We start from the raw sequence: 62,409 nt of genomic DNA, 5'->3' as shown, positions 1-62,409 counted from the left end.
GACACTCAATGAAAGCTCATGTGCCAGTTCATTTTCTCTGTCAGCTTGACGGGTTTAGCATGCTCAGAGATGGCGCACCTCCAGCATGTCTGTGCTTCCGCAGACAGTTAGCTGACGAAGAAACACCTGCCCTGAATGACGGCAGCTGGACTGAATGAGAAGGGAAAACTCAGGATCATCATTTTTCTGCTAGCTGTGGACTCCGTGAGACCCCGCGTCTGTGCCTTCCTGCGCAATGGATGGCACCCCCACACTATAAGCCGCAGTAAGCTCTTCTTTCGTAAGTTGCTTGTTCCAGCTATTTGGTCTCAGTGATTGACAAAAAGTATCATCCCGTCCAGAAAACGTGACAAAGGGTTTTTGATACTTGGTCAATACTCACTCATATTGTACAAATAGAAATTTCCGCAAATTCCATTCAGACTCTAAACTTATTACAGAAAGTGAAGAAAATCTTCCTTATACTCTTTTTTTGGGGAGGAGAGTTGTTGAGACCTGGCTTCCCTACATATCCTTGGCTGGCCTAAAACTCACTGTATAGACCAGGCTAGTCTCCCAACTCATAAGATCTGCCTGCCTCTGCCTCTTGGGTGCTGAGATTAAAGGCAAGTGACACCATGCCAATCTTATATTACTTACTCCCTTGATGTCCGCACATCCTATGCTGTTGCACAAGGTGTGTTGAGTTTAGTTAGGACAGTAAGGCTTTCTGTTTTCCTTGGCTTTGACTTACAGCTTTTAGGTTAACGTTATGGGTATAAAGAAGAGGTAGGTTCCGAGAAGGAAACAGATACGTCGGAGAAACAGATGTACCATAGCTCAAAACAAAAGGGAAGATACTACATACAGAAACATGTTTAATTAAAACTAAAAATGGGCACTCGTGCTGCCGAAACCCGGGATCGAACCAGGGACCTTTAGATCTTCAGTCTAACGCTCTCCCAACTGAGCTATTTCGGCCACACCCTGCTTGTAGTACATGGTAGGTTCTAATAACTTTGTCATTTAGGTCCTCGTTATGACAAAGAACTGACAAGAGAACATAAAATTAAGAATTTTGATGTTTGAACATCTTTCGGTATTATAAAGAGAAAAGCAAGAAGACAGTTTAGATTGCTCTTTTAAACTTGTCTCAGCGTGGGGAGTGGTGGTGGACGTCTTTAAACCTAGCTTTGGTGAGGCAGAGGCAGGAGGATCTCTTTACTAGCCTTCATAGAGTTCCAGTTCAGGGCTGAGACAATATCTCAAAATAGAAATGTGACTTTGTTAAGTGCTACAGTGTATTTTGGGTCAATTCACACATTTAGGCAGGAGTAGTTAGTTTTCGAGCCTTTTGAATTTTGTTGACTGGGCTTGTAGTTAGTTCGGTCAGCAGTAGCACAGTAACTAATTCAGTTCACATATCCTCCGAAGAGGGTACTTTTCAACTTCCCTGGTGGTCTAGTGGTTAGGATTCGGCGCTCTCACCGCCGCGGCCCGGGTTCGATTCCCGGTCAGGGAAAAAAGCTTTTGTCCGATTTACTTTGGGTATTAGAACTGCAAATTTTCAAATTATGTTACCATTTAAAAAATTTACTAATAATTATTTTATCTCTTGAAGACGGATATAATGAGACGGACCAAGAGCTCTTGCTAGAGGACGTAGTTTTGGTTGTCAGCACCGACGGGATAGCCCACAATTGCCGATTACTCCATTTCCTAAGGCATCCGATGCTCTGCTTCATGGGCACCAGACATCCACGTGGCACAGTGACGTACGCAAAGGCGAAACACTCACTCATGTATTAAAATATAAACAAAGAAATCCTATTAAATTTATTTGCAGTGTTTGTGCCTGAGTATACCACGTGCCCGCAGAGGCTGGAGTTAGGGGCAATCGTGAACTGCCTTGTTGCGGGTTGAGCCTGGAACTCAATCCTGTGGAAGAGCAGCAAGTGCTCCTTATTGTCGGGCCCTTTCCCCTCCTCTCGCCCCCCAACTCTCTTTGGGCTTTAACATTCAACAACTCACGCCGTAGGGTGATTCAGCGAGAGCTGGCTGGGGTTCGCACAGCCCTTTTAAAGATGCTTGTGAAGCAGTTAATTGGGAGCTCTCGGTGCTTCCCATTGGCTGGGAAGTTTCGGGGTGAAAAGGGGAGGGGCTTAAAATTTCTCGGTTCTACTGGCACAAGAGAACTGTTTACAGTGTTTTAAATTAGTTTGTGTTAAGAGAAGGCACATTGAATTCTCAGTGCGTCGATTTAACTAGGATTCTAAGATACTATAAGACATCATAAGGGACCTGAATTAACCCCAAGCACGAGAAAACCTGACGGAGAAGTTGCCCCGTGAAGGACATCAACCCCCTAAAGGAGAGATCCATTCGTGGCTGTGAGGCTACACCGCCGAGCCGGCTGTCCATTTCATGGGGATCAGCTTGCTTCCCTCGGTGATATTGTCTACAGCTTCCCTTCAGAAGAAGAAAGAGAACAGCGAGAGCCTGGTCTGAGCTGTTCTGAGAACTATGCATACCCCCAAACCTTCTTTCATATGTATAGCACATAATTCACAAAGTTCCCTTTTGCCCTTTGATTATGGACGTGGAATCATCCAACGCAGCTATCTGTTTTCCAGTGTGGCCTCCTTGATTAAATGCCACTTTTTTTTTGGTGACATTTGTAACAGAATTTGTGCTCTTCACAAATCCTCTCTGGCATGTGAGACAGGGCGGTTGATTCTTGTTTGTTGTCAGGACTCTAGGGGCCAGAACTTAGTTAAAAAGTACAGTAATAATTTAATAAAAAATACAGAATGTAAAAAAAGTACAGTAACATTCTTGTAACTGCATAATCAATATTTGCTATTGTCGTTCAACTTGACACACTTACTGGGTTAGGACCAGGTAAAAGGCAGTCCAGGCGGTGGCGTGGCTTCTTCCAAAGTGACCAGGCATTAGTTCACTGATCATTAGTCCTTGATGTTCAGTTGTTTACATAATCTTATTCTCTAAAATTCTTTCTTCATTTTTCTACTTGTAGTCTACTTTACCAAAAATAAATAAATAAAATGCAAACCCTAGAGAGAAAATCAGTTCCTGGATGGATGTTTTTACAGACAAGAAGCAGTTGAGACAGCATTGAGACAAATAACACCAGAAGGGGGCGCCCCTGCTCCAGCTCGGTCCCTCAAAGTTTACTTTCAAACCTTGCAACCATGTCCTTAGAATCCTTACAGAGCACTAATTGTGGCGAGATCACCCTTGATAGGAAGAAAAGAGACTGACAGGTAGAGAACTCAGAGTCAGTCACACAACAGGTGAAACCACAAGGCTTTGGATTAACGGACGGGCAAAAGGAGTGGGGACCGTGTTGGTTTGGCTTTCTTAGGAATACCCCCTTCCTTTCCTGCCCTCCCTCCCTCCCTCCCTCCCTCCCTCCCTCCCTCCCTCCCTCCCTCCCTCCCTCCTTTTCTTTCACTTATTTTTCTGTTTTTACATCCCTACCTCAGTTTTCCCTCCCTCCTCTCTCCCCAGTCCCTCCCACCTCCCTGCCCCTTGCACTCCTCTGTCTCTCTTTAGAAAACGGCAGGCCTTTCATGGATATCAACCAGCCACAGTATACCAAGGTGCAGCAAAACTAGGCATCTCCTCTCCTATTAAGCTGGATGAAGCAACCTGGAAGGAGGAAAGGGTCCCAAGAGCAGGCAACAGAATCAGAGACAACCCCCTCCCCCCACTGTTAGGAGTCCCACAGGAGGACCAAGCTACACAGCTGTAAGGCAGAGGGCCTAGGTCAGTCCCATGCAGGCTCCCTGGTTGTCAGCTCAGTCTCTGTGAGCCCCTATGAGCCCAGCCTGGTTGACACTGTGTGTTTTCCTGTGGTGTCCTTGACACCGCTGCCTCCCACAATCCCCCTCACTCTCTCTTCCGCAGGAGGAATCCTTCCTTCCTTCCTTCCTTCCTTCCTTCCTTCCTCCCTCCCTCCCTCCCTCCCTCTCTCCCTCCCTCCCTTCCTTCCCTCCCTTCTTCCCCCCTTTCTCTTTCTTAGTCATTATCTTCATTTCCCCAGGAAATAACAGCTACCAAGTGCTGAGAGGGAGCCCGGTGGTCAGATGCTACCGAGTCAGCCAGTCTGCTCCTACAGAAGGCCTCACGAAGACAAAGCAAACGGAAGATGAACTTGAAGGAACTTTCTTTACCGAATTCTTTTTTCCTGTTATGACTCACCTTTTCATTTTATATATATTCCCTGACTGAGTGCCTTAGACTCCTTTCACTGACTCAAGCCTTTCTGGATCAGGAGCAACACCTCGCTGCTCCCGGTCACCTCCCTGACCCAGAAACGCGGGGTTGGGGGGCTGAGGGGAAGGTAGAACTTTACTAACACAGATTATGTCGTAATAGCAACTGCTCTTTAACGCGTTTGAATCCTGGCCTGTCAAAGTGAGCGGCCTTTGGCTTTTCGCCTGGGGACAGCTTGGTGGGAAGTCCTCGGTGTGCGGTCTCTCCGGTCTCTCCGTGACACAGACTGCAGCGGAGTGGGCTGGGGTGGGACATGAGGACTTTTATCTCACAGATTACAGGCTCACAGGTCAGTGAGGTGTCTTCATGCCTCCCTCCCCTTCCTGGGTGATTAGAGGAATGGAGGCTTTTGGTGTTCTCCAGCGCACTGGTCAAATCGGGGAGGGGATAGCACCGAGGGGGCCCTCAAGGGCCCAAAGTTGCACATGGGGGAAAACACAAGAGGAAACACTCATGTAGGAGTGTCCAGGCCATCCAAGGTGCCGGGTTTAGGTTTGTATCTGGGAGGAATCCCATCACTGCCAAGGATTTTCCTCCTTAACAATGTGCCCTCAGCTCCCTAGGGTCCACTCGATGTTTTTTTTTTTTTTTTTCCACGAAAAAGCTTTTATGGCATATACTTCCTGCCTTAGTTGCACAGCGTCCTGTTACAGCAATATAAAAGCAACTAAGGCAGGAAGGGAATGCCCTATGGAACTCAGAAGCTCACTTATATTTACCAGACAATATAAAGGGTACAACAACCCAGGAGCAGCAAATGTAAGAGGCCGAATGAGGTGCCTGGTAGAGAATCCGATTCGTTATCCTCTTCGGATGGGCCTCCCTCTCAGCACTTCAGTCCACTCTCCAGTCCGGAAACTCTGAACGCTTCATTTAGAGATTGTTAGAAAGACTCGATCGCCTCAACCACAACAGCTTTATTAACTCAGACTCCAGCCCCTTCTGCTTCCCTATAGCCGAGGGGTAGGGCTGAAAAAATGGGCTGGACCCAAGGCTTGGACAGTTCTGGTAGCAAGCTCTTGCCTCTAAGGCAATAAGAATAAGAGGCTCCCATTACCAGAGACTCCACGGTCTCATGCTGGAAACTGGGAACAAAAGTCAGGGGTCACAGATTCCCTTCCGATGAATTCTGTCTTGGCAACTGAGACTGCATTCTCACACTGTAGCCCAGGTTGACCTAGGGTTTGTTAATTGATCTAGGCTAGCCTAGAACCTGCAGCAGCCCTTCTACCTCTCAGTCTTCTGAGTGCTGGGATTACAGGTATGCACAACGACACCTGGCTGGCCCATGTCCCTTTTCTTCTCTTGGTTTTACTTGTTTGCCCAGATTGAACGATGAGCTATATCAGTGGATACCAGTGGAGTGGGTTTCTTATTCCCTTGGATATTTTCATGTTTTGTAACAGTTCTATTGGTTTACTCCCCCCCCCCCCCCCCCCCCCCCCCCCCCCCCCCCCCCCCCCCCCCCGCCTGTTGGTGCTGACTGATAGTCCCCCAGTTCTTCCTGTTGCTCTTCCAGCCTTACTATGTAGCCCATCAGCATTCCTGTGTGATTCTTCGCTGACCTGCAGAGCCTTCCTCTACCACAGCCAGAAGACTTGACTGGGACTCAGGGACCCCACAGCCACCACAACTGGCTGTGACCCGGAGTAGCAAACATTAAACAAAGAATGGACAAAAGGGAGACCAGATATCTACTCTAGAAGCGCTTCTCTTCAAATGTTATAACTCCCGAAGCCTAGATCCCAGAGGAAAACTACAAACATGAACAACCAAGACAGAAGGCCTCCTCCAGAAGCCAGTAACCCTATTGCAACAATCCCCCAGAAAAGCTATTCAGATGAAGTACAAGATGAGGACTTCAAAAGCAGTAATTAGGAATATAGTTAAAGACATTAAAATCCTTGAATCAAACAGGCAAAAAGAAAAAAAGAAAAAAATAAAGACATTAAAGAAGGTTTGAAGAAGTGCCTGCAGACCACAAAAGCAAAGCAGTTGAGTGAAATAGTGAAAATACTTCAAGACATGAAGATAGAATTTAACAAGGAAAGAGACATGCTAAAGAAAAGACAAGTTTAAATAAAACTTGAAATGAAAAATTCAATAAGGCAAACAAAAACCCCAGAAATAAGCTATAGCAACAAATTAAGCGATGCAAAAATTACAATTTAAGTGTTGAAGACAGGATAGAAGAAATGGATAGCTCACCCAGAAAAAACGATTAAAAAATGTTGAAAAAATCCAGGCACAAAACATGCAAGAAATCTGGGACATTATGGAAAGACCAAAACTACAACTAATAGGTACAGAGGAATGAAAAGAAACCCAGGTATAAGGCACAGGAAATATTTTTAGCAAAACCACAGAAAATTTTTTCCAAATCTAAAGAAAGATATGTTTATTAAGGCATAAAAGACATACACCAAATAGACAGGACCAAAAAGGAAGTTCCCCGTGACACAATCAAACACTAATTGTACAAAATGAAGAAGGGTGTTAAAAGGTTCAAGGGAAAAAGACTATGTCACATATAAAACCAGGTCCATTGTAATAACACCCAACTTTTCAATGGAGACTCTAAAAACCAGATGGGGTAATTAGGTCTGGTGCCCTCTTCTGGCCTGCAGGCATACACGCAGACAGAATATTGTATATATAATAAATAAATATTTTTAAAGAAACATTTCATAATTAAAATTTTAAATAATTTCTGTTCATCAACCTAGAACTACAATAAACACTAGAAGGAAATATTTAGTTTTGGATAGAAGGCTAACTATATCTAAGACAACACAAAGAATAAATAATAACAGAACACTTAAAAACAAAACAAACAAAACCCCAAATACCACACCACCACCACCACCACAAAACCCCAAGAATTATAAAGCTCATTAATAACTCTCAATATGAAAGGTCTCAAATCTCCAATAAAATACATAGATAAATGGGATTAAAAAACAGGACCCATCCTTTTTCTGCATCCAAGAAACAAACCTCACTATCAAAGATAGACCCAAGAAACAAGCAGGAGTAGTTATTTAAATAGCTGACAAAAAATGTACTCTAAATTAAAATCAAATAGAAGTGATGGGGAAGGACACTACATACTCATATTAAAGGAAATCCTAGAAGATTTTACAATTTTAAAATCAGTAGTAGGAACACTACTACAGCTAAAATCACATACTGACACTTAACACAGCCATAATGGGTAGCTTCAGTTCCCCACATTTACCAATATACAAGTCACCTAAAAAAACTCAGCAGAGAAATGTTGGCATGTAAATAACATCAAAATCATCAAATGGGACTAACAGACATCTAGAGAACATTCCACTGAAACTCTAAGGAATATATTTTCTGTCATTAAGACAAAAAGGCAACCTACTGACTGGGAGAAGATCTTCACCAACCCTGCAACAGACAAAGGTCTGATCTCCAAAATATATAAAGAACTCATGAAACTATACTTTAAAATGCTAATTAACCCAATTAAAAAATGGGGCACTGAACTAAACAAAGAATTCTCAACAGTAGAAGTTCAAATGGCCAAAAGACACTTAAGGTCATGTTCAACCTCCTTAGCCATCAGGGAAATGCAAATCAAAACAACTTTGAGATACCATCTTATACCTGTTTGATTTTAGAATGGCTAAAATAAAAAATACCAATGATAGCCTTTTCTGGAGGAGATGTGGAGTAAGGGGTACACTCATCCATTGCTGGTGGGAATGCAAACTTGTGCAACCACTTTGGAAATCAGTGTGGCGGGTTCTCAGGAAATTCAGGATCAACCTACCCCAGGTTCCAGCAATACCACTCTTGGGAATACACCCAAGAGATGCCCTATCATACTACAAAAGCATTTGTTCAACTATGTTCATAGCAGCATTATTTGTAATAGCCAGAACCTGGAAACAACCTAGATGCCCCTCAATGGAAGAATGGATAAAGAAAGTGTGGAACATGTACGCATTAGAGTACTACTCAGTGGTAAAAAACAATGACATCTTGAATTTTGCATGCAAATGGGTGGAAATAGAAAACACTATCCTGAGTGAGGTAACCCAGACTTAAAAAGATGAATGTGGTATGTATTCACTCATAAGTGGATTCTAGCCATAAATAAAGGACATTGATCCTAGAGAAGCTAAATAAGAAGGTGAACCCAAAGAAAAACATATAGTTATCCTCCTGGATATTGGAAGTAGACAAGATTGCCAAGCAAAAATTGGGAACTTGGGGGTGGGGTGGGGTGGGAGTAAGGGGAGATGGGGAGAGAAAAATGAGAAGGGGAGGATGGGGAGAGCTTGGGGGAATGGGACAGTTGGGATGGAGAAAGGGTGGATATGGGAGCAGGGAAGTATATATCTTAATTAAGGGAGCCATTTTAGGGTTGGCAAGAGACTTGACTCTAGAGGGGTTCCCAGGTGTCCATGGGGATGTCCCCAGGTAGTTCCTTGGGCAGCTGAGGAGAGGGAGCCTGAAATGGCCCTATCCTATAGCCATACTGATGAATATCTTGCATATCACCATAGAACCTTCATCTGGCGATGGATGGAGATAGAGACAGAGACCCACATTGGAGCACTGGACTGAGCTCCCAAGGTCCAAATGAGGAGCAGAAGGAGGGAGAACATGAGCAAAGAAGTCAGGACCATGAGGGGTTGGTCCACCCACTGAGACTGTGGGGCTGATCTAATGGGAGCTCACCAAGGCCAGCTGGACTGGGACTGAAAAAGCACGGGATAAAACCGGACTCTCTGAACATGGCAGACAATGAGGGCTGACTGAGAAGCCAAGGACAATGACACTGGGTTTTGATCCTACTGCATGTACTGGCTTTGTGGGAGCCTAGTCTGTTTCGATGCTCACCTTTTTAGACCTGGATGGAGCAGGGAGGACCTTGGACTTCCCACAGGGCAGGGAACACTGACTGCTCTTTGGACTGGAGAGGGAAGGGAAGGGGGGAAATGGGAGGAACGGAGGAAGTAGAAATTAAAAAAATAAAATAAAAAAGAAATATATTTTCTTAACAGCCCATGGAACTTGCTCCAAAATCACCTACTTCAGTTTTTTTATTAAATAAAACACAGTGTACAAAAGTATTATTTCATAACATTTCCCCCTTTTTATTTAAATAAAAAAGAAAAGTTCTAACTCTAACACAGTAAAACTATATACAATAAGAACAATTATCAGATAAGAATTGCATTCACAATATCCAGTCCATTTGTATTTGGCAAATTTAGAGAAAATACTCCATTAACTATCCTTCCTTGATAGTTTCCAGAGTTTTATACCTAATTTACTTTTTGGCATGACTAAAGAAAACTTTAAGTATAACTATCTAGTCTCCAACCCCACCAAAAACCTGAGAAGGATACACTATTCCTGAGTAAACAGGGAATGTTGAACAAGCAACTTCCAAAACCATAAGAAATGACAAGTAGGTAGCTTCCTGGACAGTCACCAAAGGTTCCTCTGAAATGTTGGGGCATCCATCTTAGCCTACAGGCCCAGAATATCTGACAGACTTTCCTATGAAGAAGGAACTGAAGGACTGTCTTGACTTATCTTAGAACAGTTCAGCAGTTGCTTTCTTTTGTACCCTGTTTGTCCAGTTTGGACAGCATACTGCCAGCAGTCAAGGCAAGAACAGTTTCTTGCCCAGTAGCTAACTTTTACCACAAAGAAAGCAAACTCCACATGAAGGTTCTTAAATGCCCGTTGTCTTCTCTGAAGTAGATTGGTGCTGCCAGGAGCATACATGTCTCATTGTTATAAAAATCTTTATGTTATTAAAACATTTTAAATGCCATATTCTGGAGATCTCTGGAGTGTTTTGAAGATCACCTATCTAAAATATATCTTTGTGTGACCTTGAAAACATACCTAACATGGCTGTAAATTTGATTGTTATAGATGACTAACTATTCATCTGTATTTATTATCCTAAATAACTTTTTTACATTGCATTTCTTATATAGGTACAATATCTTAAACAAGAATAGAAACATATATACAGCATAACAAAAATAACCTTAAATTTGTATCAATATACAGAAATCCATACCAATAAAAATATTTGAGACTAGTGATTGTTCAAAAGTAGACTCAATAATCCATCATTTTATTCCATCATTTCTATATTATACGCCCATTTTTCCTTTCAGAAAGAGAACTCTAAATCTAATCTTCTTTGCTTAACCTTCCCGACCATGACTAGTAACAATTTATAACTAACCCCCCTTAACAAAGACAAACATCCATAACACACCAAACAGCCAAAACCACCCACTTTCCAGCTCTTTCTTTCTTTCTTTCTTTCTTTCTTTCTTTCTTTCTTTCTTTCTTTCTTTCTTTCTCCCTCCCTCCCTCCCTCCCTCCCTCCCTCCCTCCCTCCCTCCCTCCCTCCCTCCCTTCCTTCCTTCCTTTCTTTCTTCTTCCTTGTACACTTATTTAGTTATTTATAAATTTCATTTCATTTTATATTCCAACCACAGTTCTCATACCACTCCTCCTCCTGCCCCTTTTTCTCCCCCACCCCAGCCCATGCCCCATCTACTCCTCCAAACAAGTAAAGGCTCCCATGGGGAGTCATCGAAGTCTGGCACATTATCCTTTTTTTTTTTTTTTTTTTTTTTTTTTTTTTTTTTTTTTTTTTTTGGTTTTTCGAGACAGGGTTTCTCTGTAGCTTTGGAGCCTGTCCTGGAACTAGCTCTTGTAGACCAGGCTGGTCTCGAACTCCCGAGTGCTGGGATTAAAGGCGTGCGCCACCGCGGCGGCCCACATTATCCTTTGCTTTACAGCTAGAATCCATTTATGAGTTAGTACATACCATGTTCATCTTTCTGGATCAGGATTACCTCACTTAGAAGTTTTTTTCCTAGTTGCATGCAAATTTCAAGATGTCTTTTTTTTTTTTTAAATTTCTGCTGAGTAGTACTCAATTGTGTAAATGTACCACAGTTCCTTTATCTAATCTTCGGTTGAGGGGTATCTAGGTTGTTTCCAAATTCTGCCTATTACAAATAGTGCTGCTGTGAACATAGCTGAACAAATGTCCTTGTAGTCTGATTGAGCATCCTTTGGGTATATGCCCAAGAGTGGTATTGCTGGGTTCTGAGGTAGGTAGATTCACAGTTTTCTGAGAAACTGCCATACTGATTTCCAGAGTGATTGTACAAGTTTGCATTCCCACCAGCAATAGAGGAGTGTTCCCCTTACCCCACATCCTCTCAACCATAAACTATCATTGGTGTTTTTTATCTTGGCCATTCTGACAGGTGTAAGATGATATCTCAGAGTCATTTTGATTTGCATTTCCCTAATGGCTAAGGATGTTGAACATTTCCTTAAGTGTCTTTCAGCCATTTGAGATTTTTCTGTTGAGAATTCTCTGTTTAGATCTCTACCCCATTTTTAAAAAATGGATTATTTGGAATTTTGATGCCTAATTTCTCGAGTTATTTATATATTTTGAAGATCAGTCCTCTGTCTGATGTGAGCTCCCAAAGTCCAGTTGAAGAATGGAAGGAGTGAGAATATGAGCAAAGAGGTCAAGACCATGATGGTGATACTCACTGAAACAGATTACCTGAGCTAATGGGAACTTACCAACTCCAACTGGACAAGGAAAGAACCAGCATAGGACCAAACCCTCTGAATGTAGGTGACAGTTGTATTGCTGGGGCAGACTGAGGGGCTCCTGGAGTGGCACCAGGATTTATCAGTACTGCTTATACTAGCATTTTGGAACCCATTCTCTTTGGATGGATACTTTGCTCAGCATAGATATAGTAGGGAGGGCCTTGGACCTTCCTCAAAGTAATGTGCCTTACCCTCTCTAAGGAGTGGATGTGGGGTGGGGTGGAGGGGAAGCTGAAGGGAATGGGGAGAAGGGAGGGAGTGGGAGTGGGAACTGGGATTGGTATGTTAAATGAAAAAAGATAGTTCTTTTTTTTTAAAATAAAAATTAAAATAATCTAGTACATTAAGTTGGGGCAGGACCAAGTCTCTCTCCCCTGCATTAAGGCTGAACATGGCATCCACCATAGGCAATGGGCTTCAACAAACTAGCTTATGCACAGGGATAGATCCTGGTCCTGCTGCCAGGGTCCTCTCAGATAATCTAAACTTCACCACTGTTTCCACATATTCAGTCCCATGGAGGCTCCACAGCTATCTAGAGTTCATGAGTTTCCCCGAGCTTGGTTCAGCTGTCTCTGTAGATTTCTCCATTATGATCTTGACCTCCCTTGCTCATATATTCCCTCCTCCCTCTCTTTGATTGGATTCCCAGAGCTCGGCCAGGTGCTTGGTTGTAGATCTCAGCTTGTGGTTCCATTAGTTTCTGGATGAAGGCTCTATGATGATAGTTGGGGTATTCAGCAATCTGATTAGAGGGGAAAGCTAGTTTGGGCTCCCTCTCCACTGTTGCTAGGAGTCTTAGCTGGGGTCATCCTTGCTGACAGTTAGCTCTTCTGCTCTTATGATCTCAGGGCCAGCTCTCCCACTGACCACAGGTGGTGAGAGGTGGAATGCAGTGTTATTTTATGTGTATTTAAGCTTGCCTGAAAATCAGATTGCAAAGATAAGCCACTAGAGGCCAGGGAGTTGTGGCGCACACTTTTAATCCCAGTGTGTGGGCGACAGAGGCAGACAGATTTCTACAAGTTCTACCCCGGGCTACACAAGATTGATCCAGAAACAGATTTAGGTGGTGGTGGCTCACATCTTTATTCCCACTGTTTGGGAGTCACACACTTTTAATCAACACTAGGAAGGAAGATTAGGAGAGATATGACTGGGTGGAGAGAGGAATATAAAGGGGAAGAGACAAGAACTCACTGGAGTGTAGAGTCTCAGGATTCATGGAGACAAGATCTTGCCCATGTGGTATGAAGTTTTGGTAGAGGTAAAAGGTCTCTCTAATGGTTGGCTGCTTTGCTTTTCTGATCTTCAGGTTGAACTCCAATATCTGCCTTTGAGTTTTTATTATTCATAATATATTTGGCACCCAACTTTTGGGGTAGGAATTCATGAAAAAGCCATTAGCCTGTGACTTTATTTTTTATTTATTTAATTAATTTTTTAAATTGATATTTATTGAGCTCTACATTTTTCTCTGCTCCACTCCCTGCCTCTTCCCTCCCCCTTCAACCCTTACCCCAAGGTCCCCATGTTCCCAATTTACTCAGGAGATCTTGTCTTTTTCTACTTTCTACTTCCAATGTGGATTAGATCTATGTAAGTCTCTCTTAGTGTCCTCATTGTTGTCTAAGTTCTCTAGGATTGTGGTTTGTAGGTTGGTTTTCTTTGCTTTATGTTTAAAAACCACCTATGAGTGAGTACATGTGATAATTGTCTTTCTGTGTCTGGGTTACCTCACTCAAAATAATGTTTTCTAGCTCCATCCATTTTCCTGCAAATTTCAAAATGTCGTTATTTTTTCTGCTGTGTAGTATTTCATTGTGTAAATGTACCACATTTTCCTTTTCCATTCTTTGATCAAGAGGCATTTAGGTTGTTTCCAGGTTCTGGCTATGACAAACAAAGCTGCTATGAACATAGTTAGCACATGTCCTTGTGGCACGATTGAGCATCCTTTGGATATATACCTAAAAGTGGTATAACTGGGTCTTGAGGAAGGTTGTTTCCTAATTTTCTGAGAAATCACCACACTGACATCCAAAGGGGTTGTACCAGCTTGCAATCCCACTAGCAATGCAGAAGCATTCCCTTTTCCCAACAACCTCTCCAGCACAAGTTTCTTATCAAAAATCAGGTGTTTGGAGATGTGTGGGTTGATATCTGTGTCTTCTATCTGGTTCCATTGGTCCTTCTGTCTGTTTTTATGCCAGTATCAGCCTGTTTTCAGTACTGTAGCTCTGTAGTAGAGTTTGAAGCCAGGGATTGTGATGCCTCTACAAGTTCTTATATTGTACAGGATTGTTTGACTATGTTTGTTTTTTTTGCTTTCCCATATGATGTTGAGTACCGTTTTTTTGAGGTCTTTGAAGAATTTTCCTGGGCATTGTTTTGAATCTGTAGATTGCTTTTGGTAAGATTGCCATTTTTACTATGTTAATTCTGCCTACCCAAGAGCATGGGAGGTCTTTCCACTTTCTGGTGTCTTCTTCAATTTCTTTCTTCAAAGATTTAAAGTTCTTGAGTTACCCCGAGGTATTTTATGCTATTTGTGGCTATTGTGAAGAGTGATGTTACCTCTGATTTTTTTCCCTAGCCCTTTTATCTTCTGTGTACAGGAGGGCTACTGATTTTTTTTTTAGTTAATCTTGTATCCTGCTACATTACTGAAAGTGTTTATGAATTGTAGAAGTTCCTTGGTAGAATTTTGGGATCACTTTTGTAAACTATCATATCATCAGCAAACAGTGAGAGTTTGACTTCTTCTTTTCCAATTTGTATCCCCTTGCACTCCTTCTGGTGTCTTATTGCTCTAGCTAGGACCCCAAGAACTATACTGAATAGATATGGAGAGAGTGGACAACCTTGTCTTGTTCCTGATTTCAGTGGAATCGCTGGGAGTTTCTCTCCATTTAGTTTGATGTGGGCTGTTGATTTGCTGTGTACTGCCTTAATTATGTTTAGGTATGTTCCTTGTATCCCTACTCTCTCCAAGACCTTTATCATGAAGGATGTTATATTTTGTCAAAAGCTTTTTTGGCATTTAATGAGATGACCATGTGGTTTTTATTTTTCAGCTTGTTTATATGGTGGATTACGTTGACAGATTTTCGTATGTTGAACCATCCCTGCATCTGTGGGATGAAACAGACTTGATCATGGTGGATGATGGTTCTGATGTGTTCTTGGATTCAATTTGCTAGTATTTTATTTAGTATTTTCGCAGCAATGTGAGATTGGTCTGTAATTCTTTTTCTTAGTATTGTCTTTCTGTGGTTTGGGTATCAGGGTAATTTTAACCTCATAAAAAGAAATTGGCAATGTTTCTTCTGTTTCTAATGTGTGGAATAGTTCGAGGAGTATTGGTATTAGTTCTTCTTTGAAAATCTTGTAGAATTCTGAGCTGAAACCATTTGGTCCTGGTCTTTTTTTGGTTGGGAGACTTTTGATGACTGTTTCTATTTCTTCAGCAGTTATAGGTCTGTTTAATTTGCTTCTCTGGTCTTGATTTAAAATTGGTAAGTGATATTTACCCAGAAATTTGTCTATTTCCTTTAAGTTTTCCAATTTTGTGGAGTACAGGTTTTCTGTGCTGCTGTGCTGCAGAGTTTGTAGATCAGAAGAACATTCTCTATGTAATAAGTATACGACAAATTGATAAAATTTCCTTGGGAAATGTAAAGTTTGCTCCTAGCTTATTCCATAATCCAGCAGTTCCTATATTAGACACAAATACACAAAGACTTTGACTGTATGTTCAGTGAGACTTGTATGTAATCATTATGGAAGCATTCACATAAGCTGAAAATCACCATGCATGAGTGCCTATTAGCAATGAAATCTACAATAATAACATGCTCACACAATGGACTGTCAACAACAGGTGCACACAGTGTAATGAATAAATCATAAAAAAATCAAGCAAAAGACGAAAATTCCCCAAGTGGCATATTTTCATTGCTTAAATTAAAAGCAAGTAAGTCTAATAACACATGTCATTTAAGCACTCCCATATGCATGTAGGATGAGATATATTTTAATTTTTCAAGTGAGTGTGTAATGAACATGATTCATTACCATGACTCCCTTTGAGTCGGATAGGCATGGGAGAGGAGTGGGAAGGCAGAAGGCAGAAGGCAGAAGGCAGAAGGCTCCAAGCTATTGCTAAATTTCCAGTCCTCAAATTGGGGATAGCCTCAAGAACTTTTCACCTATTACTTTAATCCATTAAACAAGGATGATAAAATTCATGCACTAATGATTATGATTCCTTCATAAATATGTTAAGAGACAAACTATTTTCTGTTCCATAGATGAAACACTTAGAGAAGTTCTTCAATTTGATATCCATTTGAAAATCAATCAAAATTCAGTCAAAAGACATTTCAAATATTCTTTGTTTTTACAGATAATGTCATACTTCTAATGTTCAATATAGACTTAATATAATACTAAGTATTTAAACCTATGAAACTAACTTCTTGTAATTAATAAGATCTATTTTTATAATAAAATTATATAATTAAAATGCTATATATTAGGTATAAAATATAAATTTATAATAATAAAATTAATTAATAAAGTTTAATTTTATTAATAAAAAATTTAAAGCTAAAAGAAGAGATGAAACCGTTGTCTTAAGGGAACCCTTCATAAAATTGGAATTTGGACAGAGTTCTGACTATCATTACAGATTTTCTTAATCACCTCTGTGCAACACTAGTCCCCTTGGGCCTAAACCACACCAACACAGTAAGTAGCCTTTAGAGTTGTACACAACTTCTTCTCTATAGTTAAGTAGCCATGGAACACAAAGCAAACATCACAGTGCCGTCATGCAAAATGTAAGGTGCAGTATGAATTATTATGAGTAAGAGAATGCAATGAACAATTTCAAATATTTACCAAAATATGGTTAGCCAAAACTGATTTACTGATTTTCCATTTTTTTCAGATCTAATTTTAATCCAACAGTCAAATTAAAAGATATTATTACTATTACATCTTAGTCCAACTGTTACCTTTAAGTATGACTAGGTTTGTGGGATGGCTATAAAGAAAGATGGTAGCTAATCCAATTTTATTTTTGACATTTTCACATCTTTTTGCACAAGAACTTTCTCTGAATTATTAATGAAAGGAGGGATCATCCTAGTGGGATCATGAGCACATTTGGTCTAGAGAAAAGCATGACAACTTCAAATGCTTCCAGCCTGGAAACCTATCCTGTCCTCTGGTGAGTATTGTCTACTGCATCCAACAAAAGACCCAGAACTAGATCATAGACAGTGTAGGCCTCAGCCGAACATACAAGCTGAATTCTGTGTTTAACCGCTAAACTATCTCTCCAGCCCACAAACTGAATTCTGAAAGGTGTAGCATATATACATAATATGGACACATTGGAGACCTCTTAGGAGAGAGGAGTAAAACTCAAGGTCAAGAGTTTGTGTGCTTTGATGTTTCTGAATGGTTTTCAGGCATCACGAAGTTTGCTAAGTATTCTAGATTTACTCTCACTTAAGCCTCTTCCAAGCATTGAACAAAGCAGGTGCCGTTTGAATAGCAGCAGGTGAAGAAATCAAGAGCTATAAAAGCCGATAGCCTGATGAAGCTATCAGTAAAGCAGAGGCAGAGACCGTGGCAGGAGATAGGTTTTTTGAAGCCAGGATCTTAACTCTTTTGACCTGATCCTTTTCTGTTTGGACTTTGTATGACAGCAATATACGTCTTGGTTTATCATTAATAAATTAACATGTTTTTAAGCATTAAGATGGTTTCGGAATTTTGTTTCTATTTTCTCATTAGATCATTATACATAACAAACTATGCACAGATATCCCTAGTTCATTTATCTTGAAAACTATTGACTATTCCATTAGTAATTGAAGCAATATGTTGTATTGCTAGAAACTGAAATATGCCAATGACAAATCAGCTTTGTTTTAAATGTAACATTCCACTTTTGACAACCTATGTTTCCAAGTACAGTATTCTAAGCTTTATTTTTAATATCATACTCACTTTCATTAGTTAATGATGCCCAAATTTGAGGCAAAAGGCTTACACTGATAAACAGAATGGTAAAAACATGAATGATGCTATGTTTAGATCACAACGTGAAATTACAAAGAGCACTTCTGCTGTGGTATTTACAATAAGAATGCCCAGGGTCTTAAGTGATACAAACTTTATGAAAATCCAGTAAGATTTACATCTGAAAATACTGACGTATGTTTAAGAAAGGTATCCGGAACACAGATGTTCCCAGTTCTCTTTCATAGTGTTGAATTTCTATGATGTTGCTCTCGTCTTTGACTTCATGCGTTTGAGGCATGGATGAATCATGATGGCCCCTGACAGGGACAAAACAAACTTGAAAATTCAGGTCAGGCAGCTGAAGGAACATGTGATAAAGTGCTCTTCTTGTAAAGAGAAATATAAGGGTTTATTTGATAATAACTTCTAAAGCTAAAAGAAAAAAGATGTATTTAATGCATCTCTCTCTCTATATATATGTATATATCTATGTAGCTCTCTCTCTCTCTCTCTCTCTCTCTCTCTCTCTCTCTCTCTCTCTCTCTCTCTGTGTGTGTGTGTGTGTGTGCGATGCACATATTGGTCAAGGAACAACTACCGGGAGCTACTGCTCTCCTTTCACCCTTATGTGGGTTCTAACATGGAATTCAGTTTTCACACTCACACGATAAGGGCCTTCTAACTGCTGAGCCATATTTCTGGACTTTCAATTTTTGATAAGTCAAATGATGCAATACACACTTAGTTACTAGACTGGTTATCTACTCAGTCTCTTGCTTATTTTGTCATTGTATCTGCCTTGTTTTTTTTTTTTTTCCGAGACAGGGTTTCCCTGTAGTTTCTAGAGCCTGTCCTGGAGCTAGCTCTTGTAGACCAGGCTGGCCTCGAACTCAGAGATCCGCCTGCCTCTGCCTCTGCCTCCCGAGTGCTGGGATTAAAGGCGTGCGCCACCACCGCCCGGCTGTATCTGCCTTGTTTATTAATTAAACCATGTTAGATGGGAAGCTGTGGTGAATAGACCACTTCTGGTGTTTCTTGTGGGATTAAAAGAAAGAGCCAGTGCCTAGGTGTCACCCAAAAGGAGATTTTGTGCTCAGTGTAAGAGGCACCACTTAAAGGGAAAGCCGATTTCCCTGCCCCTGAGCTGATACAATGGGAGCTGTTGACTGTTCTTTGGAAAGAAAATCTGTGCTGCAGACGGCTGGAGTCAGAACTTCTGAGGTCCGTTTCTACCTTAGAAACCGTGGCATTTTAGGTCTGAACATTCTCCACTCTAAGAAACCCAATGAGCACAGATAATTTGTAACCACAGCATTTCGGGAGCTGACATCAGCTCCTGATCCTGCGGTTTCTCTGAACAGAACATGTCTCATACTACAGTTGTGCTTACTTTTATACACAGAAGCACATTTGTGCATTTCAGAAGCCAGGTTAAAAGAGCAAGACGTTTGAGTTTAGCTCTAAACCATAATGTAAAACCAGTAACACAGAAGGCGAAGGGGTCAGGGAGAGCAGTGCTTATTTGAAGTGTAGGTAGTCTGTCTTTTAAACTTAATCCTAAGCTAAGGTTCCAGAACTCTCATGAGTATCAATGTTCATAATGTCCCACTGAAGAAGGAATATATTCACTTCACATTTGAAGAACTTAGTGTTCACACAGGTAAAATTACTGCCCAAGAGTACAGCTTATGCACAGTTTACGACGGGGATTTAATGTCATGTGCATTTCTTGGAATTAATCAGGGGTGGTGGCACATGCCTGCAACCCCACACTTGCAGCACTTGGGAAATAAAGGCAGAGGGATCCTGAATTCAAGGCTGTTTCCTGCTACACAGCAGATTCAAGGTCAGCTTGGGCTATAAGAGACTGTCTCAAAAAGCATCTCCCTCCAAAAGAAAAAGAAAAAAGTTCCTCTAAGTACTATACTTGACTTCCTATTGATATAAAAACATCCTACTAATACAAAAGCTTGATAGTCAGCTGTTTATACTTTTGTACTAAGAAAACTACATCTTCACTCCATATAATTTGTGAGTAAAACTTCATTTTTTATGATTAAAATATTTTTATGCTCTAAGATTTATATAGCAATGATTTACTTGAGATAATTTATCACTATTTTATTTGAATGAAAATGAGGTTTTATTTTCATGCCCATAAGAACACTATAAATATAAGAACTCTATATCTGCAGTTCATGGTCAGAGCTCACTGACAAAGGAGATGCTGGATGACTGAACTTTGTATGTGTGTAAGGATATGTCACACTATTCAGAAATAGCAAGGTTGATGAAAGTTTTATTCTTTATCTCTTCTCTTTTAAAGGTAACCAGGTGATGGTTTTTCTTAACAGGCTCCAAAGTAGCCAGAAAATCCCCTTGCTACTGAATTTGATAAAGACGGTCATTCTACTGCGTGTTTATGAACTGTCTCTTGCTGAATCATCGGCCTGGCCTCTTCTGTGGAATGGGTGAGGGACCAGAAGCTGACAGCGGCTGTTGCTATGCATCTGTGATTATGGAACTAGTTCAGTGTTTAACCCTGAAATAGATCCATAAAGTTAGAGTAGACTATGTAGCATTTTAAAGGTATTCAAAGTGGCGCAAAACACATTAAGGGTAGTCATTAGAAAAGGTTATTTCTTTTTCTTTTTTTTTTTTTTTTGGTTTTTCGAGACAGGGTTTCTCTGTAGCTTTGGAGCCTGTCCTGGAACTAGCTCTTGTAGACCAGGCTGGTCTCGAACTCACAGATATCCGCCTGCCTCTGCCTCCCGAGTGCTGGGATTAAAGGCGTGCGCCACCACCGCCCGGCGAAAGGTTATTTCTTGAGAAACAAAGACATACCATCAATGACAACAGCAAAAAAGTGTAGCTGTGAACCCTAAAATAGATACAGAAAGCATAATGCTTGTGATGCTGAATAGAGGAAAACTCAGAGGAGAAGGAGGAGGTGAGGCTGGTGTGACTCTGATAGTTAGAACGGCTGGGAAGTAGGCGTTTGTAAATGAACACAAGAAAAAGGATTATGCTATCAAGTGGTGGAGCATATAAAAAGTTAAAAACTTTTTGCTTGAAGTTTAGCTCTTTTGATAAAGGAATGCTTTATTATAATCAAGTGATAAATTCTGTAGTTCCAGTGGAAAATTTCAAGATCTTTTCCATTCAAGGCCAGCACAGGTAACACTGCAAAGCCTTGAGTCATATACATATACCCACACATACGTACATACTCACACACACACACACATTTTATATATATATATATATATATATATATATATATATATACAGCATATGATATCACTTTTATAATTATTTTGGCTTTAACACACAATCAAAACACACAGAACTATGGGTGAGGTGATCTTGAATATTCTTGCTTTTCAATGATTTCTAATGCACAGGGACTGAGTTCAGTTCAGCACATTGTAGAATCATTTGGATACAAGTAAACATGGAGAAGCTCTGGTCACTGACAAATATTTTTAAATATGCTACAATAAGAAGACACACACAAATGGATGGATTTTAGATACCCATGACAAAAGCCAGAGACTTTCCATTTTTGGTTACGATAGTATTGTTTCCTAGCCTTTCCTGAAGAGCAATGGAAATGAACAGCTCTGGAGAAGACTTCATCCTTCTGGGGTTTTCCAGTCGACCCCAACTGGAGCACGTCATCTCTGTCATTGTCTTCATCTTCTATATTGTGACTCTGGTAGGAAACACGACTATCATTCTAGTGTCCTATCTGGACTCTCAGCTCCATACTCCCATGTATTTCTTCTTATCTAATTTGTCCTTTGTGGACCTCTGTTACACGACAAGCATTGTCCCACAGATGCTGGTAAATCTATGGGGTCCAAAGAAGTCTATCACATACGGAGGGTGTGTGCTCCAGTTCTTCTTCGCCCTGGACCTGGGAGCCACGGAATGTCTCCTCTTGGCTGTGATGGCCTATGACCGCTACGCTGCTGTCTGCCAACCTCTTCACTACACGGTTATAATGCACCCTGTTCTTTGCCAGAAGATGGTGTTGTCAGCCTGGCTGGGTGGTCTTGGCAGTGCCTTAATTCTTTGCTCCTTGACTTTGAAGTTGCCAAGGTGTGGGCACCGGGAAGTGGATAACTTTTTCTGTGAAATGCCAGCATTGATCAAGATGGCTTGTGTCTATTCCAGAGTGATTGAGGTTGTTGTGTTTACCCTTGGAGTTATATTTCTTCTAGTACCTCTGTTACTAATTCTCATCTCCTATGGAGTCATTACCCAGGCTGTGATGAAGATCAAGGCAGCAGCAAGGTGGAAAAAGGTCCTGAATACATGTGGTTCCCACCTCACAGTAGTAACCCTGTTTTATGGAACACTCATTTATATGTACATGAAGCCACAGAATACCATATCCCACGAGGAAGGACAGTTTTTTACTCTTTTTTACACCATTGTCACCCCCAGTCTTAACCCTTTGATCTACACCTTAAGAAACAAAGACGTAAAAAGTGCAGTGAAGAGAATTCTAGGAACAGACAAGCATTCTGCCAAAATGTGAGGCCAGTGGGGAAAAAATCCAGCCACAATGTGGAGAGCTAAAGAAATAACGGTCTTTGTCGTCGGCAGCTTAAGCAGTCGATTCAAGGCCATCTCTCCGGCAGTCACTTAGTAGCTAGAATTTTGTTTGGCACGATGTTAGCTTTCACTATGTTTAAGTTCATGACTATGGATGCAATGTGACCAGTTACCTCCTGTTCCTGCTGTTATGGACTGTGTGTGTGTGTTGAAACTGGGAGCAAAAGTAAACCCTTCCTTCTCTAAGCTGCTTTTGTAAGGAATTTTATCAGATCAATGAGAAAAGCAGTTATTATAAGGAGATATAGAGGTGAGAGAGAGACAGAGAGAGGCAGATGCACATACAGAGAGAGAGAGAGAGAGAGAGAGAGAGAGAGAGAGAGAGAGAGAGAGAGAGAGAGAGAGAGAGAGAGAGAGACTTGCAGGAGGAGGTAGCTATGAATGAATACTAAAGCTTTTAACCCTTTCAAAAGAATGCAAGTGCACATAGTGGCCACATGAAAACAAAAAACCATGCCTTATGTTCTTGTTTGTTAACTGGGCTATCCAAAGACGGCACACATACATCCATTTTTATTGTTGTTACAGAAGGGACACTAGCCTACTGGAGCATGGCTCTGGCAGGCCTTGCCCTTCTCCCTCATTCCCTCTGCCTTGCTAAAAACTGTTAGATTACATCCCTAAAGCTAGCCACCAAGGTCTATTCCCTCATTTGGTTACTTCATCTCCCTGAGGCTGACTACCATAGTCCAGCATTCAGAAGTTTCTGTGCCTCACTTAATTAACATGCACAATTAAAATGAAACACTTCATCCTAGCATGGCGTTTCCCTCTTTACCTTTATAAACTACTATTTATCTTCTTGGTGCATTCATCTTCTCTCTATCCAGAAGCAGTCCTTTGTCCCTCTGGGACAAATACCCATGCTTCTTTCCCGTGACCCTCCACTTTTCTCTCAACCCATGTCCTTTCCCACTGCATCCTAGCCCATTCTAACACAGACCTCCCCTTCTTCTCCTCTTAAGAATTATACCTGCAATGACATTTGTTGCTGCTTTTCTGCCTGACCCAGAAAGCAGCCATTTTAACTTTTCTTCCCTGTTTAATAAAGGATCTCTTTGTGAAAGCAGGCGTTTAGATGTAATTTGTGTCTAATCCAAGGTCCCCTTCAGTTATTGTTCTACTAATCCATCATCCCAGGCTTTTAGTACAAACATAACAGTGGTTCTCAGTCTACGGGTTGCAACCCCTTTGTGATTCCCCTATCAGATATTTACATTATGATTCATAACAGTAGCAAAATTACAGTTGTGAAGTAGTAATGAAATAATTTTATGGTTGGGGGTCACCACAATGCGAGGAACTGTATTAAAGGGTCACAGCATTAGGAAGGTTGAGAACCACTGCAATAGACCATCTAGGGTCTATAATTTAGGTCCCTCTTCCTGAAAATTCTCTAAATTTTAAATAATAAAAGTGAGTTTATGTCAGTTAATCTCAGACACAGCGCATTGCTGACACTTGCCCTCACCAGCACAGCACCACGGCTGTAGTCCAGGACCTCAGTGCCAACAGTGCACTCCATGAGAACAAATCACATCAGGCCTTTGCCTGGTTCATAGCTGTCCTTGTAAGAAGGCTGTTCCCTTCTGTCCCTATTCATAGTTTTTGAATCTCTGAGATACAGTTTGGTCTGAGTGACTGCTTTCAGAGTCGTTAGGGTAAGAGCCTGGGCGCTGGTTCAGTCATTAATTGATCAATTAAAGAAACAACAGTGAAAGCAAAAGGTTTGTATGATCTGAAGTGAAAGCACAGAGTCTGAAGCGGCAATCTAATGAGTCTGCATGGGTCTCTGACTCTTTTGCCTGCTCCTGAGACCCTTTTCCTCCTACCAGGTTGTCTTGCCCAACCCTGATTGTTTTTTTTTTTTTTTTTTTTTTTTTTGCTTAGTCTTATTGCATCTTACTATGCTAAGTTCTGTTGACATCCCTGGGAGGCCTGCTGTTTTCTGAAGGGAAGTGGAGGACGGTAGATCTGGGGGAGCGGGAAAGGGAGGAACTGGGAGGAGAGGAGGGTGGGGCAACTGCACTTAAGCAGGTGAAGCAGATTCAATATGGCCACACTAGGAAATGAAACAAGGAGACCAAGTGACAACCACCAGGCCCATCTTTCTGTCACTAGTGTGGGGCTTAGTTTTACCTAGAGGGCAAGTGGCATGCATAACTAAAGCTGTCCTGGTCAGGGTGTGGTACCGTCCAACTTTATTGCCACTGCCTCTTTCTCTTACAGTCATTTAGACAAAAAAAATAGAGAAACATCAGAATTAAATGATATCATATATTGAAAAAACTTAACAGATATATTCAAAAATATTCCACCCAAACACGAACATACAAGCACACACACCATAACAAATCCAGAAAAATTGAAACAATTTTACGTGTTCTATTTGATCAAATGCAATAAAACTTAAAAATAAATAGCAAAAAAATCCCTAATAAGCTCACAAACTTATGAAAATTAAACAACTCACTACTAAATGATGAACGTGTCTTTAACAAAACCAAGAAGGAAAATAAAATTTCCTGAAAATAAACAAAAATGAAAATACAACACAACCAAACCTCTGGATCACACTAAGATCAGGGAAATTCATAGTTCTAAGTACCTACATTGAGACATCAGAAAGAGTGTAGATAAATGAATTAATAATTTAATTCAAGAATTTGGAAAAAAAAAACAAGAACAAACCAAACCAAATTCAGTAGATGGCAAAAAATAATAAAAATCAGAACAGAACTGAATGAAATGGAGACAAAGAAAACAATGCAAAGAATCAACAAATTTAAGAGCTGGTTTTTGAGAAGATAAATAAAGATCTTGGCCCATCTAACAAAAATAAAGAGAGAGGGGATCCAATGAACAGAATCAGAAATGAACAAGGTGATAGTACAGCAGACACCAGAGAAATTTAGAATATTATAAACGAATACTTAAAAAAAAACCTGTTCTCGGGGCTGGAGAGATGGCTCAATGGTTAAGAGCACTGGCTGCTCTTCCAGAGGTCCCGACTTCAATTCTCAGCAACCACATGGTGGCTCACAACCATCTGTAATGAGATCTGGCGCCCTCTTCTGTGTGCAAACATATATGCAGGCAGAATGTTGTATACATAACTGAATAAATAAACAAATCTTAAATAGAAAAACTCCATTTAAACAAAAAACCAAAAAACACCCATTCTCCATTAAGCTGGAGAACCTAAAAGAAATTATATTATTCTTGTTATGCTAACTTGGCAAAAGCTAGGGGCTTTTAGGAAGGAGGAATCATTGAGAAAACACTTCCATAACCCTGACCTGTAGGCAAGTCTGGAGTGCATTTCTTGGTAGATGATTGGTATGGGAGAACCCAGCTCACTGTGGGTGGTGTCACCACTGGACAGGACATTCTGGATAGTATAAGAATACAAACTGAGGGAGGCAGGAGAAGCAAGCAAGTAAGCAGCACTCTTCCATAGCCTCTACTTAATTCCTGCCTCCAGGTTCCAGGCCTGAGTCCCTGCCTTGACTTCCTTTCGTGATGAACTGTGATGTGGAAGTGTAAGCCCAAAATGAACACTTTCCTCACCAAGTTGCGTTTGATCATGATGTTTTATCATACCAATAGAAACCCTAATAGAAATTGGTACCAGACTATGGCATTTTGGTGTGAAATTTTGGTGTGTAATTTTTTTGGAGATTTATGGTAGCATTTGAACTTTGGTCTGGAAAAACCATTCAATGCTCAGATCTCAGAGGGCTATTCTATGGGAGCTTGGGAGATAGGACTGTTGAGAGTGATGTCTGGTTTGTGAAGTTTCAGAGGGAAAGCAATGACTCTATTGTGGCCATATGTCCGATATTTTGAATTAAGTCTGCTGTTCTGGTCAACTGTGATTCTTTAAGAATCAGCCAGGATTAACAAGGGACCAGAACAAATAAACCGAAGCTTTTACTTTGCTGGTACAATTGATGCTGGGTAGCTAGAGCTGATAAATTAGCAGTGATGAAGAAGACACCAGTACCATTGAAGTGAAATTTTCTGGGCCATATTTCCTTAGGTCGGTGCACAGAAGCTGTTTGGAGGGGCAGAGGCTACATCCTATGCCAGAAGTCAAACTTGATAATCGGCAAGAATCTCCCAGATGGTACTGGTTTTGAAGGAAGGACGTAGTCATGGAGAGCAGCTGAGGTTTGGCGCCATGAGAGGTTAGGAGAGGACATGGTTGAATATGCAGTCTCAGCTTAAGTAGATGCCCCAGGACTGAAGAGGTCATGGGGAGAAGTTGAGGCTTGGCACCATGTAGCAATGTCAGACTCCCTGAAGAGAGTCCAGAAATGGCCATTGGTGAAGATGCAGTGTAGTTCTAGTGGCAAACCCAACATTTTGGAGATGCCAGTACCATAAGACAAGCACCAAGTACAGCAGCAGCTATTGAATGGAACTAGTTTGAGCCTAGGAGATGAGGTGTGTGATACCAGTGGCAGAGCTGGAGAAACGGAGCCCTTTGGAGATGAGAAAATTGTGAGTCTTCTGCCTGACACTGAACTTTATGCTGTTGGACTCTGGTTTTGCTTTGCTTTGAATATACTATGCCCTGGTTTTTAATCTCTTGCAATAAGAAAGTATTTAACTTGTTATTTTGATTTTACAGAAGCCCACAGTTAGAATACACTGAACTGTTAGAGAAAATTTTGGGTTTTTAGATAGACTTTGAACTTTGAAAGAGGCTTTAGATCTTTTTTAAGGTATTGAACTTGTAAAGTGTTTGGGTCTTTTTTTTTTTTTTTTTTTTTTGGTTTTTCGAGACAGGGTTTCTCTATAGCTTTGGAGCCTGTAGACCAGGCTGGCCTCGAACTCACAGAGATCCACCTGCCTCTGCCTCTCGAGTACTGGGATTAAAGGGGTGTGCCACCACCGCCCGGCAAGTGTTTGGATTTTTAAAGACTTTAAAAGTTGGACTGTTTTATATGGTTATATTGACATTAATGAGATATTGGGGATAAGCAGGTAGGGAATAGTCGTTTAATAGCATTGCATTGGTGTGCCAAATTGACAGGGGTCTGTCATACTTAGGATCTCTGCTACTGTGATAAAATACCATGACCAAAAGCAACTGGGAGGTGAAAGTGTTTATTTCATGTTTACTTCTAGTTAATAGTCCATCAGTAAGGAAACACACGGCAGGAACCTGGAGGGAGGGATTGAAGCAGAGGCCATGGAGGAACACTGCTTACTAGTTCATCTATGCCTTGCTTATTTTATTTTCTTTTGCCACCTTGGACCACCTGCACGGGGGTGATACCGTCCTTAGTCAGCAGTCACCTTTCCCATGAATTGTTAATCAAGGAAATGCACTACAGACTTGCTTTCAAGCAGACCTTAAGTAGGTATTTTCTCAGTTAAGAGTTCCTCTTCCCAAATGACTATAGTTTGTGTCAAGATGACATAAAACTAGCCAGCATAACTGACCCTTTATCTCCTTGATACACGAACATACCACCTACTAATCCATCACCTTTTCTTTCTTTATAATCCCCAAGATCTCATATTCATACCAACATTACAATATAAAACACTCCAATGTTTTATTAAAAGTCTCACAGTCTTTAAAATCCAAACATTTAATGTGTTCAGTCTCTTTAAAATATTAAGTCTCTCTAAATTTTCCAATATCTTTCCTAAATTTCAGTCTTTCTAAATCTCAAAACTACCTTTAAAAATCTGCAAAATCTTTCTAAACTAGTCAAGGTCTGTGGACCTTGGTAAAATAAAAAAAGTTACATTTTGTTACTTGAAGAAGGAAGAGTCAGGGCACAGTCACAATCTGAAAAATCAAAAGCAAACTCTGTGTGTAAATAACCTAGTGTCCAATATCTCAGATGAACTCATGATCTCCTAGCCTCCAAAGGGCTTGGGTAGTCACAGCCCTCTCTCTCTGCTGTGCACAGCACACACAGGTCATTCTGGAGGTTCAGGATGCTTCCATTCCACAGCTGCTGCTATTCATCTCATGGTACTGGCATCTGCAGAATGCTGGGATCTCTACTGAAACTGAGCTGCACTTCACCAGTCCTCCCTCTTGGCCTCTCTGATCACGTTTACTTAAAACTGTTTGTCTTAGTTTAGGGTTCCTATTGCTATTATGAAGCACCATGACCTAAGCAACTCGGGGATGAAGGTTTTTTTCTCCCCTTGTTTATACTAACAGTTCCATATAACAAATAATTATCAAAAGGAGTGAAGGCAGGAACTCAAGCAGGGCAAGAACCTGGAGGCAGGAGCTGATGCAGAGGTCATGGAGGGATGCTGCTTACTGGTTTGCTTCTCATGGCTTGCTCAACCTGTTTTATAGAACACAGGTCTACCAGACCAGGAGCACAACGGCTGGGCCCTACCACATTGATCACTAATTAAGAAAATGCCTTACAGCCGAATCTTATGGAAGCATTTTCTCAGTTGAGGCTCCTTCCTCTCTGATGACTCTAGCTTGCGTCTACTTCAGTTGTTCACATGTAGAAGATGCAATGTATCTATCATTTTGCACAAAAACTAATTTTGTGTTGTTTTGATATTATGAGTGAAGCTTCACTGTCATTTCTGGGAAAAACAACCTCACAGGGGTTTTCCTGGTTCTCTGGCTCTAAGCCTTTCTATCCCATCTTCCGTGCTATTCCCTGAGCCGTAGTTGAAGAATTTGTCTTATATATGTATCAACTGGAGCTGGACACTACACACTTACTTGTTCTCTGTGTTTTGATCATTATTGATTGATGATCTCTTTGTTGTTGTTGTTGTTGTTGTTGCAAAGGGAAGTGCCTTTGAGGAAACCTACACTTTCTGTGGGACGATATTTAAAAGTACGGTGCCATGTCTTTGCATAGCCCAAGGGAGAGACTTGACTGTAGTAACTGTGGCACCATGGAAACTCAGTGTGCTTATTGTACACAGTTGAACAAAGAGATGAGATTATTGCAAACAGCTGAAAAAAGAGGCAGGGTTTATACATGAAGATAAGCAAGGAAGCAGGTTATTATTTATAGTTGAACAAGGAGATAGGATTAGTTAATTCCAGAAGGAGATGTCACTGTAGGGGAGCAGTCTTCAGATCATAAATGTTCAGGGGGTGGGAGATAAAGCTATGGTAGACATATTCTGCATACATTATCAGCATCTATACACGGACCTCTGATGAAGGTTTTTTCATCACTATGAGCCTCATCTTAGTGGGGAAGGCTTTGCTATTGTCCCATGGATTGAAGCTTTGGAGTCCTTGACATGACATGCCAACAACATACACCCGTTCAAGACTTCACACACTCAGGGCTTTCCCCGCTTCCTACAGTATAATACCAAAAGACATGCTAACATAGAAGGGAAAAGTATCATGGGGCCCCACTCCTAAACAAAGAATTACAGACAAGCAAGGAATATTGGGAGCAGGAGAAATATTCCTTCCCAAGGATGAGCTATGCAATTAGTTATCCAATAGCAAATGATCAGCCCTGAACTTAAAAGTAACTCCAGACAAAGGAAGTTGTACTTAGATATTTAGGGACGTGTGTGCATGTGACAATAACAACAAAAAAAAAGTGGTTTCCAAAGGGATCATGGGGGAGAAGTTCAAAGAAAGATAAGAGGAAAATGGTGTAATTATATCTTAATTAACTAAGTAAGTAAATAAATAAATAAGAGGAGCAGGAAAAGGAAGAGGAAGACAAAGAAGAGCGTCTAACTCCAAATGGATCAAAGACCATAATGTGAAACCTGGACCACTGAAACTACCGGAAAAACAAACATTGTAGCACCCTGCATAACTTGGTTATAGGAAAGGACTTTCTGAATAAAACTCCATTTACCTAGAAATTAAGGTCAGTAATTGAAAAGTGGAACCTCATAAAACAAAAAGGCTTCTGCATAGCTAAAAAATGCAACAAAATGAGGAAAACAGCTCAAAGAGCAGGCAGGAGAGAATCTTTGCCATTATACATCTGATGGAGTATTAAAATCCAGAATATACAAAGAACTTAAGAAAAGAGTCAAAAACAAAAACAAAAACAAAAAGCGTCTCATTTAGAAAACAGGCTATAACTCTGAATAGAGAGTTCTTTAAAGAAGTGGGTAAGAAATAGCTCAAGTGTTTATCATCTTAGCAATTAGAGAAACGCAAATCAAAACAACTTTGAGGCAGGCATGGTGGTGTACGTCTTTAATCCCGGCACTCAGGAAGCAGAGAGAGTTGGTTCTATGTGAGCTTGAGGCATGTCTGGTCTACAGATGAGTTCCAGGACAGCTAATGTGACACAGAGAGACCCTCTCTCCAAACCAACACAAGCCAATCCCCTAGACAACTCTGAGATTTCACCTTAGCCACATCACATTGGTGAAGATTTTTTTTTTTTTTAAAAAGACCAGCTGTGCATTTATTTACATAAAGCCAAAGGACAGATTTAAAATCCAACATGATATCCCATGAGGCTAACACTTTCACTACTGATTCGATCTTTAAGAACTGTTGGCTTACGCTGCTTACTGGAGGATGCACTCTCTTCCATGCTTCACTTCCATGTGTGGAACCACGAGGCATCTACTCAGCCTCAGTTTTCAAAGAATTAGTATTGAGTCCAAAAAAGTCCTTTTTGATGATGTACCGAACACACTGTAAAATCACATTTCTTTCATGCCGAATGTCCGGAGCGAGAAGCATCTCCAGGAGGTATGGGTGACTCGTTCGTGGTTCAAATAACGGGTGGCAGTGACTCCTTTTCCTCTTTAGGGCTACCTTCCTGAACCCATTCCTCTGGTTCTCCCACCTGGCTCTTGGGACAGTTCTACCCCTTGTTTTGACACTTTGTCTTGGGCTCTTGGGAGGACTGCTATGAGGAATCTGGGTTTCTGGCAGAACATCCACTTCAGTCTTGATGGGGATTTCTTCTGGTTCACTCTCTGATCCCGAAACACTGCCGTAGCTGCTCATCAGCGAACACAATGCTGGTGTCACCTCCCTAGGAACCACAGTCCTCTGCGGCTTCTCTTCCTTATCAGACTCAGAGTCACTGTGTATCAAAGCACTGAGTGGGTCCACATGAGCTTCAGGCTTCGAATCTCTGGCGTGAATGCCTGAACCAATGCCTGCTCGCTGTCTTGCCCCACCATTTTTCCATTTATGATGCTTACGGGGACTTCTGATCTTTGCCATCCGTGAATGTCTGGACATGCCCTTCATTTTGCCGTACTGTGTGGTTGTCAACACCTCTCCTCTCTTCTCCTTTTCAAGCTGCAACCTTTTCTTCCTTTCGATATTGGCCAGAGTTGGATAGTTTTTTCTTCTTTCTTCCCTCCATCTTGCAATCTCCTCTGGAGTGTCGAGCTTGATCTTCCTCATACCAGGAGCATGCATATTTTTCCAGTGGAACTGGACAATCTTCTCATGTGCACTAAAGGAGCAGTCTGCTTCAGGGCATTTTTTATGTTCAGACATGTGTATGTCATATTTTTCTTGGTTTTTAAAGCCACGGTCACAGGTATCACAGAAGAAGAGGAAAACCGGTTCCTTTCTTTTCTTCTTTTTCTGTTTTCTGTTTTGAGGCAAACTGAAGTCATTGTGTGTTCGTGGAAAATAAGAATGTGTAACCGAAGAGTGGTAGGACGTGTTATATGCGAGGTAACCATTAGGAGACAGCCCCCAGTACCAAGGGGCCGAGGCTTGGAAATTCCACACCGGCTGGCCGCTGAACTGAGGATGTACATCTGGCGGGGCCTGGGCATCGAAAGGAGGCTGCGCTGCGGGAAGAAGCTGAGCATCGAACGGGGGGAGCGCTCCGGAGGGAGGCTGGGTCTGCACGTGGGGCTGTCCCTTCTGGCACGACTCGGACCCCGCCGCCGGGAACGACACAGGAGGTGGTGGCGGTGGCATCATGGCCCAGAACACCCAGTTGTCGCGCGGCGGGGCAGTTTCGCTCGGAGTCCCCGACGCGGGAGTCACCTCGGGGGCTGGAGGCCATCCCGCCGGAGTCGGCTCTGCCATGCCACCTAGCCAGCGTGCAATTGCGGAACTAACATTAAGCGTCACATTGGTGAAGATTTACAACAAATGTTGAAAAAGACCTGGGGGGTGGAGAACCTTCCTTCACACTTAGTGAGATTGCAAACTGGTGCAGCCACTTTGGAAATAAATGTGGACAATTCTCAAACAACTAAAATATACCTACCATATGACAAAACTATACCACTCCTTGGCATATGCATAAAGGGGCCATGGATTCAAGAGTTAGTAAGATCCGGCAGGAGAGGAGTTATGTGGAGAAGAGAGAAGGGGGAAATGAAATGATGTAATTGTATTTCCGTGAAAAGAAAAGCTGGCCCCTTGGCTTATGTGTGTGCTCCTTTATTTCGTATGGAACAGGAAGCACATTAAACTAGTTTTGTACCATTTGCTGTTTGCTAACCTTGGGAGTCTTGGAAGCAATTGTGACAGGAAGCACCAGTGTCCTATTTTTCATGAGCCTGCCTAGTGTCTCTATGTTTCAGAAGAGTCCTTTGCTGTTTCCTCTGGATGAATTTAATTAATCTACGTGAAAGAGGAGATGAAAATCATGTAGCTAAGTATAGTGAGACAGTGAAAGAGTCGACAGGAGAGGGGAAATCATGTTTGTAACTCTAGAAAATTAAGGCCTAGAAACAGTTCATGATTAGCATCTGTTCCATTCTCCTCTATTCTGTTCTGTTCTATTCTATTCTTATTTTTATTTGAGACATGATAACATTGTATTACTGCTAGTTTTGGAAATTACAGTTTTCTTGTCTCAGTCTTCTGGGTGCTGGTATAACAGATTTGTACTATATCTGAGATTTTTTTAATCAAGGAAATTCTAATCTGGTCTGATTTTTAGTCTAATGTTTATCTTCTGTCATATCTCCACACTGTATATGTTTTTAAAAGTATTGATCCTGTTGTGTGGAGCTTTTGTCAGTGTGGACAATCTTATGAATGTTGACCTGATTACTTCTTCAAAAAGAGCAATTTATTGCCAGGCGGTGGTGGCACACGCCTTTAATTCCAGCACTCTGGAGGCAGAGAGAGGTTGATCTCTGAGTCGGAAGCCAGTCTGGTCTACAGAGCAAATTCCAGGAGAGCCAGGGTTACACAGAAAAACTTTGCCTCAAAACAAAACAAAACCTACAGAAAACAAAAGTATTTATTAAATGGAAAATTCAGTTTAACTATCATCATCATCATCATTCTTTATTGTCTTTCACATCTCCAGTCATAGGTTACTCATGTGAGATCAGGCTGATTCACTCACATAGGCATTGATTAGTTCCTTGAAGTTCAGTATTTTAATGACAATTCAACAGATATATTTTCTGTAATGATTTGAATATCTAAATTCAGATAAACAAAAGTATTTGAGATATTAATTTAATTTCTAGCCTAAATGCAGAAAGGACAAACCAAAGGGAAATGAAAATTGGACATGCACAGGCAAACAATTTTATGTAAGCAGTGTAGTGTTCTCTTGGAGGTGTGTGTAACTACTGTATGGCTTGTATAATTAGCTTATTGAAGCTAGGAAGTGATTGCTCTAAAATCTAACCTTACTAGTCACAAACTTTACAAAGATTAGAAAAAACTTACAAAAGAGGATAATAAGTAGGTTGGTACTCATGCCCTAGAATCTGCGGTCTCTCTCATGGGTTGATGAATTGTTTTTGAATGTAATTTTGAAAGAGATATGAGGGGGAAGACAAATTCACTGTATCCTATTCTGGATTAAATGTATTCTATGTGAGTTTTTGCACTATCACCTGATTGACCAAGGAGGTAATCATCCAATGACTCTTCCTTGTTCACACTTCAAGAATTATGACGAAATAGAGGAAAACATGTCCTGACACCTTTAGATTTCATCAAGGTAATCTGTGAAATCCATCTTGGTCTATTGAAATTATCTATCTATATCTATATCTACATCTACATTTACATCTATATCTATCTATATCATCTATCTCTATCTCTATCTCTATCTCTATTTCTATTTCTATCTCTATCTATCTCTATCATCTATATCTATAATCTATCTATCATCTATCTATCTATCTATCTATCTATCTATCTATCTATCTATCTATCTATTTTCTTCTGAGACAGGGTTTCTCTGTGTAGCCATGGCTTTCCTGGAACACACTCTATAAAATCAGGCTGGCCATTAACTCAGAGATTCACCTGCCTATGCCTCCCGAGTGCTGTGATTAAAAGTGTGTGCCACCACTGCTTTGCTGATTTATTGAAACTATCAAAAAGAGATCTTTTGGAGGACATAAGATAATAGAAAATATTAAAGTTAAATTAAATATTATGTTTCATAAAAGCTAATTTTCATGACATATAGAAATAAAAGTTCATTTAACTTATGAAATTTCATTACCTGCAAGTACTACAATACCTCTTAAAGGTCTTACAAATTCCATGGCATATATCAAAATATTAATTGGTATCAAATTCATCATATTCCCTTTTCATTAAAGTTGAGATAACCAAATATATTTTCTTGAAAATGAATGAGAAATAAGCAAGATTGTGTTGTCACTTTTAAATTTACTTTGTTATTGGTGTTTTGCCTGAATAGATGGCAGTGTGCCACATGTGTGCTTGGTGCCATTAGGGGAAAGAAGAGAGTGTCAGAAACCCTGGAATAGGGATAGAGACAGTTGTGAGCTGCCACATTGTTACTGGGAATCAAACACTGGTCTTCTGGAAGAACAAGTGCTCTTAACCACTGAGACATTCCCCCAACCCTGTGTTGGCCACTTTTAAAACACATTAATCTGTACACTTTTATTCTCTTATCTCAGAGAAAATAGTAGGCAGTTGCAAAAATGTTAGTACTAACATCTGAATAAGAGTAAACAAGTCACTCTTTAAGTGGTATTTTAGATTTATGATTGCTGTCATAATATTGCATTATCTGAGCTAAATATAAACAAATGTTTGGATGATGTCAGAAAGAGTCAATATGCAAAGTTATTTACATGTCCAATGGGAATATAGTGTAGTTGGAAGAGTGCTTACCCAGCATGTATGAAGCCTTGGGTTCAATCCAGAGTACCACACAGACTGGGTGTGGTGGCACATGCCTATAACATGAACTTGGTGTGGTGGCACACACCTATAATACTAGCATTTGAGAGGCTGAGGCAGGAAGGACAAGAAGCTCATGGTCACCCTTAGCTACATAAGTCATTCAAGATCGTGTTGGTTTCACGAAAACCTTTCTCAAAAATAGACAAACAGACAGACAAACAAGTGAACACTTCAAATAATTTGTATATGATTATTTAATTAAAACATACAATGGACATAAAATCATCTGGGTCATTTTGGAATATAGGAGCACTAATACAAAAATACAGAATGAGACAAAACAGTTTCCATGGGACTGCCAAATAAGTTAAAGTTTACAATTAGAGCCTATTTGTGTAACATTTTAGCAAACAGAGATTCTTAGTGACATGTATTCCCTGAGAATATGCCAATGGTTAGAAACCTGAAAGATCTGCTTGATGATGCTCAGGTTGTTTGCATCCATACAAGTTCTATACATAAGAATTACTTCAGTCATTGATCTCTATGAGCAAAGATTATCATTTATTCAAACCTAAATGAGATAAGTTACTTCATTGCTTTGTCCTCTCTAATACGTTTCCATGTCTTCTAGTTTCTCCTTCCTTCTGCGAATCTGTGGTAAAACCTCATGAGTTTCTTCAGCGCATCTTTCATGTCTCTGTTCCTTAGAGTGTAAATAAGAGGGTTGAGGCTTGGAGTGATGATGGTGTAAAAGAGGGTGAGGAACTTGCCCTGGTCCTTGGAGGCCCTGTTACCTGGTTGTAAGTACATGTAGATAATAGTTCCATAGAATATAGAGACCACAGTGAGATGCGATCCACAGGTATTCATTGCCTTTTTTTGGCCTGCCTTTGACTTCATGTTGAGCACAGTTTTGGCTATGTAGCCATAGGAAATAAGAATAAGGATGAGGGGCATAAGGACAATAACAATGCCGAGGGCAAAAACAGACATTTCGACTTTTGTGGTGTCTACACAAGCTATCTTGACCATGGCTGGCAACTCACACAAGAAATGATCCAGAAGGTTGTGTCCACAGCGAGGCAAATTCACGGTGAGTGTGCATAATACTACAGAGTTGGCCAAACTAATACTCCAGACCATGACGATCATCTTGACACACAGTCGTGGATTCATGATTACAAAATAGTGCAATGGCTTGCAGATAGCTGTGAAACGGTCATAGGACATGACAGCCAGGAGAAGACACTCAATAGAGCCTAGCCACATATACACATAGAGCTGAACCACACAACCCACAGAGCTGATGGTCTTTTCAGGTCCCCACAAGTTAACCAGCATCTGGGGGACAATGCTGGTTGTGAAACACAAATCCAGGAAAGATAAATTCCTGAGGAAAAAGTACATTGGTGTGTGGAGATGGGGATCCAGGAGGGATGCAAGGATGATAGCCGTGTTACCCACCAACGTGATGATGTAGAAGAAGGTGACAACTCCAGAGAGGATCATTTCCAGTTGAGGGTGGTCAGAGAAGCCAAGCAGGATGAAAACGTGCAGGGCACTGTAATTTCTTGGGTCCATAGCCTTTCGGTGTTTATATTCTACAGTGTGGGAAGAGTTGCAGAGGGAGGTAGAGGGGAGGTAGTGGGTAGGGTGACAAGGAAAACAAGAAAGTTTGTCAGTGTCGACGATGAAAGTAAGCTGTAGAATACAGAATGAACTGCAGCAAACAATTAGGCTAACAAATGAAGGAATTAATGGATACATATTGCCTACTATAGTCAACTTGTCTTATACCTGTTGAGGATTGTTTGATAGCAAATGAGTTTAATATTTGATTTTTCCTTTTATTTATATGACCTTGAAGTGTTGACTCTTATCTGAATTCTTCACACACATATTTGGAAGTTTGGAGAAGACAGAGTTGAAAAATAACATAACTGTTTGGTATCTTATGACAGTCGTTAAAGTGTAGGGAAGATACTCTTTTACCTGCTCAGTGAAGTCATGTGTAAGTCTAGCTATTTTGTCAATGTCAGATTAAAAGTAAAAGTATTCCTCAATCTTCCTTCTTCCATTCGAAGAACGCTTTGGTCCTCCTGTTTATTCTTAAGTGATCTAGAAGTTTTTCCAGGCCCCCTTTTTCTTTTTATATATCCAGCCTCTCTTCTACCTAAATCTGATATATTTGAATATATAAATATATATTATATTTCTCGCTTCAAAATATTTCAGCCACTGTCATCACATTCTAAATCATTGTGGTATCATGTCTTGATACTTGTTTTACACCTTTACACAATTCTAAAGTTCACCAAGGTCTTGTCACTCATGTGCTTAACAAAGCATCAACTTATTTTAGAAGTACTCTCATTTTGGAATACTTCCCTGATATACCTGTGTTCTTTGCTACCCATATAAGCCTCGGCATGCTTACCTTATATTCCAATTTTCACATTCACTGTTGGTTTTCTCTTTTTTCAAACATTTTAAAGGTCATTTCTCTCTAAAACCCCAACTCTTCTTGGTCTCTGGATTGCTCATCTTTGTTCTGAGACAACCTGTTAGTGTTTAGCATACTTAATAGGCGCATGGCCAAACACATTCACACATTTTTTCTCTTCTACTGATTATGTATGCCTAACTCCTACAGGGAGCCAATATAACATGCCGCTAAAGAAATTGTGCTTAAGAGTTTGAATTCCAGAAGAAAGACATTGATTGGGTGACACAGAAAATTGCATAAAATCCTACCTTGGGACAAGCCAGGAAAGGTGATTGCTGCTGTTTAAAGAAAGCTTTGTTTCCTGCAAGTTTCTGTATCCACTGTGTTCTGAAGGTCGTGAGGCTGAAGCTTCTGTTGCTTCAGTTGAGCATGGATTACTTGCTCGGCTTCACATGTACTTCATGACCCTGTGATCAGCGACTTCTACAGCCCTCTTGTCAGTGTGAATTTGTAGAATGATTGTATAAACCTCAAAAGAGAAGATAGAAACCAATTATTCTGTGAATTTCAAGCTTTAAGCATCCATTTCTGTGCCCTTTAGTATGGTGTGTTGAATCAACTCTGTTATATGTCTACACACCATCCCCTACCCTGCAGGTCTTGTGCATTTCCTAGTAGGATGGAGAAACTGCTTCAGACAGAGCTGTCCTATGCTCACAATTCTTTTATGGATATGATTCTTGCAGCTCGATTGTTTACAGAACTTGTAACACGGTTTCAACACTGGGCTGTAAAACTCTAAGGCGGCTTTGCATTTCTAGACAATACTTCAATGAGAAGAATGTTCTTCTTGTCACTATTTCGTCTCTGTTAAGCACAGTAAAGCTAATTTTCACTCTTAAAAATAATTCTTTCATTTATATAACAATTCTCCCAGTTGTTTACTATGTGATACCAGAAAAGGTAAGAAAACTGCTGAGTTCAGTTTTTCATAACGAATTGGGAACAATAGAAATACCTATTGTAGGGGCAAAAGATCAAGTGGAGGAAAAATTGCAAGTGGCTTAGAACAGCTCTGGAGACAGTATTTTTCAGTAATCTTTCTCTACCGGAATTGGTTTAAATGTACATAATCAGGTAAAACATGGATTAAGACTATTAGAAATTCTCTAAATCTCTGCTCTTATGCTTTAAGAAAGCAAATATGATCTCTGTGGTTCTCCTCCCTATCTAATATATCTACTACACACCCCAATGTAGATACATTAACAAATAAAAATACCCTATAAAAACAGAAAAATCACGTGCCACTATTGCTTTTCAGTTAAAAATTAGGCTTATATTTTGTGACATTATTTAAGTGACGTGATAATAAGAAGTAATTGATGAGAAAATTATTTGTATATATAACACTTATTCAGTTTGCTGAAAATCATTTATAACATCAGTCTGTACTCCAAGAACTCAGCACAACTCAATAATATTTCAACATAGATTTTCTTCAATACCCATGAATATCTAAGAACTGCCGACATGTATATCAAGTGAGTGGCTCACCAATATCTATTGTCCAATGTTGCATAGATAACTTACCATCTAAAGAAAAATATAACAAGGGCTGCACCCTACTGTACCATACTGACACAATAGTGATATTTGGCAGTGCATATCACACTTTCAGTAGGGATGCATAGATGAGGCAGAAATCAACTTCTAAAGGTGATGGATAACATTGCAACCAAGGTTGTGGTGCTGACTTCCTGGGCATTTTCATGCCATTCAACATATAATGTATAAAATATTACATTAAGAAGAATCCCAGCTAGATAGAAAACTGTTGCTTCTATGTACATCCTTGCATAGATGTAATACAAAAGCTCTGTGTTTTTTAGCTATGATCTTTCATATAGTTTCATGAGGATTATGAGAAAATTTACTTCAAATTGTGGCCCTGATTCAAAAGTATGCACATTCATTAAACTAACTGGCCATAGTGCTTGAAACATTATTTTGAGAGAGTCATTTAAAGATTTCTTTAGCAACAGTTTCTCACACTTAACTGAACCTGAATTTTGCTATTGAGCAACCTGCACAGGAAGAAAAATGATTATCTGAGATGTATTACACCCCAAAATGTCCAAGCAGAGGAACAAATAGTCTGTGCACATTGATTTTGACTGAAATACTTGTCAGAAATAATGAAAATTCTTTTAAAATTGAAGGCAATCTCATGCTGTTAATTCTTTAATAAATGTCATTTTCACTACAACTCAGAGATTAATTTAGGAAAGAATAAAAATCCTTCCTCCCTGTAAAATATACAAAAAACCCCATCAAACAACTTTTAGTATTGCATAACAAGAGATGTACAAATGGGTTAAAAAGATTCTGAATCTTTGTCTAACTCAATTTTTCAAGAACAAAATATATCAGTTCCTCAATTCAAATTTAATCTTTTACATTTCTTGTTTACACTTCTGCTGTGTCAAAATGTATGAAATAAAAAAATAAGATGCAATTTTGTGCTCTCCTCTTATACTAATGAATAAATTCATTTTCTCCTGTATAACATAGACAATGGGAAACAATTTTTCTGCAGAGATTTAACATATCTTAGACTTCTGGGCAGAAGCTCGAAGAGTCTCCTGTGACTCTTTTTTTTATTTCTCACATGTTTTTAGTAACCAAGGAAAACTATTTTCCAGGGATACTATTAAGATTGGCCTCCCTGTACTCGAGAAGCCCCCATCCCCGATGTCTTACCTCTCCCTTGCTGGGTCCAGGATGCTGAAGGCAGGACTGCTGTAGAGTTCCCTCTGCAGGGCTGTGGCTGTCTCACCATCTCCAGGTAGCATCTCTGTGAGGAAGCTCCTCCTCATCGGGTTGCTTCAGAGCCTCTGCACATGCAATTCCAGCCCACAGTTGCAGCTGTCACAGGCTTGCCCTGCTTCCTTTCCCTCTAGATGAACATGGAAACATGCCTGGATTGTAGAGAAATGTGAAAACCAACCATAAAATCCATCATAAATGCTGAGCAAAATCAACCAGTATGGTCTGAAAGCTGAGAAACCAGCCTTCTGTTGACGTCCCTGAGGTGCTGTGCACAGACCAGACAGTGAAACACTGGCACAATCACCTTGATGTTTCCTTAAGACAGAGCTAAGGTGAAAACTTGCACAGCATGCAGGGAAACTGAAGGACAGAGGAGTAAAGAAGGCATTTTCAGAATTATTTTTCTTGGCTATTAATGCATTACAAATAAAAAGTGTTCTCTTCATGCATATTTTGTAAACCAAGCTTATGGCAAAAAATCCACTGTATAAAATGGTCTTACCATAACACCACACATCAATGATAGGGTAATAAGTTTGCTTTACATAGATTAACTTAAACAAGCTACTGCATTTCCAATTTAATCTATATATCCCTTTTTCATGACTCAGTAGTTGCCTCAGATACCCAAGTTGAGAAAAGTCACTCCTGGAAGGGAAGTTGTGTGCTCCAAAGCCCCAAGCAGTAAGCTCAGTTTCACTATATTTATATTTTCATTCAGTTGTCTTGGTGATCTTGAGGGATGATTAAATACATCAGTGCCCATTAATATAAATTTTGTTGCCTCATAGGATGCTTATTTAAACACATATTCCTAAAGATTTTTATGAATTAGTTTGTAATCATTGGCTGTATTATCATCCTTGAATTTTATTCTGTCACCAAAAATTAGTTTAATAAAAAGACACAAATAAATTTCCATGTGACACATAATCCACATGTGAGCAAGAAACAACTTACACTATTTTCTTTCGAATGTCCATTTTACAATGTATATCCTAAATGGACCAATTGTGGGGCAAGAGTTTTCAATTTAAGTCTCTGTGGTTCCCCTTATCAATTATATAAACTTGAGACAATTGTCTAATTCCCTGTTCTTTATCTTAATATCTGGATTATAAGAGGAAATACCTTAAAGTTTAGTATAAGAATTAACTAATCTTAAGGTATATAATAATACACTTGGGATTGGCACATAGTAACCAAGCCAATCAAAGTCATATTTTGTGATTTCAACCCATTTAGTCATCTTCTAATGCAATAATGTGTACTTTTTATCAGTTTGAAGAGAGCTGACACCAATAGTTAATAGAACACTAGAGATAATGTTTTCACACTTCAACCATTTCCTTTATGGTTTTCTTTCTAGTATGTGTACATTTGTACATGTACTCTTCAAAGAATATCAGTAATATTGCCATCAGAAATATAGTCAGTTGACGGTCCATTTTTGTCTGTCTAGACTGTACATGAGCCCTTGAACTGCTCGTCTTTCCTGTCAACCTGTGGCATTCATGTGTGTCTCCCTTTTCCACAAACACCCCAGGTCATCCTCGTTCTTTCCAAATGGCTGTATAGTTAAAGGTGAATGTCACAATGGAAATCCACCTGAGCACATTCTCTGTTTCTGCTTGAAGGACAAAATGAATACAAACTATCCTGCACATTATTTCTATTCTGATCACCTCAATTGGCACAGCGAGTTTCCTTGCTTCTCTATCTCTTTTTCATTCAGTAACTATACCCAAAGGCTTGTTACATTGAGGAAAGCAGAGATAAGTCACTTAGAATGTTAGATGAATCTTTGACAGTGTTTTCATTGGTACACACAGGTTATGAAATAAACTTATAACTCCCATATAAACTTTTTTAATTAAATGTTTTCCTTGTTCATTTCTGTTAAATTTGAGCCATAAATATTTAAGTTGAAGACTTAATTGAAGATCCACTCTCACAAAACAAAACTTTAAACTATGAACGCAGTAAACTTTGTACCATACCATCCACAGAGAGACCGTGAACTTTCTTCTGGTCCTTACATTATGCAGTGTTATAGAAGAGTGCAGTCTCTTGTATGATTCAGTTTATCAAAATAGCTAAAGCTTCACAAAGTTTGCAAAGACAAGGCAGCTAGCCATACATTAAATCATTCTCTGAATGCATGTTAGGTAAGGAGAGACATTTTATATGCTCTTTGCAGATTGTTTAGGTCATTGTCTTACTGCATCACAAGGTAGGAACATCTCAGTTTCTGGTGTTTAGTGTTTGGTGCTCACAGTGTGGCACTCAGTCTTTAGCCTTTTATTTATTTATTTTTTAAGATTACATATTAATAAAGACATCATAATATAAAATGTTTTATAAAGTTTCAATGTCCCATAGCCTTATACATTTAAATATGTAAAAAGTTGTTTCTTAAATATTCAATTTTTTATCTAATTTTTTTTGTAAAACTCAAAAATTTTGTTTTTCAAAGAAGTTCAAAGTCTCTCAGTATCAAAGTAAATAAAATGAAGTAGAACCCTACATATCAAAAAATAAATTAAGTATCTGTTTTACTTCAGGAGGGAAGAAACAGGCCACAACCACAATCGGTACAAAGCAAAACAGTTCAACAGTATAAACAATTCAATGCTCAATATCTGGGATTTATTCATAATCCTCTGGGCTTTCCCCAGGGGCCTGGGTCATTTCTCTTGCCCCACACTCAGCAGCACCCACGACCATCTTCTAGGTTCTGGCTAGTTCCATTTAATTGCAATTGGAGTTTCTGTGACCACCATATAGCACCAGCATCTCCACACTGCCAGGTCCCCCCAGTGCAACTGGGCTCTCTTTAGGAATGTCAGCCCTGCCACACACACTGGCAAGCCTCAACTGTTCTCCATGACCCTTTCATGCCTTTAAACTAATACCACCTGGGTGATTCTTATAACATTCAGCTGCCGGCGTGAGGTACATTGGTTATGAACGCATGGAGGTATAGCATTAATACTGCATTAAACAAGTATTGTTTTTAAATCCTATTTTCATAAACCTTGCTTTTATGAATTTGTGTTTAGTAGAATTATCAGACCAAAATTCATTCTAATCCAAAATATCTTGAAGAACTTTTGTTGCCTCCTTGATTGGTTTATACCAGGTGGTCACCTTAAATCAGGATGGTGCAGAAGCCACGTGGCACTGACCTTCTCTAACCTTAGTAAAGTAAAATGTGTTTGTCTCCATTTCAGTGGGGATCATCAGCCAAGATGGCAGCAAACCACATGTTGCTTTCATCTGAATAAGGTGCCACACCACATGGTTCCTTTAAGATTACCTATGTATAGATTTTAAGTATCAACCCCCGGTGTTATGATTTCAAGTTAATTTTTCATTACAGATTAAAAAAGTTATTTATTTATTTATTTATTTGCATTGGTGTTTTGCCTGCATGTATGTGTGTGGCTGTCAGATCTTGGAGTTACAGAAAGGTGTTTATGTGAGCTAAATTGGGTTCTCTGAAAGAGCAGTCAGTGCTCTTAACCACTGAACCAGTCAGGAGCAAGCATATACCCTGACATGCTTCCTGCCTTTGTACCTCCCACTTATAAGTAATCAAGCATATATCTTGGGCAGTTGGGACAACCAGTCTTGTTTACAGAAGCTAAAACACACGGGCAGCTTATTATTTTACATCAACAGTCCCCACCATTCCAGGAAGCTCTCTGTCTTTGGGCATGTCGGGCTTAGAGGTTAGAGGTATTTTTGTTCTTATAGATCTCTTAAGCATAGCAATTCAAACTTAAAACATAGCTTGAGCTAGCACAGCAGCCCTGTAACACACTGCATGCCTTAAGTGGTTCTTGGAAACCACAGAGCAAGAACCCATGGCCCATTCTCACTCGACAGGCTTTATCGCAGAAGTAGCACTGCCAAGGTCACTCAACTTGGAATGACTCCTCGCCCCTTTGAATCACATCACGGGAAACTTTAAAGTTCAATTTCTTTATAGCAGTATAAACTCTTTAGGCCTTTCCTTTCACTAGTTGCGATCTTAGCTGGGTGGGATCATCGGAGGGCAGCCATGTCTTTGTTCCAGGGCAAACCAGTCTTCTTCCTACTGGGGCTAATCTTAGCGAGTACAGGTCTTTTTTCTTTTTTCCAGCACAAACCTCAGCTGTAGCTTTATTTCCTGGAGCTTTTTCCCTCCAAATTGCACATTTGCCTTTCTTTCTTCTTTTTTTTTTGTTTGTTTTTTGTTTTTTGAGACAGGGTTTCTCTGTAGTTTTGGAGCCTGTCCTGGAACTAGCGCTTGTAGACCAGGCTGGCCTCGAACTCACAGAGATCCGCCTGCCTCTGCCTCCCGAGTACTGGGATTAAAGGCGTGCGCCACCACCGCCCTGCTTGCCTTTCTTTCTGACTCACTTTTTCTTGTTTGTTTTTATTTTCACTTTAGGTTTGCATAAGTATTATAAGTAACAACCACAAAACAGACTAAACATTATTATATCTTGGAACTTCCTCCATCAAAAATTAATTAATCTTACTTTTAATGTAGCCTTAGGAAAGTTCTGTTCTTTAGTTCTCTGCTGTCTGTACTCCATCCAGCTTTTATTGGGTTATTTGTTATTTTGATGACCAATTTCTTGAGTTCTTTGTATATTTTGGAGATCAGACCTCTGTCTGATGTGGGGTTAGTGAAGATCTTTTCCCATTCTGTAGGTTGTCATTTTGTCTTGTTGGCCATGTCCTTTGCTTTACAGAAGCTTTTCAGTTTCAGGAGGCCCCATTTATTAGTTGTATCTCTGTGTCTGTGCTGCTGGGGTTATATTTAGAAAGTGGTCTCCTGTGCCAATGCGATCAAGTGTACTTCTTACTTTCTCTTCTAAAAGGTTCAGTGTGGCTGGCTTTATGCTGAGGTCTTTGATCCATTTGGATTTCAGTTTTGTGCATGGTGATAGACATGGGTCTATTTTCATTCTTCTACATGTTGACATCCATTTATGCCAGCACCACTTTTTAAATATGCTTTCTTTTTTATTTTTTTATTTATTTTTTTTATGGTTTATTTTTTTATATTTAAAAATTTCCATCTCCTCCCCTCCTCCTTCCCTCCCCTCCCCTGCTTTCTTTTTTATAATCCAGAGCTCAGATGGCTGTTCCCTGTGGTATAGTCAGTGTCACAGTTCTAGTTACCCTGTTGGTTACTCCGTGTTCCTGGACATAGGTCAGTACTCCTGTGCTTTGCTCTGTCCCTTGGAGTTTGCTGTTTCAGGCCTACTTTGGCCTAGGTTGCTGGCTTTGTCCTGTTTCTGTAAATCCTGCTCTGGAACTCCTCATGCAGAAGTCCTTGGGTTGGAGTTGGACATGGAAAGGTTTCTGGTTCTGGTTTACTGCCTTGAATGTCCCAGGCTCAGGTGTGCCTGGACCCACAGAGGACCTGCTTACTCCCTCAGAGGTCCCAGACTCATGCTCAGACCTGCAGAGGTTCCAGGTTCCTGCATATTCCCTTTAATGTCCCAGATCAATGCCCTGACCCACAGAGGACATAGCTCAGGCCTGCTACCTCTCAAGACCCAGACTCATGCCTGGCCCTGCGGAGAACTATGGTTCCTGCCTATTTCCTTGGAGTCCCAGGTTCACTCATGCCCAGACTGGCAGACAGAGGTCCTGGCTTAGGTCTACTCCCATGAAGGTCCCAGATTCATGTCTGGACCCTCAGCAGTCTCTGGCTCTGGCTTACTTACCCAGAGGTTACTCCCCTGTACCTGATCTGGTTGCTGGCTCAGTCCTTATCTGCCAGTGTCCCAGGACTGGATTGGCTCCCGGGACTGGATTTGTTCCTGGCTTCTGCTCTTTGTGGAGCTTGTTTGCTCTCTCATTAAAGGTCTTTTCTATGCCAATTGAAATGATTGTGTGACTTCTTTTGGTGAGACTATTATTGTGCTTCATTTATTTATTTACATATGTTAAACATATTTTGCATCTTTGGAAAGAAATCAACTTGGTCATGATCTTAATGTTTTTTGAATTTCTTTGACAGAATTTTATAAATGTTTTTAAAATGTTATTTTTAAAAATTTTCATGCAATATATTTTTATTGCATTCTTTCCCTCTCCCAATTTCCCTAGATCCTTCCCCTGTCTACCTATACAACATCATGTTTTTTCTCTTTCTCAAAAAATAAAACCAAAAGAAAACTAAAAAAAGGATACCCCCCTCACACCAAGGAGTCTATTTTGTGTTGGCCAACTATTCCTGATCATGAGGGTTTCCTTAGAATGGGTTGATATACCCAGTGTCACTGGTTGAAGAAAACTGGTTTTCCCTCTCCCAGCAGCTATCAATTGCAAATAGTTTCTTGGTTAGGGTTGGAACTTTCTGTCCACTTCCTCTTCTTTGTTCTGGGATTTTTGTCTGACATGAATTTGTACAGGTCTGTGAATGTTGCCATAGTTTTTAAAAGTTCATATGCATATCAATCTTGTGTCTGGAAGATGCTGTTTCTTTAGAGTTATTCAATATTTCTGGCTCTTAGAATCTTTCTTCTACTCTTCCACATAGATCCTTGAGATTTGAGGGGGAGGACTTTCATGAAAATAACCCATTTATGACTGAGTACTCCTCTTACTCTCTGCATGTTGTTCAGTTATGGATCTCTTTTTTAGTTACCATCATCTACACGAGAAGCTTCTATGATGAGTGTTGAGTGATGCACTGTTCTATGGATATAGAAATATGTCATTAGCAGTCATTTTGTTGTGTTTGTTTAGCAGGATTATTGTAGTAAAATTTCCCCTACAGTCCATGAAAAAATTTAGATTCTTGGCCTCTTTAATAATGTCAGGTATAGGTTTATCTCATGGGATGAGCTATAAATATAATCAAGAAGTGACTGGTTACACCTATAACATTTGTGCCACTATTATACCAGTGTATATATTCTGCAGAAAGGTTGCTATTGTGGCTTATAGGATTTGTGGCTGGGTGAGACTGCTGTTTACTTTTCTACTCTGGTAGTTTAGATAGTATCTTGTAGCAATATGCTTGCTACTAAGTAGAGTTGAAGCTTCTAATTGAGAACCAGCTCAATTTCTTTATGTTCTATGACACAAATATGTCATGTCTTCAGCAATAGGAGCTTAACACTAGGTTGTGGAGAATTATCAACAGAATTAGCAATAGCTTGTAATATTTGGAGTGAGTGTTTTTAGGAATACTTTGGCCAATGACTTAAATGGATGTAACCCATTCTTGATATTGGGAGTTTTATTTGGAAGCAAATAATGTCCTTTCGTGTATCTTTGTCTTCTCGACTATGTGGTCACTTCATTTAAATTCCTTTTATATAAATATTTACTTAGGTATCTTCTAGAGTAGTATTTTCATATAGCTTTTCTAAAGCCTTTAATGTTAAATGCTAAACATCCATCCTTTCCAACATCCTCTCATCTTCATTTGTCCTCCCATACTACTCCCCATTTAATATTCCTCATTTTCCTTTTATTCATTCATAAGATTATATTCTCTTTCTCTTTTTGTGGAGAGTCCCTTCTCCCATGGTTTCTTACTAGTTCCATAACCTCTGTGAATATTCTGAGTGAAACGCACATTTCTAAAGCTTACAAGTTAAAATCTACACATAAGGGAAAATACATGGTATTTTTTCTTCCTGGGTCTGGGTTACTTCATTTAGGCTGGTACCTCAATTTTCAGGTATGCATCATTTACCTTAAAATTTTTCTTAACAACCAATTAATGTATAACATTTTTGATATCCATTCTTCAGTTGATGGCTATCTAGATTCGCTCCAGTTCCTGGCTACTATGAATAGAGCACCAATAAATGTAATGAGCAAGAATCTCTGTAGTAAGATACAGAGTACTTTAGGCATGTCACCAAGAGTAGTAGAGCAAATCTGTGCTAAATCTATTTTCAGGTTTTGAAGATTCTCCACACTGATTTCTATAGTTGCTGTACCAGTTTGGACTCCCACCGGGAATGATAAATGTTCCTCTTTCCCAACATCCTTGCAAGCATATACTGTTTTATTAATTTTGACCATTCTAACTGGGGTGAGACAAAATTTCAAAGAAATTTTAATTTGCATTTCCTGAGGGTTAAAGATGTTGAACATTTATAAAAGTGTTTCTCAGCCATTTGTGTTCCATCTGTTGAGAACTTCATTTACTTCTATACTTTTAAGTTGCGTTATTTCTTGGTGTTCTCATGGACTGAAAGAATGACACTTTTTTATTTAAATTTATTTTGTTAAAACAATCTTTTCTCATTTTATATACCAATCCTAGTTTCCACTTCCTCCCCTCCTCCTGCTCCTGCTGTGTTCCTACCACCCCATCCCCATCCACTCCTCAGAGAGGATAAGGCTTCCCATGGAGAGTCTATAAAGTTTAGCACATCACTTTGAGGCAGGACCCAAGGCCATATCCCCTATATTTAGGCTGAGCCAGGTATCCTTCTAAGAAGAATTGGCCCTAAAAAGCCAGTTCAGGCAGTAGGGATAAATCCTGGTCCCATCGCCAGTGTCCCCACAGACTGCCCCAGCCATACAACTGTCACCCACATTCAGAGGGACTAGTTTGGTCCTATGCAGGGTCCCCAACTGTCACTACAGAGTCAGCGAGTTCCCACTAGCTCAGGTCAGCTGTTTCTCTAGGTATAGCCATCATGGTCCTGACTCTTTTGTTCATATTATCACTCCTCCATCTCTTCAACTGGACTTTGGGAGCTTGACCTAGTGCTTTGCTATGGATCTCTGCATCTGCCTCCATCAGTTGCTGGAAGAAGATTCTTTGATGACAATTAAGGTAGTCATCAGTCTGATTACAAGGGAAGGGCAGTTCAGGTACCCTCTCCACTATTGCTTAGGGTCTTAGTTGGGTCATCCTTGTGGATTCCTGGGAATTTCTCTAGTGCTAGGTTTTTTGCTAGCCCTATAATGGTTCTCTCAATCAAGGTATCTTTTTCCTTGCTTTCCCTTTCTGTCCTTGCCTCATTTAGACTACCCTATTCCCTCATGTTCTCTTCCTCCTTCACTTCTATCCTCCATTCTCTTCACCCCATACTCCCAATTTTCTCAGGAGATCTTCTATTTCCCCTTTCCAAGGGGATCCATGTATGTTTCTCTTAGGGTTCTCCTTGTTACTTAGCTTCTCTGGGGTTGTGGACTATAGACTGGTTATCTTTTGATTTATATCTAATATCCACTTATGAGTACATACCATGTTTGTATTTTTGGGTCTGGTTCACCTCATTCAGGATGTTTTTTTCTAATCCCATTAAGTTCCCTGCAAATTTCAAAATGTCAAAGAATGACACATCTTTACAACTTCTCTTTGGTAATAATCTCTAAGCCTTCTTGAAACAGTGCATTAGACTGATAATCATGTATGGGGAGTATGTGCTTGGGAAATTGATCTTATTCTATTTAAAAGGTCCTCAAATACAATTTTCTCAAATTGAATGGACATTTCTTACTTTCTTCCTTCTGTATAATGGAATTACAGAAATGTACCAAAAGACTTATACATAACACATACTTACAATGAACCAGAGGAAATATGGTCTTATAAAAGACAACTCTTTTATTGTAGAAGAAATATTGATACAAAAGTTTCATTGAGTTTGGAGGAATTACCACATTTTCACCCAGTTACATAATTTAATCACTCTGATATGCATAATGTTGCAATAAGGTTAATATTGTACAGTAGTGAATATGTGTTTACAAAATAGAATCTACTCATTCTGTGTGAACCATTTCTCATTGATAGCACTTCAACTTCTGGATGGAAGCTTCTTTCAGCTTTTGATGTACCTCATTGTAAGTGCCAGCACATACTGAGCCAAGGTTACTTGATATGGCCAATGAAAAATAAACTTAACCAGGTCATGTTGGAAGGATTACAGCAAGACTGAGGCTGTGACAAGTTTATTGAAAGCAATTAGACTTTTCATACCCTTACAGAATCAGAATACAATGGACATTGCCAGGATCAACATAATAGTAGTTGCCAGACTGTATTGATTCATGCAAGCTATACAGGGCAAACAAGAATAATGTTTAAGACTAACTTTCCAGCAAAGGTTCTATATGCTTTGACTTCTAGAGAACACAGAGAAACAAGGCAGCCTGAATGCTTTACTGTATGAGAGAGTTCATCAGTTTCTCAGGAACTGGAAGGCACACAGTGGCCCAGGAGTCATGGACTCTAACCTGAAAAGCCAATGAAACATGCCTCTTAAGGCAACTATCAAGGCTGCCAGACTCCCTATACTTTATTTCAAAAATTTTCTAAGAGCCTTCTTGTCCACAATACCACAAGATTTAGACATGCAATAGTAAGTGTGCCTTTTACTATGGTCTCTACATTACAGGTGCAGAGGCATCATATGCAAACTTCAGTCATGGAAAACAACATTTCATTTCCTCACCCATCACATGTAACTGCATATGATCAATGTGGTAACTACTCATTAACAGTGTGAAAATCTCTTGATAGCACATATTCACATGTTAAATAGCCTACAATGGAAATAGACAGTCTTGGCATATAAGAGATTATATTTATTCATGACAAAATTTTAGCATATAAAAGGTTCTGTCATGAAACGAAAGACAAAGTGTCTTTTAAGCACAATGGGACTGATGAACAAATGAACTCAAAATCTGTGGCAGAATACACAAAATATCACAGCTCCAAGCTACATAGGGCTCCAGCACAGAGCTGGTCAAGTGGACACATGTTCCCATCCCTAACCTGGAAACTACCTGTAATTTATACCCACCATCAAAGGGAAAATCTGTTTTCTCTAATAGAGTATCACTGTCCAACTGTAGTTGGGCAACACAAAATAAATTACAGGGTTTTTATACGTATGTTAGTTAGAGGGAACTTTTTGTTTTTGTTTGTTTATATATTAGTTTTGTGAAATATTTTTAAAGACAGAAAGAGAAGGGAAAACAAACTTCAATAATTCAGGTAGAAGGGAGGATCCAGGATGAATTGGAAGAAGGAAAAAGCAGGATCAAAATATCTTGTATGGAATTTTAAAAATACTTTAAATATTAGCAAAAATACTACCATTTTAAGAATAAATATTTTTAAAGATATAAATATGTAAATAAATATGTAAAAGTATAATTAAAAAAGACCAATAGATAATGAGTACTGAAATAGGGAGAATTAGTCTCTTCTATGGATAAATGCCTCAATTGGTTATGCAACACATAGTAATTACACACTGTACCTAGCCGGCCCTCCCACTTCTTTCTCCAGGCTCTAGCCCAGTGAACTTCCTGTGACTTCCTACTCCATGCCTTCTCAGTCATGTCCATTGCTCTCTCCAAAATAGTTAGGAAGTGGAAACAACTTTAATATCCTTCAAACGATGAACGGATAATAAAAATGTGGAACGTATACACACGAGCAACATAATACCACTCAGCAGATTGCGTTTATCTATTTCTGTAGCAGGTGTGGGGTGGGCGTGACAATAATTTTAAAAAGAGGCTATCAGTTTGAGAAGAAATGAAAGGTGCTGGGTAATTAGGAGGGTGCTGTCATTAGAGGGGAGCAAGGCGAAAAAGAAAAGGGTGAGGTGATGTAATTTATATTTATTCAACATTTATATTTATATTTATTCAACATGCTGTTGAAAAGTCTGTAACTTCTGAACTGGAGAGATTGGGCAGTTATTTTGTTTCTTGCTCTTCATTAGAACTAAAGTTCAGTTTCTAGCACCCACACCAAGTGGTCACGACTTCCTGTTATTCCAGGGAACATGACACCTTATTTAAGCCACCTCAAGCACCTGCACGCCCATAACATATGGAAACACACACACAATGAGATTTTAAATTTTATAAAAAGAAAATTAAAAGTAATTAGAAATGAAACATCAATCACTTCAGTGAAATTTAGGAGAAAGAGTGTCAAAACTAGTGCATTAGTTTCCATGGAAATCCCTATACACTAAGCATAGAAATTCTGTAGCATCAGCAGTAGAGAGAATCAAGCAGAAGAACAGCAGAACTTGAAAGCAAGATGTGTGTATTAGACACTAACAAATTCAAAGTAATGACCACACCTTTCAAGATATCTGGGTTATTATTCAGAGATTGTACTAGTTAATTTTCTGTTTCTGTGATAAAACATTATGGCCAGAAAGCATCTTACAGAAGGAAGAGTGGATTTGGGCTCCCAGTTCCAGAGGCATTAGTGTTTATCATGGTGGAGAGACTTAGCAAGTGACAGGCACAGAAGCACGAAAATGAACCTTAGAGATTGTAGCCCAACCACAGGCAGGAATCAGAGAGCAAACATAGTGAGCAGAGACTGTAAATAGTCAAGGCTTGTCTCCAGGGACAGATATCTATCAAGGTTCCATCACCAGAACTTATGACAGCATCACCAAAAGCACCACCACCTGGGACCAAGTGTTCAAATATCTGACTATGTGCAGGACAGTCTCACTAAATGCAGCGCAGAGACCAAATCTAAAGATCTGACACTGGAGATATTGTGGAGATATTCAAGGCATAGAAAGCATGTTCTATGAGGTAATAGCAGAAAGTTCCTCCATTCAAGGGAAATATATGGATCCAGTTTTACAGAAGAAATTTAGAATTACAGGAGCCATGGCTAGAAAGAACCTCTCCTCATCATGTTAGAATGATGTTAAAAATTTCTTGAGTCAGGTTTTGCGAATCTCTGGATTACTGTATACCAGGCTGACCTCAAATTCACAGAGATCTGTGTATCTTTGCCTCCTGCCAAGTGTTGGGGTTAAAGGAACGTAACACTACTCCTGGGATCACAAAAAGCGTATCTTTAAAAACTTTTCACTACACTGAAAATTTCAAGAACACAGAACCAAAAGCCCCCAGAGAAAAGCTTCAAGAGAGAAGTTCCCATTTCATATAAAAGGCAAGCCCACCCATGACATCTTGAAAAGAAAAAGATTTTTAATAGAATGAAAAATCAATCATACCTTGCCTCCTGCCCCCAACAAAAACAACTGCCAAGATTATTGTGGGGGATAAAGTAATCTTTCAGCTTTGAAGAAGAGACAAAGACAGTTCAGGGTAAGTCTTCTTCTTCTTCTTCTTCTTCTTCTTCTTCTTCTTCTTCTTCTTCTTCTTCTTCTTCTTCTTCTTCTTCTTCTTCTTTAGCACAGTGTGCACTCCTTGTTTCATGAGCTGTCAGTTATGCCTAAGGAAGAACCAGAATACTTTTCTTTACCAGAGCTGCTTAGCAGAGGCTGCTCCACAACCAGCTGGTCAAACCAGAGCTTATCACTTCTGCAACTTAGAGATTGGTCCTAGTTAGTAAATGGATGCGTCAAGGGTTAAAAGTTCATATTGATTCTCTTCTCCTCCTCTCATCTCCATCCTCTTCTCCTCCTCTCCCTTCGCTCTCTCCCTCTCTCTGCTCCTCGCTCTCTCGCTCTTAGCCTCTCCTCCCCTCTCTCTCTCTCTCTCTCTCTCTCTCTCTCTCTCTCTCTCTCTCTTTCTCCCTTATCCTCCCAATACCCTCTAAATAAACTCTATAATCCCCCATAAAGTCATAAAGTTAATAATGATTAAAGAAAATTTAGCATCAAGCTGAGATAAAACTGGCCACAACAGTGTTCTCGACCACCACAAGAAGAATCTCTTCTGTTTGAAGAAAAAGCCGAAACCCATCATGGGGTTCTGTGAGAGCCTAAGCAGTGCACAGGAGAACTTGTTCTGCGGCAACTGTAGTGTTGAAGGTGGGTACAACAGAGCACTCGCTGCGAAACAAGTCTCACATTGGTGTTTGCCAACACGGGTCTGAAAAACAGCGCAAGGATGAAAGGAAACAGTGAGAGCTCCCGCAAGCTAAGGGTACGGGGTGACAGGAGAAGCCCACCTTTCCTAGCTCCACAGAGGACAACAGGGTTGGACAAATCAAATTACACATTCTGTTCTCCAGTCTCCCTGGTACCTTTAATCACAAAGAGGTCTAGTGTCTAAATCATTTTCTGGGGCAGAAGAAGCACAAGACCAAATCTTCAGCAGACTTACTGTCTCTCCATAGCCCCCCTCCCTATAGAGCATTTTTATTAAGCATGCAATAGAATAAAATACGAAAACACAAAGAAAGGATTTGCTATGGTTCAGGGGATAAGGGTCATGCCTTGGCTGAGAAAGCACAAGAGCTTGGTACAGTATGGCCCATGGTATCAGGAGCTTATATCTCCTCTTCCTCACATGTCTACAGAAGCAGAATCAGAGGGCCCTGGAGAAACTCAGGTGTCCCCTCCACACTGCCTACATACCAATAGCTCAACCATCAAGGATCCATGTCTAAAAGTTTACACTCAGGAAACCTTCTTGTCATCACTAGGCTCTATCACTAGATAACTGGTGATATCTAGTGATAACTAGGTTATCACTAGATAACCGTGTCTCTTAAATGTTACCAATGTTTCTCCCTCAGAAGATTTGTTTTAGAAAATACTTTTGAAGGCTGGGCTAAGGTGGTGCACACCTTTAATCTCAGCATTCTGGAGTCAGCAAGAGGATCTCGAGGCAAGCCTGGTCTGCACAGTGAGTGTCAGGAAATTCCACAATTTTGTCATAATTCTTAGTAGAATTTTTCTTTTGGGAAATGGTGCATTTGGCACACAAATGTTTTTTTTGCAATGTGGAAGAACTTCTGAGAGAGAGAAGAACATTTTACTCATCCATGTAACAAAGGATGGAAAACCTTTGCTACGGCTGTGTTGGTTTGGGCCTCTTGAGATAAACTCCAGAAATTTTCATTCGAAGGGAACAGTATCATGTCTCCAAAATGCCATGATAATGCTGTGACAGGAAGCAAAAGCTTATGAGACCAAAATGTTTCACATTCATTTTGGAGAGGACTAGAAGCGACAATGCAGGCAGGGTTGGACCACTGCAAGGCTGAGAAGGAAAAACGACTGTGCTCTAGTCTATTGTGTTCATGGGGCTAGCTATCTGATTTTCAGCTCAGTATGTTGAATTGTGAATTATTCATTGATCTCCTTACAGAATGCATTTGCAACCATCAGCTCTCTGTGATAGGAAACTTCACTGCCAAATATTTAATAACCTGTGGGACAAACATTCATACCTGTGATAAGCAATTAAAAAAACTTTAGTGAAGATAAAATATGGTAAGTGGGTGGTAGAGAGGCCGTAGTTACACGAGACGGTGTTAGTTCCAAAGTTTTCAAGTTTTCAGTCATGCAACTCTGGGAACACTCTTTAATGTCCAGATGTGTTTTTGTGGAGTGCAGAGACAGAAACACTACTTGAATGGGCCATTGCGAACTTACTCATGTGGCATGCAGAGTTCAATGTCTATTAGCATCAATAATTGAAAGCACTATGTCTTTTTTTTTTTACCACCAACATTATTTTATAACATTACTACTTTTGTTGTAGACAAACAGAAATTCCTTAGTCGACAGTGAATTATATTACATTAGACTAGGAAGAAAATGGCATTCTTCACATAAATCCTTCTATCCTTCTTGTAAATGGTCTCCACAGTTATTCAGCATAAACGGATTCAAATCGAACTCTACTATGTAAAGTACCACAGTGGCCAAAAAGTTTTTGTTTCTTTTGTCTTTTTAGCCTTGGAGATAATTTACAAATCTGAACTCTGTGTTTTTAAGATACCCAAGTCTGTTAATAGATGGCAGTTCTACACATTGGTAGTCATTAGTATATAAGATGTATTCACTTAACGGTTGAAATCATTTAATATTTTTTCTGTCAGTCTAGAACAATCCTCATATGTGGAATTAAGTGAATTCAGAAGATATTGTGGAACTCCTATTGAAACAAGGCATTGATCACCTCTTAAAAGATGCATTTGACTAAAGCACAATCCTGTATGCTAAAGCTGTAAAACACAAAGTGTAATGATACACATTAGAATGCTAATTAATACTAAGTTTAGATACAAAATAATTACAACTCTTGTATTTTACATATGTCTAGAGTTCATTGCTCTGTTGCAGTAGTTTTGGAATGCAAGTATTTGACTCAACTCCACCTGCCAAGGAGCAAGCAAAAAGAAGAAGTAAGAAGTAAGAATGGATGAGCAAATTTCATCTCAGGGTGAAGATATTTATGGCGATGTTGGGAATCACACCCAGTGACCTAATGTACTAGGCATGTGTTTTACCACTAAACTGCATACCCAACTTCTCTTTCTGAAGCTTTAAGATCTTTATCTTTGAAGATCATGCTCCATTTCATTTTAAGTATAACAGCCATTCGTTGCATAGAATTTTAGTTTTAGAATTCTTTGAGTCTTTTTTAAATTGATTTTTATTGAGTTCTCCATTTTCTCTGCTGCCCTCTCTGCTTCTTCCCTCCCCTCCCCCAAGGCCCCCATGCTCCCAATTTACTCAGGAGATCTTGTCTTTTTCTACTTCCCATGTAGATTAGATCTATGTATGTCTCTCTTAGGGTCCTCATTGTTGTCTAAATCTTAAAATATGTAGTTTGACGTAAAATCCTGTTACTTTCCTCTGGGAAAAATTTTATCCATCTTACTCTGAGTGCCCAACAACCTAAAAGCTTCCCTAAGTCCAAGGACGTCAAAATTCTGATATCTGTAGCATTGGTAATAGGCCCATAGGTGAACCACACAGTGGTTTTCATTTGGGATTCTAATTAGCTCAAGACTGAAAAGTAAATTATATATTGCTTTACATATTTCTGTGCATATTTTAAGTGGTGAAATTTTCATAGCAATTTGGTGAACGAAAGTGTAAATCTTGATTGAGTTGTGGAAGCCTAAATTAGGTGCCCAAGAGAAACACTGTCTCAGAATGAGGAGACTTTAGACACCTACTAACAGGGTACTTTCCATTTTGTAAGATAATATACATCTATGGTTCTCAACCTGGGTGTTTCAATCCTGGGATGGGGTTGAACACGACCTTTCACAGGGATCCCCGAGACCATTGAGAAACACAGATGTTTACATTACAATTCGTAACAATATCACAATTACCGTTAGGAAGTAACATTAAAGGTAATTTTATGGTTGGAGGTCACCACAACATGAGGAACTGTATTAAAGTGTCCTCCTAAGTGTGACTGGTTCCCTACCCAGTCCTTTATCCTGCTTGAACGCCTCTTACCTGTTTAAAACATATGGGCGATCCACCCTGTAAGTGCCCACACTGAGAAACTGCAGCCCTTTGTCTCTGACTCTGAGAGCTGTTTGTATCCCATTTCCAGGATTGTCCGAGGCATAGCTGCAGAAACTTCCAGGCCAAAAGGACATGAAGCTCCCTGTCTTCCTGCCCTTAAAGAACTCCGAAGGGTTTTAGTATCTTCTCTTAACGCCCTGTATGGGAGGAAAGATAGAGTTTAAAGTCTTATAAAGTTTAAAGTCATCTAAAGTCAAGGACCTCAAGAACCGCTTCCACAGAAGCCTCCTCCTCAGACTGCATGGGACGCACCTTAGGCGTCCTATCCTGTGCCCCACTCTTAGGGCAATCAGACCTTATAGACGGCCCTCAGTGTTAAACTTAATGAGCACATCTGTCTCTACCCCAAAGTTAACATTACAACGAGCTGATCTACAGGTCTTCGTATTGTCATTCTAAAGCAGGCTGCTGTCCACTCAACATCAGGGTTACGGAGCTCAAGAGTTGCCAGTCTTGTCAGTTGCAGATATGTTGACAAAATGACTGTTGCAAAGCCACGTTCCTTAACGAAAAATGTTCTGGCAATTCCAAGCCGTTACACGTATGCCCGCGAGGATGTGCAGCTGCGCACATGCAAATCCACTTAAGTGCACATGCGCGAATGCATGTCCATGGCTACCAGTGTGAGTAACAGTGCTTACTAGTTCTCATGAACTTGACCTCATCAACAGGCGCAGCCTGTGTTCAGTGCGCAGGCGCGGAGTAAAGCCTGCCCATGCTGCTCCTTTACGGCCTTGTGGTCAAAGGACCACATCTTGATGACGGAGGCTTGTTAACTGGTTCACAGCTCTGAGAACGCTGTCCATGCACAGGACTCTCTTGAGAACAAGGTGAAGGTGAGGAAGTTGAAGCAAAGTTTACAAGAAAATTCAAATGACCCTCTGTAGGTATCTGTTTATTTCCCTTTCTCAGACCCTGGGCCCTGCTGACTACAGGAGAATTTAACAGTTGCAGTAGAAGCTTCTGCCCCGTGATTTCAGATAGCTGAGGTCAGGCGCCAAGTACAAGTTTTTGAGGCGAAGTCAGTGCACATTGTGCAGGCAAGATGAACATGCAGCAAAGCAGCCTCCCTTTGCAGCAAAACTCGGGTATATAGTCTTGCTGTCATGTTTAATTGAATTTGTATTTCTAAATTTTGTATATATGTGCAGCCTTTGCATCTTTCGTCCGCTACCCTCCAACTCCTCCGATGTCCTTCTGCCGCCCTCTAAAATTCATGCCCTCTTTATCTTTATTATTGTTGCACACATATAGATACATACACATACATAACACACACACATATAAACAGATAAATATATCGATGCCGCCTCCTGAGTCCGTTTAGTTTTGCTCCTATGTATATAATCTTAGGGTGGAAGACTTGGTATTAGATAACCAATGAGGGCCTCATCACTAGGGAAAATTAATATAAATTAATATAAATTAATCCTCTTTCTCTCAGTCATCATTATTTGCTTGAGCTTGTGATCTAGAGGTGGTGTTTAGGCAGCCATATTGTTAGGCTGCCTGGGTTCAGGTTCCCTGTCATACAGGAGACACAGGCTTACAGCAGATGCCCTTTCCCTATGAGTATTGCAGCCCTTCCTCTTCTATGATGTTCCTTGAGCCAGCTAAGAGGAAGCTCCTCCTCCTGATGATGCAGTTTCTCCCCCCATTCTTTTTCTGCCTTCTCCGTTTCCTCTTTCTCATCTTTTCTAGGCAGCTTAGTCTCATCCTCCCACATCTTCCAGGTTCTGGCAACAGCAGACCGCCAAGATTCCCCACACCCTAACTCTCCTGAAAAACCTAACGGCGAGTACAGCTTCTCTTGTTTTTTTTTGTTTTCTTTTTCTCAGCACACCTGCCCTCTCTGGCCTCCCTCCTGGTCCTTGCCTTGTCTCTGACTCCCATTTAGATAGAAAATGCCTGCAGTCTTTTTTTGCTCTGAGCTCACTGACTTTGGGTCAGGCCGACTCAGGATCCTACACCAGCAGGGCTGCAGTCTTCTGGGTGGTAAAGGACTAGGGAGATGAACAAGGCCACCTGGAACATTCAGTGTTGAATTTCTCACCACCTAGTAGAAATGTGCTAACAAAACTGTAGAGGTGCAACGGCCTCAGAGTACAGTGCAAAGGCTCCTATATTTTATGTCTGAACAGGTTTCAGAAAGGGAGAATTCACAAACTCTTTGGTCAGGATGGACTATTAAGTCATATAACATAGATTCTTTAAGGACAATGGAGGAGTGTTTTGACATAATTTTATATTCTTAATTGAAAATAACAAAGTTAGCACTTTTACAACAAAGGCTCCATTCTGGAATCAAACTTCCTGTTAAAGGTAGTGCAACTGAATATATGACCATATTTTCTTCTTAAGTGAAGACTTGGAAATAATCCATTGACCCATAAGCAAAAGTATACACCTTTCTTCTTAGCATATAACTTTTTCTCAATGGGAATTATCACCCCTTCTTTCTTTTTTAAAAGTAGTTTTTCCTCAAAGGATGTATTCTATTTATACTTTCCCTACCCCAACTCCTTCCAGATCCTCCTTGCTTTCTTGACTGCACAGATCCACCCCCCCCCCCTCTCTCATTAGAATCCAAACAGGCATTAATGAAATGATAATAAAGTAAGATACTGAAAGAGAAATGGGGGCTTCACATAGCACTAATCTTTTGACCCACAACAATCTGTCCTGCCTGCATATATGCTACAGCAATGATAGAACAGAACTTGTGGGAATGTACCACCAATGTCTGATTTGACTTAAGGCCCACTCCACAAGAAGGAACCCATTCCCAACATTGCTTGGGTAACCAAGAACCAGACTAGATAGCCCAGAAAGAATCCTAGGGTAAAATCACATACTACAAAAACATTTAACTGACTCCTAATGATATTCTGTTATACTTATAGATCAGTGGCTTATCCAGTCATCATCAGAGAGGCTTTTTCCTCTGGCAACAGATGAAAACAGATTCGGAGACCCACAGCTAAACAAGATGTGAAGAAAGAGTCGAAACTGAAGGTCTTCACCAAATCCCTCTACTCAGAGTTCAGGCAATCCTGCTGAAGGGGAGGTGGAAATAGTGTAGGAGCAGGAGGGGATGCAGGACAACAGAATACCAACTCTGAATCAGCAAGTGCAGGGCCTTCGTCAGTCTGAGCCAAAACCTCTGCATACATACTTGTAACCTTTATCTCAGTGTTGTTATGGGACTCTTGACTGTGAGAAAGAGTGGGTCTCTTACTCTTGTTCCTGCTCTTGGGACTCTTTTCCTCCTGTGGGTTGGTGTGTTCAACTTTGATATGATAGTTTCTGCTTCATCTTACTATATTTTATTGTGTCATGTTTGATTGTTACTTCTTAGAAGCATGTTCTTTTATTTTTTTCAATTTTTATTATGTACTTATTTTACTTTATTTTATTGAGCTATACGGTTTTCTCTGCTCCCCTCCCTACCTCCCCCTTCCTCTTCAACCCTCTCCCATGGTCCCCATGCTCCTAATTTACTCAGGAGATCTTGTCTTTTTCTACTTCCCATGTAGATTAGATCCATATATGTCTCTCTTAGGGTTTTCATTGTTGTCTAGGTTCTCTGGGATTGTTATTTGTAAGCTGGTTTTCTTTGCTTTATGTTTAAAAACCACTTATGAATGAGTAATATGATAATTGTCTTTCTAGGCCTGGGTTACCTCACTCAATATGATGTTTTCTAACTCCATCCATTTGTCTGCATATTTTCCCTTTGGTTATCAATATGGCGATTTCTCAGAAAATTAGGAAACAACCTTCCTTAAGATCCAGCAATACCGCTTTTGGGTATATACCCAAAGGTTGCTCAATCGTGCCACAAGGACATGTGCTCAGCTATGTTGTTTATGGCAGCCTTGTTTGTCATAGACAGAATGTGGAAACAACCTAAATGCACCTCAACTGAAGAAATGATAAAAAAAATGTGGTACATTTACACAGTGGAGTACTACACAGTAGAAAAAATAATGACATCTTGAAATTTGCAGGCAAATGTATGGAGCTAGAAAACATCATATTGAGTGAGGTAACCTAGACCCAGAAAGACAAATATCATATGGACTCACTCATAACAGACTTTTAGACATAAACCAAAGAAAATCAACCTACAATTCACAGTCCCAGAGATCCTAGACAACAATGAGGACCCTAAGAGAGACATACATGGATCTAATCTACATGGGAAGTAGAAAAAGACAAAATCTCCTGAGTAA

The 62,409-nt window shown here is 40.0% G+C and overlaps 3 protein-coding genes and 2 non-coding genes across 5 annotated transcripts; 2 read left to right on the top strand and 3 right to left on the bottom strand.

The window, feature by feature from the left end:
• Positions 1–887: 887 nt before the first annotated feature.
• Positions 888–960, bottom strand: Trnaf-gaa. Its single transcript has one exon. It is a non-coding gene; the product is annotated as a tRNA-Phe (tRNA).
• A 469-nt stretch (positions 961–1,429) lies between these two features.
• Trnae-cuc lies at positions 1,430–1,501 on the top strand. The gene has a single exon. It is a non-coding gene; the product is annotated as a tRNA-Glu (tRNA).
• Positions 1,502–21,580: 20,079 nt separating this feature from the next.
• LOC119817727 (putative olfactory receptor 2W6) lies at positions 21,581–22,519 on the top strand. Its single transcript, XM_038335123.1, has one exon. The coding sequence runs from the start codon at positions 21,581–21,583 to the stop codon at positions 22,517–22,519; it is 939 nt and encodes a 312-aa protein (XP_038191051.1).
• Positions 22,520–31,098: 8,579 nt separating this feature from the next.
• Positions 31,099–32,623, bottom strand: LOC119817463 (nuclear fragile X mental retardation-interacting protein 1-like). Its single transcript, XM_038334707.1, has one exon. It carries the CDS (start codon positions 32,603–32,605, stop codon positions 31,166–31,168), a length of 1,440 nt encoding a protein of 479 aa, XP_038190635.1. The 5' UTR covers positions 32,606–32,623; the 3' UTR covers positions 31,099–31,165.
• Positions 32,624–36,292: 3,669 nt separating this feature from the next.
• LOC119817790 (olfactory receptor 2W1) lies at positions 36,293–37,246 on the bottom strand. Its single transcript, XM_038335198.1, has one exon. The coding sequence runs from the start codon at positions 37,244–37,246 to the stop codon at positions 36,293–36,295; it is 954 nt and encodes a 317-aa protein (XP_038191126.1).
• Between the last annotated feature and the right edge of the window lie 25,163 nt (positions 37,247–62,409).

The sequence above is a fragment of the Arvicola amphibius genome, chromosome 6 (genome assembly GCF_903992535.2).
Source record: "Arvicola amphibius chromosome 6, mArvAmp1.2, whole genome shotgun sequence".
NCBI classification, from domain to species: Eukaryota; Metazoa; Chordata; class Mammalia; order Rodentia; family Cricetidae; genus Arvicola; species Arvicola amphibius.
Note: the sequence above shows the minus strand (reverse complement) of the source record. Positions and strands in the feature narration are given on the sequence as shown.

Coding starts and splice junctions, on each gene's coding strand:
- LOC119817727 (XM_038335123.1), top strand. CDS start 21,581: ATGGAAATGAACAGCTCTGGAGAAGACTTCATCCTTCTGGGGTTTTCC.
- LOC119817463 (XM_038334707.1), bottom strand. CDS start 32,605: ATGGCAGAGCCGACTCCGGCGGGATGGCCTCCAGCCCCCGAGGTGACT.
- LOC119817790 (XM_038335198.1), bottom strand. CDS start 37,246: ATGGACCCAAGAAATTACAGTGCCCTGCACGTTTTCATCCTGCTTGGC.